The 69,959-nt window shown below is 43.6% G+C and overlaps 7 protein-coding genes across 9 annotated transcripts; 4 read left to right on the forward strand and 3 right to left on the reverse strand.

The window, feature by feature from the left end:
- The first annotated feature begins 2,529 nt into the window (after positions 1–2,529).
- LOC123055073 (actin-related protein 8) lies at positions 2,530–7,592 on the forward strand. Its single transcript, XM_044478988.1, has 12 exons — positions 2,530–3,016; positions 3,138–3,232; positions 3,655–3,725; positions 3,912–3,979; positions 4,272–4,333; positions 5,206–5,303; positions 5,696–5,777; positions 6,091–6,233; positions 6,522–6,670; positions 6,758–6,891; positions 7,003–7,121; positions 7,193–7,592. Exons 1-12 carry the CDS (start codon positions 2,655–2,657, stop codon positions 7,286–7,288), a joined length of 1,479 nt encoding a protein of 492 aa, XP_044334923.1. The 5' UTR covers positions 2,530–2,654; the 3' UTR covers positions 7,289–7,592.
- A 2,027-nt stretch (positions 7,593–9,619) lies between these two features.
- Positions 9,620–12,278, reverse strand: LOC123055074 (ubiquitin-conjugating enzyme E2 28). Of its 2 annotated transcripts, none has more exons than XM_044478989.1 (5): positions 12,025–12,278; positions 11,861–11,941; positions 10,407–10,534; positions 10,134–10,238; positions 9,620–9,995 (listed from the first exon to the last, which is right to left on the reverse strand). In XM_044478989.1, exons 1-5 carry the CDS (start codon positions 12,170–12,172, stop codon positions 9,852–9,854), a joined length of 606 nt encoding a protein of 201 aa, XP_044334924.1. In that variant the 5' UTR covers positions 12,173–12,278; the 3' UTR covers positions 9,620–9,851. The 2 variants fall into 2 exon arrangements, with proteins under 2 accessions (XP_044334924.1, XP_044334925.1); XM_044478990.1 differs by having other exon boundaries at positions 12,021–12,153.
- Positions 12,279–24,970: 12,692 nt separating this feature from the next.
- On the forward strand, positions 24,971–27,168 carry LOC123055075 (regulatory protein RecX). Its single transcript, XM_044478991.1, has 6 exons — positions 24,971–25,320; positions 25,397–25,482; positions 25,577–25,712; positions 26,209–26,301; positions 26,459–26,546; positions 26,747–27,168. The coding sequence occupies exons 1-6, from the start codon at positions 25,223–25,225 to the stop codon at positions 27,023–27,025; spliced, it is 780 nt and encodes a 259-aa protein (XP_044334926.1). The 5' UTR covers positions 24,971–25,222; the 3' UTR covers positions 27,026–27,168.
- A 111-nt stretch (positions 27,169–27,279) lies between these two features.
- Positions 27,280–31,213, reverse strand: LOC123055077 (plant cysteine oxidase 3). The gene is made up of 6 exons (XM_044478992.1): positions 30,897–31,213; positions 30,619–30,782; positions 29,921–30,068; positions 29,310–29,510; positions 27,803–27,918; positions 27,280–27,703 (listed from the first exon to the last, which is right to left on the reverse strand). The coding sequence occupies exons 1-6, from the start codon at positions 31,051–31,053 to the stop codon at positions 27,689–27,691; spliced, it is 801 nt and encodes a 266-aa protein (XP_044334927.1). The 5' UTR covers positions 31,054–31,213; the 3' UTR covers positions 27,280–27,688.
- Positions 31,214–33,928: 2,715 nt separating this feature from the next.
- Positions 33,929–35,760, forward strand: LOC123050516 (F-box/kelch-repeat protein At5g15710). Its single transcript, XM_044473299.1, has one exon. The coding sequence runs from the start codon at positions 34,151–34,153 to the stop codon at positions 35,396–35,398; it is 1,248 nt and encodes a 415-aa protein (XP_044329234.1). The 5' UTR covers positions 33,929–34,150; the 3' UTR covers positions 35,399–35,760.
- Positions 35,761–38,769: 3,009 nt separating this feature from the next.
- Positions 38,770–41,543, reverse strand: LOC123055078 (phosphatidylinositol 4-kinase gamma 6). 2 transcript variants are annotated; one of them, XM_044478993.1, is made up of 2 exons: positions 41,338–41,543; positions 38,770–41,122 (listed from the first exon to the last, which is right to left on the reverse strand). In XM_044478993.1, exon 2 carries the CDS (start codon positions 41,010–41,012, stop codon positions 39,123–39,125), a length of 1,890 nt encoding a protein of 629 aa, XP_044334928.1. In that variant the 5' UTR covers positions 41,013–41,122; positions 41,338–41,543; the 3' UTR covers positions 38,770–39,122. The 2 variants fall into 2 exon arrangements, with proteins under 2 accessions (XP_044334928.1, XP_044334929.1); XM_044478994.1 differs by having other exon boundaries at positions 41,287–41,526.
- A 4,161-nt stretch (positions 41,544–45,704) lies between these two features.
- Positions 45,705–49,949, forward strand: LOC123055079 (uncharacterized protein At5g50100, chloroplastic). Its single transcript, XM_044478996.1, has 8 exons — positions 45,705–46,021; positions 46,099–46,229; positions 47,483–47,590; positions 47,998–48,054; positions 48,913–48,978; positions 49,243–49,303; positions 49,458–49,501; positions 49,588–49,949. The coding sequence occupies exons 1-8, from the start codon at positions 45,880–45,882 to the stop codon at positions 49,621–49,623; spliced, it is 645 nt and encodes a 214-aa protein (XP_044334931.1). The 5' UTR covers positions 45,705–45,879; the 3' UTR covers positions 49,624–49,949.
- The last annotated feature ends 20,010 nt before the right edge of the window (positions 49,950–69,959 follow it).

The following is a 69,959-nucleotide window of genomic DNA, read 5'->3' on the forward strand; positions in this document are numbered from 1 at the left end:
ACTTCAATAGAACTTTGAATTAAGTATTTGTTAAGTACGACCTTCGTCTTGGACGTGTGTAATTAATGTTATCCCCATTTTACCAGTACTATTTATTGTTGCGATATTGGTGTGAGTTATGACTTTTAAAAGCTTGGTCACTCTAGTGTAATGTGGTTGGATAAAAACATGTTTTCATATTGTTTGCAAAGTGGAAATAAGTTCATGTTTCCTTGCCCATATCAACCGATATTTTTTATCCATTTCCGGTCCAAGTCCGCTCCGAATCCGTAGTCCGATATAATTCGCATTGGAATCCGCATCCGATCAATATCCACCCCGCTCTGAATCCGACAAAAAAAATATGGTAAAGGCATTATCCGATCCGATCCGATCCGTTTACATCCGTAGGCACAGTGGCTCTCAAAAGACAGCGAGAGGTTTACTAGGTAGTAATTTGTAACAGCCTGAGACCGATTCTTCAGGATAGCTATTATATTGGTTGGTCTATTATTATTTTTCATTGCATCATGTCATCGTGTCATCATGCCATTAAAATTTGCAACTAAATTAAAACTCAAGTAAATAAATTGCATAGATCTTTGATCTATTTAAACTGAGGGAATACACATGATGATTTCTCTTTATAATATATCTTCCCAATATAGGGAGCTAAAATAATTATTCCATTAACTCAGAATCACCCATAAACATATTTGCATTATTCTTCAATTTTCCTTTATATCCAACTCAACTTCATATCTTCCTTTGCGGGCATTTAGTAAAATTGAGTTGCAATTTTACTTTCTCCATAAATGTTCCACATCTGCACATTAATTCTTCTATCACATTTTAAGTACCCACCATAATTCTCAATATTTTTCGGACACTTCTAAAACTAGACCTAGTTCAAACCCATTTGAATTATATTCAAATGAGTTTGAATTTAAACTTTTCGATCATGCCCATGATATTTTTCTTGGGTCAAGCTCATTTTTGTGAGTCCAGGAAAATTAACCTATTGCACAGAATCCATTCCTAGCCCTCTCCCCAGAGAGAGAGAGAGAGAGAGAGAGAGAGAGAGCGCTGCACCAGGCCGGCCTGCTAGGCCCAGCCGCCCCCACCAGCTGCACCGATCTCCAACTCCCCTCGACCCCTCCACCTAGCGCCGCCACCCTCTCACACGCACGCTAGGCAACCAGGGCGTTCAATCCAGATAAGGGAATTTCAAGAGCACAACAGATCCCCTCCGCAGAGGCCGCTGCCACTCGGTGCCAAGCGCCGCCCCTCCCGGCCTCCTCCATGCGTCTTCCTCTCTGCCCCCTCGCCCCATGCCGACGATGCCATCGGCCTTCAACCGCGCAGCCGCCCGCCATGGCCTGCTGAGTAAATAGGCAGTTTTTGATTAATTTAATCCAAAAATAAATCAGTAGCATGGCATTGACAAAAACAAAACATGCTGATATTCGGTCATACGAGCACATACTACGCTTATCGCAGACACATCTACGTATAATGCTAGCATGGCTAAAATAGAAATTAGTAGGAGCAGGATAAACGAGTTATACCCTCCAATCGGCCAGGCAGAGGCCGCGGCGGTGGCAGCAACGACGTCCTCGACAGTCTTCTTCTCGGCCTGAAGTTTCTCGGCGCCGGCTTTGTCGGCGTCGATGGACATGGTGACGATGAAGAAGTGGATTAGGAAAGCAATTCCCTATGACTGACCGGCTAAAGCTTGGTCCGGTCGTGTCGCTCGCTTCCCACGCGCGCGGACACCCACTAACACCAGGGCGCCATGCATCCCTGCGACCCCACGCACAACCCATCTTCCTTATCTTTTATTTCCTCTCGCTCGAACTCCTTCTCCTAGATGCTCGCCGCCATGGCCGCCTTCCCCCCCCCCCCCCCCACCCGCGAGCATGCCCGTGAGCTTCTTCTTGGTCGTAACCCGTGTGGCTGCGTGTTGTGTTTCCGTGGCCATGACCTGCGAGTTCTTTGGCCATGGCAGAGACCATGATTTTTTCGGGGGAGCTACAACCGCTGCGGTCGCGTGTTGCCACTAATGTTTTTTTTTGCTGGAACGCGATGTCGACAGCCGTGGACGGCGATGTTGTTTTGCTGCAACATGCGTAGCGGACAGACACGGCGGCAACAGGGGTGTTGCAACCTGCGGCAAGAAATGCTAGAACCGGTGAGGACGTTTGCTACAACTGACGGTGCAACAATGTTGTGACCTGCGCGACGAGATACAAACCGGCGGTGACGGCGACGATAATTTTTATTGCTGCAACCGTGTCTCCGCTTTGCTACGATCGTGTGATCCTGGTCGCTCCAATCGGACGGATGCTAGCACGACCGGCCGAAAATTGGGCCGGCCGGCCGGCACCCAGCGCTGGCCTTCGATTGGACGCATGCAGCGGCGGAAACGATGAGAAGGACAGACAGTCGAGCGAGTGCAGGCACACAGTGTACGGGGGAGCCGCGCGGCCCACTCGCAGTCACACGACGGACCAACCCACCTCGCCTCGACCCGTACCCGGTCCACGCCCCCAAATTTCTGGTGGCTTCGGTGCCTCTCGATCCCCTCCCATCCCCCACTCCTCTCCCCGCGCTCGTCCTCTCCGTCCGCCGCGGCCCGCATGTAAGCGATCGCCGCCCTGCCCGTCCGAGCGGCCATGGCGTCGACGCTGCTGCGCAAGGTGTGGGGCTCCGTGCTCTCCCGCGCGGTGCCGCGCGACCCGGACGCCTCCGCCTCCTCCTCCTCCCCGCGCCGCCGCGGCGCCCCGGCGGCGGCGGCGGCGGCGGAGTACGGCTCCCTGGGCGCGCTCGACGCGGTGCCGATCGACGTGCTGGCGCAGATCCTGCGCCTGCTGGGCCCCGCCGACGCCGCGCGCTCCGTCGCCGTGTGCCGCACCTGGCGCCTCCTCGCCTCCGACAACGCGCTCTGGGCCTTCTTCCTCAGCCTCGGCCCCGACCCCTGGGACCTCGTCGTCTTCGCCGAGACCCACCTCGCCGCCGGCCCCGCCCAGCCCCGCAGGTTGCCCTTGCCCCCCCTCCTCTTCCCCCCTGCCTCCTCACGCGGCCCGAGCCTTTCCATTTTGGCGTCCCCACTTCGTTCGCCTAACTAACAGTAACAGCACCGTGCCGTGCGTACGCAGCGTCTACTTCGGCACCGTTCGCGTCCCGCCGCAGCTCTCCTTCAAGCGCATCTACGGACAGCGAGCGCTCGTCCCAGGCTCTATCATAGTCGATGGTAAGTAACAGCCAGCATCTCCCTTTCATGCGCTTAATCATCTAGTCAGCCAGCGATTGTATAAGTGTATTATATATGCATTGATTGCTTCTTTAAGGGATTGTACGACCAACAAATGCCCCCATTTGGACAACTCTAATGATCTTACCTTCAGTCAGTCACTACACATTTTTTTCCCCAACGGCCATGCGTCCGGACTCCGGATTCCACTGTTAACGGTAACAGAACATAACGTGATTAGTTATCTTCAGTAATCATTAGGTCGTTATGGTAGGCTGATTGTATCTGGCCCTTTGCTTTGTGCGAGGTGATAGTCATTTTTGGAGGGAAATCGGCAGTGTTTTTATTGACCCCTGTTGTTTTGATTTTATGGCCTCCATTATAATGGTGCATTTTCTGTTGTTTGTTTTCTTAAATTATAGGTGGATCAGGCTATTGCAAGTATGGCTGGAGCAAGTATGCTGCTCCTTCTGGGCGTTGTGCAACTTTTCTGGTAAGCTGTGGTGATCAGTAGAATATGAAATTTACCAAGCCATTGCGCGTCAATCATTTATCATGACAATTTTTTTTCTTTGTGGAACACACTGACCAATGTTGGTTTAACAACTTCACGGTAATAATAAGATAATTGAATTGATAATATCATTTATGTCCTACTTTTGCTGGGATCATCATGCAGGAATTTGGTAACATCGAGTCCCCTATGTATGCAAGACTTCGCCACTTTTTCTCGACAATCTATAACAGGTCTGTAACATCTTTTAAGTTCCACTGCAATATCTTGTATATAAAAAATTTGCTTTACCTTTTTTGCTCCATTTCAATAGACAACATTTTCCGTTGATGATTTTGAGTTCTCACTGGGTGAATTCACTTGAAACACACACACACAACTTATATTGTGAAAACTTTCATTGACTAGGTTAGTCTACTATCAAAGTGGCTGCACCATCTCTTGCTTGATCACAACACACGAGCAATCAATATGCGTATCCAGATATTCTTGCCATAAACTCTATCTATTCTTGACTTTTTATAGGATGCATGTAAAGCCTTCTGCTCGACCAATTGTTGTTGCCCTTCCCCTCTGCCACTCCGATGGTTAGTATTTTTAGGTGATACAATTTTCTACTTTATCATTGTCTATTCTGTCTTACATTGTTTACCTTCATCACTATTTCTATATGGCGGCCCTGTTATATGGTTACATTTTTTTGCCCGTCATTTTTTTTCAAAATCAGGGGCCATCCCTCGGTTTCATTTCAATTAAGAAAAGAAACCACGAACGAGTTCTTACACCGACAGACAGCAAAAACTAAAGGAGTGTCTACCAGCCTGCCGCTAGAGCACAGCATAAAGCAAACCAACGAAACCAACACAGTATGAGTTCAAAAGACCCCAAACAGACATGCAGGCTAGGGGGTGTCACAAATAGTAACTAGAGAACAGCACATGGATGGGGTCTTCTTCGTTGGGATGCTGCTTCTGATATTCCACGGTGCTCCTTCCACCATGTGCAGCATTCCCCACCGCCTCCTTCAAGGATACAGAGCCAACCCACCTTTTGCAGTGTATCAGTCTGGTTCCAGTGCAAAAGGTGCCATCACACGACAGATGCATCCACGGCGAGGTCTAAAATTCCATCAGGAGCCCTCCCTGAATCCTGGAACGGTTTTGTGTGATCTCTCAAATAACGAGAGGCCAGTCCTAGCACCTGTTTCATACTGATCCAGGAGCACCTACTGAAAACAATGGAGTCCTAAAATTCCACAGCCCCCACAGGACAGCAGAAGAGACTACATTAAGATGAAGATATTTTTTGCGACAGAGCCAGAGTTTTGCAACTGATTCAAAGTTAACAATAGAAACTTGAAACAATTTTTCAACATGTGCCCATCAATTTGTCACTATGGTTGATAAACAATTTCAAACTTCTTTGTCTGACCGTATGTTTCTAACTCAACTTGGCGCAGATACCGAGGCTGCTAGGGCCTCAAGAAAGCAATACAAGGAGACATTGTACTCGGTTTTGTTCGAGATGAATGTTCCTGCTGTTTGTGCTGTTGATCAAGTAAGCATTTTTATGTTCCCTTGGTGATTTTGTTCGCCCTTACATTTATCACCTCTTGATGTACTTTTTGGTCCAACCTTGTGTACCACTGTCCCTTTGATTAATTTTTTGTCATAATGAGATTTGAGACGCTATTTTTCTTTATCTTTGGAAAAGTATAAGATTCGCATATTATATTGTGTCAGAATCATGAGTCGCGGTTCAAGCTGGACACCTGGAACTTCTCAATTAAGAATTTTCTATAATACATTTTCTATATTTTGTCGTCAAATTTAAATCGAACCTCGATGTAGTTGTAGTCTTGTAGAAGCCACCTTTCTGTTTACTTTATTCATTAACTTTACCTGCTGAAAGAAGATATTTTGGGAGATTGTTGACATGTGTTTTTGCAGGCACTCCTAGCTTTGTATGCTGCTAGACGAACCTCTGGTATTGTTGTCAACATTGGATTCAATGTCACATCCGTTGTTCCCAGTAAGTTCTGGTGTAAGGTTCGACTCAGTCGACCATCTTACTGTTTTCTTCAGTATCTAATGTATCTTCTCTTAAGATCAGTAAACATGGCCGATATTCCAAGCCTTTAGGCCTACCACAATTTTATTACATCGAATATCAACTTAATGCAAAGAACCTGCTTGAGTATTGATAAGACTTATGTGTGGGCTGTAGACTGATAATTATTCATGGTCGGGCTTTGTCCCAAAATGTTTATAACACATGGAACTGCGTCTAGATCAAGTGGTAAAAATACCCATTTGTTTTATCTTATGTATTTTCCTTGCAACAGTCTTTCAAGGTAGGGTGATGCGTGAGATAGGCATTGAAACTGTGGGGCAAGGTGCTCTGAAACTTACTGGATTTCTAAAGGAGCTATTGCAGCGAAGGAATATTTCTTTTGAATCACTGTACACTGTTCGGACAATCAAGGAGGTAGGGTCTTTGTTTATTATCCCAATATAGCTAATGTAATTTGTTGTAGCTTGCGTTCTCCACACAAATATCACCTAGTGGCCAGTTGTGCTTGTAACTGATTAGTTGGGGGCTACGGACCAACTAATTGTGCTTGAAACCTATATTATTAGTTGAGGGCGACATAGTAACAAACTATTTGTGCTTGGAGCCATTAGTTGGGCAACCTATTTTGATTATGTACATGACAGAACTGGAGATGATAGCTAACACATGATTCTACCTCCCTTTCCTCTTCTATCTGTAAAGAAAATTTGCTACGTCGCGGCTGATTATGAAGCAGAACTATGTAAAAACACACAAGCTTCCTGTGAGGTGGATGGTGAAGGGTGGTTCACTCTATCAGAAGAAAGATTCAAGATGGCAGAAATCCTTTTCCAGCCCCAGATTGGAGGAGTGTATGTTATCTTCTCTATTGCGTAACCTTGCTTGTCCTTTTCCTTTTAATACGGTTCGCTTACGCTTGCTCGATGTTGGTGTTGCAGTCGTGCTATGGCTTTGCACAAAGCAGTATCTCTATGTATGGATCACTGCTACAATACAGAGGTGCTCCGTGACCACAGCTGGTTCAAGACGGTGGTTTTAGCTGGTGGATCGTCGTGCTTACCTGGTTTGCCAGGTATGCTTGCGTAATGCATTTTAATACTACTGAACAGCTGATTGGAAGTTAATGCATAACACAACAAATCTAGAACACTGGTGGATAAGGCTGTATTTTCATTGTGAACAGAGAGGCTCGAGAAAGAGCTCCACAAACTTCTTCCTCCATACATCTCAGAAGGAATAAGGGTTCTGCCTCCTCCATTTGGCACAGACACCGCCTGGTTCGGTGCAAAGATGATCGGCACTGTAAGGACAGCGTCGATTCTGGTGATCAGTTTATCGCACTTTTATATTCACTAATGACTGCCGTAATTCAGGTGAGCACTTTCTCGGATGCATGGTGCATAAACAAGAAGCAGTTCCGCCAGAAGTCACGCCACAGTGGTTCGTCTTTAGTGAATGCATGGCGATAGATCGTGACGGACGCAGCTATGATTGGCAAAGCCAGCGAAAGAGCCATGAGGTTGTTATCCTCTAAAATATGGTACAGATCTATACAGCATCAGTCCCCGGTGTACATAACAGATATATGGTTACATGTATATGGATGATAGATTATTGCGAGTAAATAAAAATGATACATTGTTATTGGCTATGGGATGCTGTATAGCATAAGTGTATGTATCATGCTGTGCGCATTTAGAACGATTCTCTATCATTTATGTACCCGTACATCATTGCTTTGGAGATGAAATAATACCATCTATTTATCTTGAACTGGATCACGCTCTAATTTATCGTTGCCCTTCCAATTCTCTTTGTTTTTTGAAGTTAACTATGGCTTTTACTCCTTCCGTTGCAAATTATTTGAAGTTCTAGCTTTATCTAAGTCAAATTTCTCTATATTTGGCCAAGTTTGTTGAAAGATATGTTACTGATATCTACAGCATCATATATATGTTTGTATGAATATGTTGCATCTAGTGACATCTAGTGAAACTAGTTTGTGTCGTAGATGTTGATGGTTTTTATATATAGTCAAACTTTGAATTTGACTTGGGACAAACCTAGGATTTCAAGGGCAACCACTCCAATTCTGCCGTTGAAGCACGGATCAAGCCCTCATTGAATTGCCACAATAAGAGACCATCGTGTACGATGGAGATTCACCCAATTTTGCCGTTGAAGCACGAACCAAGCCTCGTTGAATTGCCACAATTGTGTACTCCCTCCGTTCCAAATTACTCGTCGTGGTTTTAGTTCAAACTAAAACCACGAGAATCGCCGCTAAGCACATTGGCTACGGGGCTGCCTGATCTAGATAGGCAGCATCACAAGACCAAGGACCTTTGCGAGGCTCGAAAGAAAAAGTTGTGTCGTTGGAGTCAGGCCGATGGTGTTTACCTCCGCACCAATCGAGGGTGGCGACTGGGTGTTTCAAATGTGATGTCGCCATGATCCATTGAGATAATATCATGTGGAAATCAAGTTTCTGTGGAAACCACATGTAAAACTAGGGATGAAAACAGAGTAGAAACGGACGGAACTGAGTGCTACCACATTTGTTTATATATATATATTTGCAGAAGCGGAAACGAATACAGAAACCCCGGAAATGAATATGGAAACATATGCTACCAGAAACGGACACGAAGCGAATACAAAGCTGACACAAAAACAGAAGTAGAATTTGACCGGAATTTAAAAATTCCTTGAATCATAGAGAAGTACACACAAAAAGAAAGAAATTTAGTGACTTGTTAACATGGCTACAAAACAATATCATCATGTTAGCAACTTAGCGTATTATTGTAGTTGTACTCAACAATTACATATAGGGTCAAGCTGAGTACTCCCTCCGTCCGGAATTACTTGTCATTAAAATGGATGTATCTAGAACTAAAAAACACCTAGATACACCCAATTCAATGACAAGTATTTCCGGACGGAGGGAGTACATATGTGGTAGTAGAAGTTGGGCCTCAAATGATACATTCTACTTATTGTGTCATTGTGTGTTGTTTGGTCGTTAGGCTACAAAGCAGACATAGGCTTATAGTAAAACGTTCCGTTTTTGTTTCCATTTCCGCATAAAAAGTTCCATTTCCACTTCCGTTTTGCATATTTCCATTTCCTTTTTCATATTTCCTGACCGTTTCCATTTTTCCTCCGGAAAAGCGACAAGTTTCCACTCCATTTTCATCCCTATGTAAAACTACGTTTGAAGTTTTAAAATATATCTAAAATACAGTAGTGATGTCCTGTTAGCATGTGAAATTCCAAGTACAAACACAAATTCGTTTATACAAGGTAAACAAACAAAATCAACATTGAATAGTTCCCAATGTCACTATTCATAGATGATTTTTTTATAGCTCTTAAATGGTATACTTTTTTGAACTTGGAATTTCACATGGCAACAAAACCCTCTTAACATGTATTTTTTGAACTTTTAGATTTTCCACAAAATTTTCGCTGGAACTTGGTTTTCATCTCTCCAATCCATTAAGCATTTCAAGGAGTAATGCTACTCCCTCAGTTCCATATTAATTGTCACCCGGATTCTCTACTTTGCATGCAATTCCATAGAAATGTTTGCATTGCTCTGTTTCTATGACATGATCATTCAGAAAAATTACAGACCAAACAGGCTTGGATTTTAGGTACTTGGATTTTTCTAAGGGATTTTAGGTACTTTGCTTCGACATTTTCAACTTCAAAATAGTTAGGGGCTCTCTAAACCCACGATTCTTTCCCAGCCAGAAAATCCAATCAAAGCATGCAATGGATAGCCACACATATCATAGATACGACAGAGATTTAACTTAACGGATAACGAAACGTCAGGTAGAACAGACTACCCAGACCCAACGGACTTGACATGGCAAGAGTACATTCATACGAGTTCAACAGGGGCACGACGGCCTCAAAAGTCCATTCACTTCGTCACGGGGTGGGGTGATACTTTTGGCTGGTTATTTAGGTGATAACGGTTCTGGCTCGGCGCATCCATGGTCACCAGCTGGCCGTCAAGCTCTAGCCCATGGCGTACTTCTGTGTCCAGGAGCGCGCCGTGGACTCATACTTGGCCCTATCAGTCTTGTACATGTGAGCGATCTCGGGCACCAGAGGATCATCGGGGTTCGGGTCCGTCAGCAACGAACAGATTGACAGCAGGACCTGTTAACAGACAGGTAAACGTTAGAGAAACATAACTGAAGATTGTTGTGAGATGATGTTGCAAAGAAACCAAACTTATATCAGCAACAAGCTTTAAGCAAAAAATGAAACGTCCAAGCTAGGAATGCAGATCATTACCTTTGATATGGTCAAAGCCGGGCTCCACTGTTCCTTGAGAATGTCAAGGCAAATGCTGCCGTTGCTGTTGATGTTTGGGTGGAACACCTTGGTGCGGAAAGAGACCTGAAATATGTTAAAGTCCGAATGTCAGACAAAAATAGATGCATAGCAGGCAGCAGCAACCCAGTTGTTTGAGGAGCCCCAAGACATTCGTGTAACAGCAATTCCAGCATCAAAGGATCAAGATGAACTATTTTTTTACAAAGGTCAGTTCAGTACACTGGAAATTACCTTCGGGGGCTTGAAGGGGTAATCCGGTGGGAAATGAATGTTCACCAAAAATAGGCCACCGGTGAACGGGCTGTCCGAGGGTCCCATGATAGTGGCCTGCCAGTGGAACATGTCCTCACCTACAGGACCTGCCCAGATAAAAGGAGAGAAATACAGTATTACACAACAGTCAGACAAACACATTCGTACCAAGCCAGTCAAGTATTGAGTAAGAAACAAGTCTCATTTGCTGCGAGATCAAATAGTTTCTAGATTTAATTGTGTGAACAAGTTCAAAATTAGAAATGACATTATGTTATCAAGGGTTATCAATCCTATACACATCCAGTACAATGATTAGAATAATTCAAAGTTCATTGATTTTAATTTCAAGAGGTTAGTGGAACAAACTGCTGTATTAAATAACATCAAGACACCCAGGAGGCCAGGACATCCACTGTAGCCAGATCTCCATTAAAACACAGAACATCAGGTTTACACACATTATGAATGTTAAAGTTACTTCAGTAATTTTATTTATTCCTATATGCATTGATAGACCAAAGAAAACAGGTGACCATTACAACCACCAGCTACTAAAACATAGGCCACTCAATTAGTTTTACACAACATTAACAATGCTAAAGTTGCTCCAGTAATTATATTTCTCCCAGCATGCACTGATAGACAAGGGAAAACAGGTGATCATTGCAACCTACTAAAACATAGGCCACTCTTGACAATTCTCTCTATTGATTAGGCTAGTACTGTTTATGTTCTTTAAATCAGGTTTAAACATTAACAAAGCTAAAGTAGCTTCAGTAAGTATATTTATTCCAGTATGCATTGATAGACCAAGGAAGAAAAGCGACCATTGCAAGTCACCTACTAAAACATAGGCCACTCTCGACAATTCTCCCTATGGATTTGGTTGGCACTGTTTATGTTTCTTAAATGGTCTAGTCCATGCCTAACAGATAAGGTTGGTACAGTATGTTTAATAAGTAGTCCTAGTCCATGCATAACTGTCCATATAAACTGCAAGTCCTTGGCGATTTTAATTTCTTCTGGTTAATGGCAGTTAAGATAGCATATAGTGCCACAGGGTGGTGCATGTTCCGCCCATGTGGCACTGACCTAATGAGCTGTTGACAGTAAACTGTAATAAGGTTGGCATACCTTAACATAACAGAACAAAATCCAAGGGTTTTTTTAATGGCCTGCTCAGAAGATACATCACACACATGACATGAGTCAATCATATTAATAGGCCATGCACAGTTCATAAGCAGTATTCTCCACCAATCAATTCAGCAAACCTAAAAGCACTGCGCGAGCACAGCTAAACAATCGACAACCTAACCCCCATGACCAGAAACTAACAACCAAGACCACGCAAACGGCGCGCCCATCCTGACGCAATTCTACTCGGGGCGAGATCTAGACGGAATCGAACGGGGCGGAGGGGAAATCACCTGCGCTGCATGAGGTGGGAGGGTCCTTCTGCAGGTCCTTGAGCTCCTTGAGGATCCTCTTGGACGCCATGGGATCAAACCCTAAATCACCGAAATCCGGCACAGATCAGGCCCTAGAAAACAGATCGAACAGAGGGACGGGGTGTGGCGTCGCGCGTACCGACCGGCGGGGGCGACGGGGCCGGCGGTGCTGCGGCGGTGGGCGGCGGCCGCCTCTCCCCTCTGCGGCGGCGGACGGCGGTTGGGGACCACGGGGCAAGAGGGGGCGAGAAGGAGTCGGAGGATTTGGGTGTGGGCAGGCCGGGGGCGCATTATATAGGGCGGAGGGGCGGCCTCGGCCGTCCGATCGCGGATCGACGGCCGCCCGCGGCTCGCGTGATGCTTACGCTGGACGCGCACAGATTCGCCCCCCTTTCGGTGCTTTTCGGGTGGGGAGGGAAATAAGAAGGTTTTTTTGGGGAAATTTCGCAAACAAGACGCCATTAGCCCTGAGCCGGTGACGATGACAGGTGGGGCCGGTCCCAACTCTAGGGTATTTGGAGGTAGTGATTCCCTTGATGAAGAGTAACATTTTTTCTCTCTACTACTTATACAGTACTTCCTCCGTTTCTAAATATAAGTCTTTTTAGAGATTTCAATATGGAGTGTACATTCACTCGTATGTAGTCCGTAGTGGAATTTTTAGAAAGACTTGTATTTAGGAACGGAGAGAGTACTTATAAAAGGTGTTCTTTTCCAAAGTGATTCGTCCAACCTTACATACGTTTTTCCTCCTTCTTTTCTTTTTGATTTTCCTCTGTCTTTGGGGTTTTTCACCGATTTCCCATGAAACCCGTCTTAAATATCCCACCTTTTATTGAGTTAACAAATAAAATTATGTTGTCTTTCATAAACCAATAAAAAATGATAAAAACATGATTTTTGTTTAGGTAGTCATTGGTAGGGCTTTTTAAAACATTTATTTACAATCCATCGGGGTTTAAGTAATAGACTTGGCACACGTGCACGCATTTTTCTGGATTTATTTTAGACATTTCGGCAATGTTTATCCAGTTAGAGGAGACGTTCCGTACGACTACGAAACGTCTGTGGTGACTTTGTTAATCTTAATATGTTATGTCGGCTCAGTATCTTTGGGTGAGTATATATATGCGTATGAGAGCATTTGCGGATTGTATTGTGTACCAAAATAATATGGGTCGGTAAATCATGGACTAACATACTAGAATATTTATAGCATGTGACAAAGCATGAGCAATTGTCTATGTCATTTAGAAAATAGTGTCGCTCCTACTGCCAGACAAAGTATTTCGTCCAATCTTATATACGTTTTCCCTCCCTCTCTCCGTTTTAATTTTTCCTCTCCTATTTTATTCATTGTTTTATTTCAAAATCGTCTTAACTATTCCATCTTTAATTGTCTTATTTCAATAAGTTCTTACCAAATACTTCCTCCTTTTGGAGGGACGAGGCTCCTCTGCCGTTCGGCAGGGTGCCGTTCCATCCCTGACAGGTGGGCTCATTGAAAAACAGGCCCACATGGCAGTGCCACAACTGCAGGTGATGTACGTCAGGGGAGCCGCTTCCCTTTTGGAGATACTTGTCGGAGTAATGGATGGATGTATCTAGACGTATTTTAGTTTTAGATACATCCATTTTTATCCATTTCTCCAACAAGTATTTTTATTTAGGTAGATAAACCATAGGCGGAAATTTATAAATATTTATTTGTATAATCACATCAGGGCAAGTAAAAACACGAGCTAATGTATTAAATATTTATATCAATGTGATGCGTGGATAATTATCTAGTGAAGGAAAGAAGAAAAGGAAGATGACGAGAGACCATGCTGGATGAATATCCTTTTTTGTGCGGAAAAGGAACTTTCCATTCATCAACTAGGGGCCATGGCGGTGCGGTGGATCTCGGCCCTTACCAGCGAGAGGGCTCTATTTTCAATTGTTCCTTTGCGTTTTTATTAGGTTTATGTCCTGCTCAGGAAGACGAGACGACGGCGGCTCCCTGAAGATGGAATAAGATTATCCCCGCCTAGCCCCCGTCCTTGGCGTGTGCAGGTGTGTCTCCGGCAAATCTGTCCTTGGTGGATTTGCTCGAATCTAGTCGTAGTTCGTCCACATTCATCTGTCTTCAGGTTCGATCCTTCCGATCTACGTTATTCTTCATCGGCGGCGGTTGCTGTTTTGCTGCGCTGGTCCTACAGGGCCTTAGCACAACGACTTCCTGACTGCCTACTACTACAAGGTTTGCCCGGCTCTGGCGAGAGAGGGGTGATGACGGCAGCGCGCCTTCGGCTCGCTTCGGTGATTGTAGTCGTCGCTATGTGGTCTACGGATCTGAATGTAATTTTTTATTTATTGTGTTTGTTGTACTGTCATAATTGAAGATAAATAGATCGAAAGTTTTCTCGCAAAAAAAGCTAGGGGTGTTATAGTCTCGATTATATAAAGGAGAATCTCCTCCGGTGCATGGTATACCCAAATAGTCGTACGAGTCATACCCGTCTGAACAAGCTTATGGATGACAGTGATGCTACTGGAATTTTCTGTGATCCCTCTCAAATTCTGACTTGGTTACTGAAAGTTCCAAGTTAGGCCTAACAAACTAGAAAGAAAACAGTACATGTTTATATTCTATACACAATTATACTAAAAGAGATGTTTATAATTTCCAAAAGGGAATACTCAACAAATTTTATGGATACATAATAGTAGTTTGTTAGTAAAACCGCGGATAGAAAACGTGATATATCTCCCATTGACAAAATAGGGAAAAGTCAAATTGGTAGCACGTGGCAGACAACATTTGGTAGTAATACCTTTTGGTTTCTGGGAGTATATACACCCTGTATGAGTTTTTTTAATAACTACAAAAAAAGTTTAGTTTTTTTGAATAAACTAGATTTCTTGCATTAGTATATAAACTTTGTCAAACAAAAACCAAGCGTTGAGAAAAACAAATTTTATTTGCTATTATAGGTCACTATTCACACTATTTTGGCTGAAAAGTCTTGCTACCTCTTAAGCATGCGTTGGTTTCCCTTGAAGAGGAAGGGTGATGCAGCAAAGTAGCGTAAGTATTTCCCTCTGTTTTTGAGAACCAAGGTATCAATCCAGTAGGAGACTACACGCAAGTCCCTCGTACCTGCACAAACAAATAAGAACCTTGCAACCAACGCGATAAAGGGGTTGTCAATACTTGCAAAAGTGAGATCTGATAGAGATAAAAGATAAATATTTTTGGTATTTTTATGATATAGATTGAAAAGTAAAGATTGCAAAATAGTAAACGAGATGTAATATGATAAAAAGAGACTCGGGGGCCATAGGTTTCACTAGTCGCTTCTCTCAAGATAGCAAATTCTACGATGGGTGAACAAATTACTGTCGAGCAATTGATAGAAAAGCGCATAGTTATGAGAATATCTAGGCATGATCATGTATATAGGCATCACGTCCGCGACAAGTAGACCGAAACGATTTTGCATCTACTACTATTACTCCACACATCGACCGCTATCCAGCATGCATCTAGAGTATTAAGTTCATAAGAACAGAGTAACGCATTAGGCAAGATGACATGATGTAGAGGGATAAACTCAATCAATATGATATAAACCCCATCTTCTTATCCTCGATGGCAACAAAAAAATACGTGCCTTGCCGCCCCTGCTGTCACTGGGAAAGGACACCGCAAGATTGAACCCAAAGCTAAGCACTTCTCCCATTGCAAGAAAGATCAATCTAGTAGGCCAAACCAAACTGATAATTCGAAGAGACTTACAAAGATATTTAAATCATACATAAAAGAATTCAGAGAAGAATCAAATATTGTTCATAGATAATCTTGATCATAAAACCACAATTCATCGAATCTCGACAAACACACCGCAAAAAGAATTACATCGAATAGATCTCCAAGAGAATCGAGGAGAACTTTGTATTGAGATCCAAAGAGAGAGAAGAAGCCATCTAGCTAATAACTATGGACCCGAAGGTCTGTGGTAAACTACTCACACATCATCAGAGAGGCCATGGTGTTGATGTAGAAGCCCTTCGTGATCGATTCCCCCTCCGGCGGAGCGCCGGAAAAGGCTCCAAGATGGGATCTCACGGGTACAAAAGGTTGCGGCGGTGGAAATAGAGTTTCGTGGTGCTCTCGATGTTTTCGGGGTATATGAGTATATATAGGCGAAAGAAATAGGTCGGTGGAGCCACGAGGGGCCCACGAGGGTGGGGCGCGCCTACCCCCTTGGGCGCGCCCTCCTACCTCGTGGCTGCCTCGTTCCTTCCTTGACGTCCACGCTAAGTCTCTTGGATTGCGTTTGTTCCAAAAATAACTCTTCCGAAGGTTTCATTCCGTTTGGACTCCGTTTGATATTCATTTTCTGCGAAACACTGAAATAGGCAAAAAAACAGCAATTTGCATTGGGCCTTTGGTTAGTAGGTTAGTCCCAAAAATAATATAAAAGTGCATAATAAAGCCCATTAAACATCCAAAACAGATAATATAATAGCATGGAACAATCAAAAATTATAGATACGTTGGAGATGTATCAAGCATTTTCAAGCTTAATTCCTGCTCGTCCTCGAGTAGGTAAATGATAAAAACGGAATTTTTGATGTGGAATGCTACCTAGCATAATTCTCAATGTAATTTTCTTTATTGTGGCATGAATGTTCAGATCCGAAAGATTCAAGACAAAAACTTAATATTGACATAAAAATAATAATACTTCAAGCATACTAACAAAGCAATCATGTCTTCTCAAAATAACATGGACAAAGAAAGTTATCCCTACAAAATCATATAGTCTGGCTATGCTCTATCTTCATCACACAAAGTATTTAATCATGCACACCCCCGATGACAAGCCAAGCAATTGTTTCATACTTTTGATGTTCTCAAACTTTTTCAATATTCACGCAATACATGAGCATGAGCCATGAACATAGCACTATATGTGGAATAGAATGGTGGTTGTGGAGAAGACAAAAAGGAGAAGATAGTCTCACATCAACTAGGCATATCAACGGGCTATGGAGATGCCCATCAATAGATATCAATGTGAGTGAGTAGAGATTGCCATGCAACGAATGCACTAGAGCTATAAGTGTATGAAAGCTCAACAAAACAAACTAAGTGGGTGTGCATCCAACTTGCTTGCTCACGAAGACCTAGGGCATTTTGAGGAAGCCCATCATTGGAATATACAAGCCAAGTTCTATAATGTAAAATTTCCACTAGTATATGAAAGTGACAACATAGGAGACTCTCTATCATGAAGATCATGGTGCTACTTTGAAGCACAAGTGTGATAAAAGGATAGTAACATTGTCCCTTCTCTCTTTTTCTCTCATTTTTTTATTTGGGCCTTTTTCTCTTCTTATTTTATGGCCTCTTTTTTTTCTTTTCTTTTTTTTCTTTTCATCCGGAGTCTCATCCCGACTTGTGGGGGAATCATAGTCTCCATCATCCTTTCCTCACTTGGGACAATGCTTTAATAATGATGATCATCACACTTTTATTTACTTACAACTCAAAAAATTACAACTCAATACTTAGAACAAAATATGACTATGTGAATGCCTCCGGCGGTGTACCAAGATGTGCAATGAATCAAGAGTGACATGTATGAAAGAATTATAAAGGTGGCTTTGCCACAAATACGATGTCAACTACATGATCATGCAAAGCAATATGACAATGATGGAGCATGTCATAATAAACGGAACGGTGGAAAGTTGCGTGGCAATATATCTTGGAATGGCTATGGAAATGCCATAATAGGTAGGTATGGTGGCTGTTTTGAGGAAGGTATATGGTGGGTGTATGATACCGGCAAATGGTGCGCGGTAATAGAGAGGCTAGCAATGGTGGAAGGGTGAGAGCGCGTATAATCCATGGACTCAACATTAGTCAGAATGAACTCACATATTTATTGCAAAAATCTATTAGTTATTGAAACGAAGTACTACGCGCATGCTCCTAGGGGGATAGATTGGTAGGAAAATACCATCGCTCGTCCCCGACCGCCACTCATAAGGAAGACACTCAATAAATAAATCATGCTCCGACTTCATCACATAACGGTTCACCATACGTGCATGCTACGGGAATCACAAACTTTAGAACAAGTATTTCTCAAATTCATAACTACTTCAACTAGCATGACTCTAATGTCGCCATCTTCATATCTCAAAACAATTATCAAGTATCAAACTTCTCATAGTATTCGATGCACTTTATATATATGATAGTTTTTATTATACTCATCTTGGATGTTCATCATATTAGGACTAATTTTATAGCCAAAGCAAATTACCATGCTGTTCTAAGAGACTCTCAAAATAATTTAAGTGAAGCATGAGAGATCAATAATTTTTATAAAATAAAACCACCACCGTGCTCTAAAAGATATAAGCGAAGCACTAGAGCAAAATTATCTAGCTCAAAAGATATAAGTGAAGCACATAGAGTGTTCTAATAAATTCCGATTCATGTGTGTCTCTCCAAAAGGTGTGTCCAGCAAGGATGATTGTGGTAAACTAAAAAGCAAAGACTCAAATTATACAAAACGCTCCAAGCAAAGCACATATCATGTGGTGAATAAAAAATATAGTATCAAGTAAAGTTACCGATAGACAAAGACGAAACAGGGGATGAAGCTTAGGCTTTTGGTTGTCCTTGAATTTTACCTTGGGGTGCCTTGGGCATCCCCAAGCTTAGGCTCTTGCCACTCCTTGTTCCAAAACCCATCAAATCTTTACCCAAAAACTTGAAAACTTCACAACACAAAACTCAACAGAAAATCTCATGAGCTCCGTTAGCGAAATAAAACAAACCACCACATTAAGGTACTGTAATGAACTCATTATTTATTTATATTGGTGTTAAACCTACTGTATTCCAACTTCTCTATGCTTCATACCCCCCGATACTAGCCATAGATTCATCAAATAAGCAAACAACACGCGAAAAACATAATCTGTCAAAAACAGAATAGTCTATAGTAATCTGTATCAAACGTAAACTTATGGAACTCCAAAAATTCTACCAAATTAGGAAGTCTTAAGTAATTTTTTTATTAATCTACTGCAAAAAGAATCAACTGAAAAGCACGTTTCTGTGATTTATGAAAACTAATCTTGTGCGCGCAAAGTTTCTGTTTTTTACAGCAAGATCAAATAACTATCGCCGTAGGTTATCCTAAAGGTTCTACTTGGCACAAACACTAATTAAAACACAAACACCACAATCATAGCAGTAGCATGAAGGATTATTTATTACTAAATAGAAACAAAAAGCAAGAAACAAAAAATAAAATTGGGTTGCATCCCAACAAGCGCTATCGTTTGACGCCCTAGCTCGGCATAAAAGCAAGAATAGATCTAGGTATTGCCATGATAATGATAACGCAAATCGCAAAAACTCATCTCATACTCCCTACGTTCAGCAGCAAGTTTTCTTTGTGGCAAGTAAAAGTAATCAAAAGGGCTAAATTTAATGGGACAAAAGTCCCCAAGATCAAGCTCGGGAGGTATTGGTACCTCCTTTGGCCCCTCATATTGCACAACCAATTCATCGTTATAAGCATTCTTTTGGCAAAAAGTCACGAGCCTTTGTTCAAGAGAAAAACCTAACCCATTGTTCTGGATAGCAAAGTTATCATTAAATTCAGAAATCTTGTTAACTAGAACATCGGTAGGGACCTTTTTTCTAAGGTTTTCATTAAAAGCAACATGATCTAAAGATCGTAAGCGCATTATGTCTTCTTGATAAAAAAGGATCGCTTCTATGGGAGGACGGCAGGCATCCACCCTATAATGTGCAAAGATTTTGTTTGCTTCTTTTATTATAAATCTGAACTCATGAGCTAAAAAGATGGTAGCTGCACGCTTAACAGAAGAATGCTCAATATTGGAAAATTCTAGAAAAATCCTCTGTATCCAAGGATGCATGTGGATAAATTGTATTTCAAGTTCAACCACAAGCAAAGATATAGCATCCGCAAGACTACTAGTTTTGTGAAGAATAGACCCGCCCATAGTGGGCAAAGCACCGGCGCAAGTAAAGAAATCTTGAATAACTCCTTTTCCAATAATATTACCACTACCAATCCGAAACTTTTTAGTGTGTAAAATAATAGGTTCTTCATGAGCATTATCAAAAGCATCAAAGTTTTCCATGTTATTTCCATTATCCTTATCAACGATAACCTCCCCAGTTTCGGACATGATGGCGGCAAATTGCACAAAGAGCGAGCACACAAAAGGTAAGCAAAAAGAGACGATCGGAGAAAAAAAAGGGCGAATAAAACGGCAAAGGTGAAGTGGGGGAGAGGAAAACGAGAGGCAAATGGCAAATAATGTAATGCGAGGGATAAGAGTTTGTGATGGGTACTTGGTATGTCTTGACTTGTGCGTAGATCTTCCCAGCAACGGCGCCAGAAATCCTTCTTGCTACCTCTTGAGCATGCATTGGTTTTCCCTTGAAGAGGAAAGGGTGATACAGCAAAGTAGCGTAAGTATTTCCCTCTATTTTTAGAACCAAGGTATCAATCCAGTAGGAGACTACACGCAAGTCCCTCGTACCTGCACAAACAAATAAGAACCTTGCAACCAACGCGATAAAGGGGTTGTTAATTCCATCACGGCCAGTTGCAAAAGTGAGATCTGATAGAGATAAAAAGATAATTTTTTTTGGTATTTTTATGATATAGATTGGAAAGTAAAGATTGCAAAATAGTAAACGAGATGTAATATGATAAGAAAGAGACCCGGGGGCCATAGGTTTCACTAGTGGCTTCTCTCAAGATAGCAAATTCTACGGTGGGTGAACAAATTACTGTCGAGCAATTGATAGAAAAGCGCACAGTTATGAGAATATCTAGGCATGATCATGTATATAGGCATCACGTCCGCGACAAGTAGACCGAAACAATTCTGCATCTACTACTATTACTCCACACATCGACCGCTATCCAGCATGCATCTGGAGTATTAAGTTCATAAGAACAGAGTAACGCATTAGGCAAGATGACATGATGTAGAGGGATAAACTCAAGCAATATGATATAAACCCCATCTTTTTATCCTCGATGGCAACAATAAAATACCTGTCTTGCTGCCCCTGCTGTCACTGGGAAAGGACACCGCAAGATTGAACCCAAAGCTAAGCACTTCTCCCATTGCAAGAAATATCAATCTAGTAGGCCAAACCAAACTGATAATTCGAAAAGACTTGCAAAGATATTTAAATCATACATAGAAGAATTCAGAGAAGAATCAAATATTGTTCATAGATAATCTTGATCATAAATCCACAATTCATCGGATCTCGACAAACACACCGCAAAAAGAATTACATCGAATAGATCTCCAAGAGAATCGAGGAGAACTTTGTATTGAGATCCAAAGAGAGAGAAGAAGCCATCTAGCTAATAACTATGGACCCGAAGGTCTGTGGTAAACTACTCACACATCATCGAAGAGGCCATGGTGTTGATGTAGAAGCCCTCCGTGATCGATTCCCCCTCCGGCGGAGCGCCGGAAAAGGCTCCAAGATGGGATCTCACGGGTACAGAAGGTTGCGGCGGTGGAAATAGGGTTTCGTGGTGCTCTCGGATGTTTTCGGGGTATATGAGTATATATAGGCGAAAGAAGTAGGTCGGTGGAGCCACGAGGGGCCCACGAGGGTGGGGGCGCGCCTACCCCCTGGGCGCGCCCTCCTACCTTGTGGCCGCCTCGTTCCTTCCTTGACGTCCACTCCAAGTCTCCTGGATTGCGTTTGTTAAAAAATAACTCTCACGAAGGTTTCATTCCGTTTGGACTCCGTTTGATATTCATTTTCTGCGAAACACTAAAATAGGCAAAAAAACAGCAATTTGCACTGGGCCTTTGGTTAGTAAGTTAGTCCCAAAAATAATATAAAAGTGCATAATAAAGCCCATTAAACATCCAAAACAGATAATATAATAGCATGAAATAATTAAAAATTATAGATACGTTGGAGACGTATCAAGTCTACGAGTGTTTTTTCATTTTGTGGATTTTTTCTTACAAGTACAACGGAAGGTCAACTTTATTTCTAAAATATTTTCAGAAGTTTTTATTTAATTACTATTTTTTCATATAGGGTGTATATACACCTATAGATCAAAAGTTTCCCTTCGATTTACAACCACAATGACCTAATCTGGGGCCTATATGTCCGCGGTCGCGTTCGGGCCCGTCCGCGCACAATGACCGAGCAAGCATTCAAAGTCAGCGTCCACAACCGGATCCATCAAATAAAATCCTCAAATTCATACTCCGAATAAAAGAACAATTTTGCTAAAGCACATCTAAATGTGTCATAAATATTACACATCTAAGTCTTATGTCATTGATCTTGCGCGGAGATTCGTGTGGGTATTTTCTTTTTCTTTTATACTTGATTTAGTCACTTAGATGTGCAATTTAGACGTGCCCTAGACAGAAGAACTACTACTTCCGTATATAGGGAAATTTGCTAAGGATCCAAATCTTACAAAATTCCTCTCTACTTACTTATATAGTACTCCCTCCATTCCTAAATATTTTTTTTTAGAGATTTCAATATGGACTACGTACAGATGTATACAGACGTACTTTAAAGTGTAGATTCACTCATTTTGTTTTGTATGTAGTCCGTAGTGGAATCTCTAGAAAGACTTATATTTAGGAATGGGGAGAGTACTTAAAAAAGGTGTTCTTTTCCAAAGTGATTCGTCCAACCTTACATACGTTTTTCCTCCTTCTTTTCATTTTGATTTTCCTCTGTCTTTGGGGTCTTCCACCGATTTCCCATGAAAACCGTCTTAAATATCCCACCTTTTATTGAGTTAACAAATAAAATTATGTTGTCTTTCATAAACCAATAAAAAAGATGAAAACATGATTTTTATTTAGGTAGTCATCGGTAGCACTTTATAAACACTTATTTACAACCCATCAGGGTTTAAGTAATAGACTTGGCACCGGTGCATACATTTTTCTGGATTTATTTTAGACATTCTGGCAACGTTTGTTCGGCTAGAGGAGACGTTCCCCACGACTACGAGACGTCTGTGGTAACTTCGTTAATCTTAATATGTTGCGTCAGCTTAGTATCTTTGGGTGAGTATATGCATGCGTATGAGAGCATCTGCGATTGTATTGTGTTCCAAAATAATATGGGTAGGTAAATCATGGACTAACATACTAGAATATTTATAGCATGTGACAACGCATGGGTAATTATCTTTGTCATTTAAAAAATAGTGCCCTCCTATTTTATTCATCATTTTATTTCTAAATCATCTTAACTATTCCATCTTTTATCGTCTTATAAAATAAAATTATGTTTTATTTGATAAGTCAATAAGTTCTTACCATATACTCTATTCATTCGGAAATACTTGTCGAAGTAATGGATGGATGTATCCAGACGTATTTTAGTTTTAGATACATATATTTTTATCCATTTCTCCGACAAGTATTTTCGGACGGAAGGTGCAATTGTTTTTTGTTTAGGTAGATAAATCACGGGCGGAAATTTATAAATATTTATTTGTATAATCACATCAGGGCAAGTAAAAACACAAGCTAACATATTAAATATTTATATCAATGTGGCAATGCACGGATTATTGTCTAGTGAAGGAATGAATAAAAGGAAGACGAGAGACCATACTGGATGAATATCCTTTTTTGTGCGGAAAAGGGAATTCCCATTCATCAATTAGAGGTGTTACGTGCAGTGGCGGAGCTAGCGAGATATTACTGAGGGGGCAAATAGCCAAATATAATTGCGTGGAGAAGCCAAATACTGTATTTATCTTAATTTGTGTCATCCTAAATGGTGTTTCTTCACAAAATAATCATGGGCTGGGGGGCCATGGCACCCGTAGCACACCACATAGTTCCGCCAGTGGTTACGTGTAAGGGAGAATCTCCTCCGGTGCATGGTGTACCCAAATAGCCGTACGAGTCGTCATACCCGTCTGAACAAGCTTATGGATGACAGTGTTGCTACTAGAATTTTCTGTGATCCCTCTCAAATTCTGACCTGGTTACCGAAAATTTTGAGTTAGGCCTAACAAACTAGAAAGAGAACGGTACATGTTTATATTCTATACACAACTATACTAAAAGAAGATACTTATGATGTTTACAATTTCCAAAAAGGAATATTCAACAAGTTTTGTGGATACATAACAGTAGTTTGTTAGTAAAACCACGAATAGAAAATGTGATATACTCCCTTCTTTCCGGTTTATTGGGCTCATCTCATTCTCTTAGCTTTTTCCTATTATAAGTCTTATTTTCAATTCTTTCCATCATGTGTTCACATTTCAAGGTGCATTAAATTGACGCACGCAAGAATTAAAAGAAACCAACCAATGCATGTAACCATTCTACTCATTTAGTGGTCATCCATGCATATACTGCAATTAATGCAGATTAAAGTTTGAGTAATTTTAAAACTACGAGATATATTCCTCCATTCACCATCTACCTTGGTTGATGAGATTTCAGATTTAAACCCTGTAAACCGGAAAGGAGGGAGTATCTCCATTGACAAGACATGAAAAAGTCAAATTGGTAGCACGTGGCAGACAACATTTGGTAGTTCCTGGTTGTATATACACCATATATGAGAATTTTCCAATAACTACAAAAAAAGTATAAAAAAAGTTTAGACTTTTTTGGAATAAACTGGATTTTTGTGCACTAGTATATAGATTTTGTCAAGCAAAAACCAAGCATTGACTTCAGGGCAGAAAAACAAAATTTATTTGCTATTATAGGTCCCTATTTACACTATTTTGGCTGTAAATTTTGTTTTTTTAAAGAAGTCAACGAGGGTTTTTCATTTTGTGGAATTCTTCTTACAAGTACAACGGAAGGTCAACTTTATTTCAAAAATATTTCAGATTTTTTATTTAATTACTATTTTTTATATAGAATGTATATACACCCATAGACCAAAATCCCCCCTTCGCTCTACAACCAGTTACCTAATCTAGGGCCTATACGTCCGCGGTCGCGTTCAGGCCCTCCGCGTTCAGGCCCTCCGCGGACAATGACCAGGCAAGCATCCAAAGTCAGCGTCCACAACCGGATCCATCAAACCAAATCCTCAAATTCATACTCCGTATATAGGGAAATTTGCAAAGTATCCAAATCTTACAAATTCCTGTGACATTCCTTTGAATCAAATGAACCCTAAGTACTGACAGAGTACGAGCAGACCCTACGGAAAGGAGGAAAAACACGGCCCCCCAAGGTTGAATCCTCGCCGACACAGCGCGGCTCCGTCAGGGCACCAGCCGCCGAAGGATGGCGGCGCTGGCCGCGAGCCGCCGCCTCCTCCTCATGCTCCGGCCGGAGCTGGAGCCGTGCCTGCACTCCCGCGCCCTTAACCCCTATTCCGGCCGGTAACCCCTCTCCCTCGAACCTCCCCTCCCCTTTCGATTTAGCGTCACCCGGCCTCAGACGGTTGTTTGCTCGCAGGGCGAGGTGGGCGGGCGGCCTCCGGCGCGCGCCTCCGCTGGTGAGCTGCCGGCGAGGTTTCTCCGACGAGGGGGGCGCGTACGCCGGTGAGAGCCGCAGCAGATTCCAAGTCTTGCTCGTCAGGCTGTGTGTATTAAAATTCAGACGTGTGACATTGCTTCTGGGTTCTTTACCTGACAGCGAAGAACAATGCTCCGGACGAGCAGTTCCTGCAGCTCTCGTTGGACGAGGGAGAAGGCGATGACGTGGTGCCTGGAATCAGCGAAAGCGTGGTGAAGGATGCGAAGAAGAGCGCCATTGAGCTGCTTGCTGTCAGGTCAGCACTGATAGACTGTGTTCTACTGTTACTGAATATATATCCACCTCTGGCGGTATCAGAGGAATCTCTCTGAAAACCTTCATAGAAGCAATGCGTGAATGTTCCTTAGGCGATGTTTGCCCCTGAATTCGCCGCGATAGGTCTCGGTGTGAACATTGTGAAGTTTGCCTGTTCATCTCACACACCGAGATAGCTGGAAACCTGAGGAGAATCAGTTGTAGAAAAATAAAAGCAGGATTTTGCTGCTTAGAAGTGAAAAACCTTTACTTTTGGGAAGACATGGTTTATTTAGGATGGTCTGGAAGCCAGTGCTGCAAGATAGCGTATGCTAGTAGGCCGAATAATCTCTTCAACTTGCCAATTTATTGAGTGCCACACAGAGGAAATTTTGTGCTTTGAATTGCAGTCACTATTATTCACTTGTACGGTTAGCGCTTGTATACCGCTGTTGAAACTGGACACTGAAATAAGCCTTTTTGTTTATCTTGAGCAGGGCATTCAGTGTTTCTGAGCTCAGGAAGAAACTATGTGGTAAGAATTATTCTGTCGACACAGTCGACTCTGTGATTGCTGATTTCAAGTCAAGGTAAGACTCCCGTTGGATATCCTGACATGAAAATGTGAATAATAGTCATGCATTGGATCATCGTCATAGTTGAATCACTATTCACTAGCATATTATGCAGAATCATTTTCACGATCATTATGTGGAATAAATTTGCATGCCTTCTTTGTTCCTGAAGGGGTCTGTTGAATGATGGTTATTATGCGGAATCATTTTCACGATCCCGGTGGCAGTCATCAACTTGGGGTCCAAGGCGTATAAAGCAGGTAGTCTTTTCTCGCATCTTCTCTCCCAAATGATACATTCGGTGTCCCATTCCTGATTTTTTCACTGAAATCCTCTGTAATTATAATTGTCATGTATAGTTGTCGAAACACTTCCCGTTGACATTAATTTTTATGCTTACTTTCATGGAGATGTTGCGATCATTCATCAAGCATCTCATGTTTATTTTCACACCAATCAGGCGCTTCGCCAGAAAGGGGTGCCAGAGGCCGAAGTGGACCAGGCGACGAGGAGCGTGTTCCAGGACGACCGTGGTGACGAAGACCAGGCCTCACATGGCCTCTCAGAAGCTTCCATGGATCATCTCTTTGCTCAGGCCTCGAAGCAGTGGCTGCGAGGGAGCAGCTTGCCCCTGGAGAAGCGGCGTGCGCGCATCGTGAGGTGGCTTCAGTACAGAGGGTTCAGCTGGGGCGTGACCAACTCCATTATCAGGAAGCTGGAGGCACAGCACCCCCCCTGACCTTAGCCTTCTGCTCTACATTGTTTTCGTTGTAAGTTAGTGCGGTGTGGCAAGTATCTGCTGCTAGAAGCAACCTCTGTCTGCTCAATCTGGTTCCTGATTAACATGATATTGATATAATGATTGCTTTGCACCCTTCTTCATATTACCATGACATCATAATTGGAGATTAGCTGGGAACACCTGATGCACGTGGAATCAGCGAATCGCGCATGATGAACAGCGTAGATGCAAGGTGAAATATAAGAATGTCATTGTTCATGCATATTTATCCGTACTTTGATAACAGTGGCTGAATGCCTGCATCATGTTCTCTCACGGCACCCATCACGTTTTCAACTGATTTTTGCATGAAATTTTGATAACAGTGAACTCGGAATACAGTGTGCACCATGAACGGCAGACTCTTACCACCAAACTTACACAGATATACTATGGGGCCGCAAAAACAGAATTGCGACAAGATAAGGCCACAGAATGTGAATTCCTCCACTAAACGGAGCATGAGAAAGTTCTAACTGTATATTCACTGTAGCCATCCATCTAGCATAAAATCTAAATAGAAAAGTAACAGGTTACGGTACATTTACAACACTACATTGGAAGAACTGTATTGGTGCCTCGCTGCCCGGACACACTGCTTGATGCTCCTCGGTTCGTCGGTTATGATAGGCGGTCCTGGAAAGCGCAAACGCATCAGGAATTGCATCCAAGCATCTTCTTTAGCAATGACCAAGGCTGATAAAGAGGAATATAGCAGGTTAAAGTTAGGGATACCTGTACAGTCGGGCCAGTATACATGCCAGGGCGCATGTTAATGTACACAGGTGAGTTTATGGCTTCAATCCAGGCATAATTATCTGGGCTGTCAACTGTCTTTGCGCGTCCGCTTGCTGCAGTTGTGCACCACACGAATCATGAGAAAATAGAAGATGCAAGAGCAGACTGGGAATTAAGAGTATCCAGACAAGATGAAAAACCATCAACAGCTCTAGGATGTTGGGATACTACAATCGGATAGTTTCTCAAACTGGGAATGAACAAACAGAACATAGAAGAAGGTTGGTTGGAGTACCTAAATCACCAAACCTATGAGTTATGACACTAAACGGCAAAAACAACATGTTTTGGCAAATTATAGTCGATATACCTCAGCTTGCTACTATAGGTAGGATCAGCATGCATTCCCCAGTGTGGCAGGTAAGTGATGCTTGGCATGAGCAGACCTAACCTAACCACCAAAGTTGGCAATCTTGCTCACACCGAAGGGTAACGTATGGTCCTGTAGATCTATATGTACTCCATGCCATGTGCATACCCATACCGAGAGCCACTTCTGGAAATAGTAGGCTGTTGAATTTGCTAAGGACCCTAAAATGGATATGTTCAGTGCTCCTCTTAGGGTGTTTCTGTGCTACTTAAGCCAAAAGAAAAAACAGAAACTATAAACTATGGGAAAACGTTTTTTGTTGAAAACCTGTACACAATACACATCTTCCATGACTCAAAATATCAAGATATAACAGGATTTACAACTCGAGAAACAAAAAAGACAAATCTAACTGTGCATAGTACACAACTCAATTTTGTTGTGGACAGTATATGTCTGGTACTATTCACCATCTAATTTCCTTTTTTGTTTCTTTATCTAAGAACTGAGTTTTCATATAAAATTTTGAGGCATGGTAGATGCATCTTGCATCAACGTTTCAGAAATAAAATCAGACTTTTTATAATCTTTTGGATATAGTTTTACATGTAGATAGCACAGAAGCACCATAAGAAGGAGCAAGGGCCATGTTTCAGTGTCCAGGGTCATTTAAATGCTCCAAATACAGATTACAATTCCATTAAAGAGTTTGTACAGATGAGCCACCATACTGGTGTTTGCTACATCCAGTCTCTGATTCAAAGTGAAATCAACTGATCGTTTGCTGCCATCCTGTAACATCACTTCCATACAACATAATCCTAGAAAACCAAGAGTGATCTCACACCTACACTAGTACTTTCATGGGCAAGGGTGTGACCAAATCAATCAGTTGCATTGTTTCCCTATACCAAGGTTCCCGCCTTTTCATAAACAAGATGTACGAGGCAATTATTGTTTCTAGGATCATCAAACTAAAAGGCACACTAACAAATAATATATGCTTCCAGAGATAAATATCTCTCATGGATGATGCGTAGCTACTACCGAAGAGTGAATTTAGTTAAGGAATTAGCAATGATCTCGCCATGAGAACAAAGATGCGTTATAATGAAAAGGAGGAGTTTCACTTACAGAAGCTAGAAAACGGATAATCATTAAAATAGGTGCAAATTCGACCAGCATCTTCAGCATATGGTGGGGCAAGTACATCAAGAACAGCACAAGAGGCAACTGAAGTGAAGGAGTGTAGGTTCCCGCCACTTTGGGGATACAGAACGGTAGTTGGACATGGAGCAGTAAGAACATCATCTGCATGTAACTTGGCCAGTCTCACTGCATATGAGTAATAAACAAATTAAATTATTTCAGGCTAGCAATACCCCTTTTGAAGATCAGACTTTGAAATATGATGAACACGTGGAAACAACCACTCTAAAATGATTTGAACACTGGTAAGTCATAACTAACATATGTCAGCGGTCTGCCCGTCAAAAAACCCAATAAAAAAGAACTAACAGATTTAGGTGACGAAATGCAGTGGTATTGGACCATTGGTACTACAACACAGGTACCGTTGACCAGTGTTCATTAGTTTGCTACTTGGAAAGTGGAAACCAAGCAGAAGAAACATTATACTGTAAGAAATAAGGACCGAACACAGACTCTGCATGCAGTATTTATAACTGACAAGGTATGAAATAAGCAAAATAAATATTGAACTTGAAGTAGAGCAAAAAAATAACCTTGTCGATTACTCGCTACAACAGTAGGCTCTACCCAGTCATATGATTTCACATGCATCGAACCATATAGGATTTTGCTCAGTACAGTCATTCCTGGATGATCATGAAGAGGAATGACCGCTGAAGTTGGCAAGCAGAATATTCCAATCTGCATAAACACATAGAAAACACCCAAAAAAAATGTTAATGCCCCCTACAAGCTATTACTAGCAGGTGCCCTGTAGTATCCCCGTAGTAAAAGAGTTGTGATCAAGCAAAGATGAAAAAAATGTAGAAGAAACTACAATATGAAACTATAGGTTCGTTGAAAAGATAAGATAGTTTGTCAAAGCTGATGGCGGAGTCACAATGGTAAACATGGTCAGTTATTACACAAGTTAATAGTAGGTTGTGTGCCTCAACAAATAAATATGGCTAATAAACTACTCCGAAGTGGATATGTACTTACTCTGACTATTAGAAAGGGATAGAGCATCTAACCAACAGTATACTGGAAATCTAGAACAGGCTTGATATCCTCGACAAGCATTTGCTTGTTCACAAAGCAGCAATGAGGTCACAATCAACACTACTCTCGTCGGAAATTCGAACGATTGTCGGCATGTATGGATCTATGTCACAAATTGAGCCATCTGTCTCAAAGCAATGGTTGTCTGGCGAGTGGTGATTGCAGTGGCAGGATAACCAAGAGCGCTTACAGAGAAGGCGTCGCACTCGTAGACGTGCAGGTAGGTGATGGGCTGCGCCCACCTGGCCGCCCTGGCCGCGCCCTTGACGAAGGTGGAGTCGAAGAACCCGTGCCCGCCGCCGCCGTCCCCGAGGCTGTCGTCCCTGAGCCCGACGTCCGCGGGGCTGATAGTATCTGCACATAACCGACCGCGCACATTGAGAGGCAGAGACTAGGCGGGCATGGATGGACAGGGCGGCCATGGGTAGGCAGATGGAGAAGGGGAGGAGGAGGAGGGCCGGGGGTTACCCATGAGGGAGGATATGGCGCGGACGGCGCTGGCCGGCGGAGGGGCGGCCGGGGCGGCGGCGGAGGAGGGGGAGGGGGAGGGGAAGGTGCGCCTGCAGAGGTCGTAGAGGGCCTGCACCCGCGACGACTGCGCCCGCGCGGGCGCGCCCCACGCCATTGGGTCGGAGCTGGGGCGCGCAGGCGGCGCTTGGATTGGATGTACCCGGCCGGCGGCGAGCGCGGCGGGGAGACGGCGAAGGGGGTCGGGTGGTCTGGTCTCGGGGGGAAACGATACGATAACGAGCGGTTTTTCTGGTGGGTGCGGCGTGCTGCGGGCGGCGCCCACTGTTTGGCCTTTTTCTGGTTTCGTGTGCTCCCGAGCGCCCTCCATCCATCTCGAGGTGACAAATCTCAGCAAACACTTCAAAAAAAGGTTGTGCGTCTCCGCTTCAAATGTGGACCGGCAAAAGTGTTTCCTTCCTGTGCCACTTCAAACGGCCTTGTTCTCCGGTTACCAAAAGTTTCCTTGTCGATGGACACCACAGCACATTGAATACACACGTTGTGGAGAGTCACTATGATTTCATACATCTTAAAATCTCTCTCGGCAATAAGAGCATCTACAGCCAGACGCTCCAAACCCGTCTTAGGTGACCGGACGGACGACCCGGTCACTGACTGGTCGCAAAAATTCAACCGAGACGAGCACCCCTCATATCCAGCCTAAATATGAGGCAGATATAGGGGCGTCCGGGCGCATCCACCACGCCGGACACGGCCCAGGCTGGCCCACCAAACCCCACATATGCTACTCCTCGTCTGCTCGCCGGGCCAAACTCTAACCACTTCAGTTCACTCCTCTCCGACACCCAAGCTCCCATTCGACGATCTCGGGCCTTCTTCGGCATGGCCGGCAGCAGATTCGAGTGCTTCACCTCCAGATCAGTTGACCCCGAGCTCATCCCACGCGGCCCCGAGGAGGAGATGGTCGTTCGGCTTCCGCTCCACGGCTCCCGGGAGGAGGCCCGTGCGAGGCAGCGCTTGGACTCCTTCCGTCGGGAATCCATTGCGTCCGCCCAAGTGGCGCATGGATCCGGCACTAGGTGTGCCGTCACTGCCTCACCAGAAGTGGTGCGGCCCGTCTGGCATCCGAATGCGGTGGCGGACTTGCAACCCCTCCGTTGGCACGCTGAGGCCATCATCCGATGCAAACATGACGCGGTGTGCCCCGTCGTGCGAGGCGGCGGCAGCCCTCGTGGGGGTGGACGTCGGCGAGGCGGAGTCACATTCTCCGACGCCCCGTATGGTGCACCAGTTCGGGCGCCGTAACCGCGTCGTGGTGGATGTTGTCGGCTCGCCCCAGGACGGATCCATCATCGATCTGACGTCCACCAGCACCGTCCGGGTTCTGGGCTCCGACGAGGAAGAGTAGGGGCATGGGAGATGGCGTCGCCTTGAGTCCCATGAGCCGGCTCGTGTCCCATGCCCTAACCTACCTTGCCGGCGACTGGACAAACACTCTGGGGAGCACCGCCGGACGTGGGCACGGCAGAACCGGGCGAGATCCCGCTTAGATTAGGTTTCACGTTGCATGTAATACTATGGATTTGAGGTTTCTAATTTGAGATGTCCGGTTATAGAATCAAATATTGAGGCATGACCGACCACTGTCCACGGACACGTCCGCGGGCATTTGAGGGGTCAGATTTGCCAAGTTCGGCTATAGATGCCCTTAGAATTGAGACTTATAAAGAAAATAAAGTTTTAAGATAAGCCCTATAAACCAGAAAGGAGGGAGTATTTTCAGTATAGATATCTGGCGAACGTTCGCTGGGGCTAGGATCCCGGCAAACACCCATGGATTTGACGGTGGTAATTTTGTAAAATGACAACCCTAGGCAGATAAAATGCCATCCGGGATGTTCGCACTTGTCATCTCTCCTCGTGACCGTTGACCAGGGATTGGGGTCCTTTATCTTTTAGAAACAGATTAGGGAAAGCAGACCTCACAACCACAGATATGTGTACTCACTTCTATGAATACACACATGTACCATGGAGTGTGTTTGAACCTTGTGATTTTTATCCACATCCTTGGGATCTGGCTTTTAGACTTTAGGATGATGGAGCTGGGCTTAGTTGGTTTTGTGGGTCATTGGTCGGTATATGGCCGATAGCCCATGTGAGCTATTGGGGCTGATGACTCTGTGCCTTTGTCCATTTGGTCTGTAATAGGTCATATGTGCCGTTATCCCTAAAAAAGGTCATATGTGTCGTCAGTTTTTAAATTTTAGTAGTTAGACAATGTGGTTGTTGTTAATAGAATTCAAAGAGGGGGCCCTCCTTGTACAAAAAAACACAGTTTCTTTACCATCATATATCATGTTCATTGTGAATGTGTCCTACAATATGCATCACAATGAAACTACCATCCCTGATTCATCCAATGGCATGTACATCAAACATCAAACGAAGCAATCGCTACAATGACATATGAGGCAAGAATGTCGTCAATTTCGTCGAACGGGACCTAGACATGCCCGGTGCCAGCGCATCCCGACGTTGTCCGCTCCCTTTGGAGTTGTGGAGAGTTGTACACCGTGTTGCGGCCCCGTCCTCTTTCGTCCACGTCCAGCCATCCGGAATGCCTGCCCGCTGGGAGGCTGGAACGGAGTTTGGCTCGGACGACGGCTAGTTCCTTCTCGCGGTTGTGGAGGTGGTAGCCGGGCCGGACGTGCCCAAGTCCATTCACCGGCCTTGTCCGGTTGCGTAGGTGCAATGCGTTTTCGAATGGACTACTTTCAGGGTGTTTTTTAATGGATGAAAACAAATTCGAGAAGTTCAATTTAAGAGTTTGGCTTTTCAGGGTTTAAATTTTGAGAGATCCAGTGTGATGGTAGTTCCAACAATTGCTTCCGGCCATTTCAGCCTCCTCGTTCGTTTCCTCCCACGCACCGGTCTCTGGTTTATCGAGGTCGTTCATTTCCCGGCCGGTCGGTTTGCCCAGCCAGGCGACGGCGACCAACCACACCCCGTTCCGTTCCAAACGCGCCGAAAACGTAACGGAATCCGCTGCCCCCCGCTCCCCTCCCCTCCGTTCCGTTCCGTTCCGTCACCCCCGGCGTCGTGCTCCCCCGTTTCGTCGCGGGTGGGCCCCGCCGGCCCGCCGACTCCGTCCAAAAAGAGAGAGGGCAGAGAGCCCAGCGACCCCAGAGGAATTCGAGATTTCTCCCCCCACACCCCCGGCCGGATCCCCGCCCCCTCCGATCCCGGCGATGGACGTCAACATGCGCGAGCTGGCGGCGCGGCTGACGGCGGCGGCGTCGGCGGGGGCGCGCGCGGCGGCGGCCGCCGCCCGCCCCACCAGCCCGTCGCGCCCCCGCACCCGGCCGCGGGGCCTCGACGAGGAGACCTGCGCCGCCACGCCCGCCCCCTCGGCCGCGGCCGCGCCGCCCGCCGACGTCCCCATGGACGCCGACGTCTGGGCGGCGCTCCCGGACGACCTGCTCCTCGAGGTGCTCGCCCGGGTCCCGCCCTTCCTCCTCCCGCGCCTCCGCGCCGTCTCCCGCCGCTGGGCCGCCACGGTGCCGCGCGGCCCGGCCTTCCTCGCCGCGCACGCCGCCGCGCCCTCCCACGGGCCCTGCGTGCTCGCCTTCGCGCGGGGCGGACCGGCCCCCGCCCACTGCGCCGCGCTCAGCCTGCCCCTCCGCGCGCGCTACCGGCTGCCCCTCGCCTTCCTCCCCGCCTGGGACCTCTGGCTCGTCGGCTCCTCGGGGGGCCTCGTCTGCTTCTCCGGCTTCGACGCCTCCTCCGTCTTCCGCACCCTCGTCTGCAACCCGCTCACGCAGGCCTGGCGGGTGCTCCCGGAGATGCATCACAACCAGCAGCGCCAGCTCGTGCTCGCCGTCGACAGGAGGCTCCGCTCCTTCAAGGTCATTGCCACCAGCGATGTCTACGGGGAGACACTCCCCACCGAGGTCTACGACTCCAAGGCGGACAGATGGTCCGTGCACCAGATGATGCCCGCCGAGAACCTCTGCTCCTCCAAGATGGCCTTCTGCGACTCCCGGCTGTACCTGGAGACGCTCTCGCCGCTCGGGCTCATGATGTACAGAGTGGATGCGGGCAAATGGGAGCATATACCAGCGAAATTCCCCCGGTCGCTGCTCGACGGGTATCTCGTCGCCGGAGCTCGCAAAAGGTTGTTCTTAGTGGGGAGGATCGGGCTTTACAGCACCCTGCAGAGTATGAGGATCTGGGAGCTGGATCATGGCAGGACTGTCTGGGTGGAAATAAGCAGGATGCCGCCCAAGTACTTTAGAGCTCTGTTGAGGTTGTCTGCTGAGAGATTTGAGTGCTTTGGGCAGGACAACCTCATTTGTTTCACCTCGTGGAACCAGGGCAGAGGTCTCCTATACGATGTTGACAAGAAGGCTTGGTCGTGGATTGCTGGCTGCGCAAGCCAATTGTGCAATACCCAGTTCTGCTTTTATGAGCCAAGATTTGACACATCGATCTATTGATGGTTGAGCTGCATTGCGAAGATTTCAGCTCAGATGCTTTTAGGTTTGGAGTTCGGCATCCAGATGCCTGTTTGATGTTCTATTGGATCATTCCTGTTAGCTGTATCAATTGTCAAGTGCTAGGTGAATAGTGTCTTCTTTGAGCCAATAATTTAGAGCATTTCTAGTACTTGACTTGAGCCACCAATTTTCTCAAGTCATGCCATCGGAGATCCTTCACTACTCCAGCAATTAGAAGTATCGTTACAAATACAATTGGAGGTCCGCCTGTTCCCATTACCATTTTTTTAGCAAACAGTGACTTGTAAGTGGTTACATTTCCATATCTGAAATGAAAAGGATCTCGTGCTGTTTTATCCGAATAGTGTTTGATTTGTATTTTCTTTTAAGTTAAAAACATGAGTTCACTTGATCTGTGATGGCAGTTAACCATATGAGTGAGCATATGATACCTGAATGGTTTCATTGGAATATCAACCATATGGTGTATCGGTTCTTTTGACATAGAAAACAGTCTAGTCCTTCTCAGCTTTGATATGCATACCTGTAACAGAATGAGGCAACATGTTTTTGTTTTGTATGCATGACTACATGGTGAACTGAGTCCTCCTGAATAGATAGACTGACTTCATTTAAACTCAGTGTGTGGTTTAGTTGTTTGCCAGTGATTCCACAAAGGCATTATAAACAGCGTCCTTAATTAGCTATACATTTGCCCAGCTAATCAACTGAACACTAGCAAATGTTCACAACTTTTCTGCATCCACAAATATACCCCTGAATGTGAATGTTCCATTGACATATGAAGGTTGCAGCTTTCAGAGTCTAGGATCATCACTCGAAAGCCAAAATCACACTCTCCTATTTGCGTAGTATCAATATTCCACTGACATATACAGGTTACAGCTTTTAGGTTCACTATGATCATCTACTCCAAAGCCCAAAGCACACTTTCGAATTTGTGTAGTATTAACTGAAATTGCTTCTGCAGTTTGTGTAGTATTAACTAAAACCACAACAAAAATTATGAGGTGGAGGGAGTATAAGAGTGCTGAATGCCTGCCCTGGAATCCAAGACACTTTTTTTAGAGAATCCAAGACACTTTACCTGTACTACGTAAGCACTTTCTTAAGCTGTTACTTCCTGTGAGAGTGACATGGCCAAAGAAATGGAGATAATGTCTTCTAGGAGACAAGATTGTTTTAGCATGACCTTTGTCAATCTTTTGTTTTATTGCTTGGTACTCTGGATAGTAAGTGATCCACTTAGTGAGATGTTGAATTGAGCCCTCCTTAATAGGTAGGATGACTTCATATATGCTCAGTGTGGTTTAGTTATTTGCCAGTGATTCCATAAAGGCATTATAGATGGTGTACTTAATTAGTTATGCATTTTACCAGCTAATCAACCGAACACTACCAAATGTTCACAACTTTTCTGCACCCACAAATCAACCCCTGACTTGAGAATGTTCCACTGACATATGAAGGTTACAACTTTCAGGTTCACTAGGATCATCTGCTCCAAAGCCAAAAGCACATTTCCAATTTTGTTGCATCAATATTCGACTGACATATGCAGGTTACATCTTCCATGTTCCTAGGGTCGTCTGCTCGAAAGCTCAAAGCACATTTTCCAATTTGTGTAGCACTTACTGAAATTGCTTCTGCAGTTTGCTATGCGAAACAGTATAATACAGACATGATGCATTATCAGTTGTTGAAAAAAAATCAAGTATATGAGTGTACAATGCCTGCCCTGGAAATCAATAGACACTGTACTTGCACTACTTAGGCCTCTCTTAGGGCATGCACAATGGTGCTGTCTTAGATGTGTGCCATGTAGGATAAATGCTGAGGTGGAGGAGAGAAATCATAAGAAAAAGCATACCTTTTCTATGCCTCACCACATTTTTAGGGATATCTAGTTATAGGAGATAAGACTAAGAAATGACCCATTGTACAACATTTTTTATTGTCTTCTCTAGATTACATGGCAGGCTTAAGATAAGGTTGTCTTATCAACCATGGTACATGCCCTTAAACTGTTGTTTATTGTGAGAGTGACATGGCCAAAGAAATGGTGATAATGTCCTCCAGAAGACAAATTTGTTCTGGCATGACCTTTGTCAATCTTTTGTGTTATTGCTTGTGTTCTGGACGATATGTGTTCCACCTAGTGAGATGTTGAATTGAAGGCTTTCGATAATACTTTGGCTACTAAAATACATTCGGTTGCTGGCTTGCTGCTTTATGATGCTGGATGAAGGCAAAGTTATCCTGTAGAGTAGTAAATAATTGCATATGGTAAGATGGACAACATTATGTAAGTGCAGATCTGCCTTTCCACTTCATTTGCTAAAAACATAAACCAGCCACCTGTTTGCTTTAGACTAACTTCTCGGAGTTTGGTAGCTAGCTCTCATGTAAGATTGTAACGCTGGTGCCAGTGTTTGGATGAGATTATTATTTGGTCCAATGCTGCATATGTGTTGGCACATATTCCATATACTTGGTTTATAGGCTAAAATTTTCGTTATTTTAGGGAACAGCGAACTCTTCTGATCTTCCCAGCTAGTACTTTATAGCAGGGATGTTTTTGACATCAGTCAAGCTGTTGATTGAGAAACAGAGTTGCCAAGTTGTACTGCTATGCATGTTGGCACTATGTTTGAGGGCTGGTTGATAGTGCTATGTCTGTAACAGGTCAGCCATCATGATTGCACGACTGCTGATATTCAATTCGTTGCAAGATCTACTTTATGTTCCCTCTTACTTGCTTCGATTGCAACTTATCAAGAATGAGCAGTGTCCATGGTCAACAGCCAGGTGATTGTTTGTTTATTTTATTTGTTGGTGATTGTCTGTTATTTTTACTGGTTATAAAACATTCTTGTTAGCCTGATCATATGTTGTTAATCAGTAACTGGCTTCAGAACTGGTTATGTCAAATGCTCAAATTAATCTTGGTGCAGACAGTATGAACAACTATTAATGGTATCATTATATTAGGGGCATCCATGACTATCTGCTGCAGGTTATCTATCGCTGTTCTTTATCTATAATTTAAATCCATCAGAAGGGAGTACTGTACAGTCCGGCCTTGGCAACTGAAATTAGCTTGGGTGCTGCTGTCAGCCCTATTATTGCCAACAGAAGGCATAATGCACCTGTGATTAAGATACGCTGCTCCCTGTCTGCAATCATGCAAGGTAACAGCAGTAAGGAAAAGAGCTCTTTCTTATTTCTTACATTTTTCAACTGATCTTTGCAAGTTGACAAACAACTTGCCAATTCCAAAGACAACATTTTAGTCTTCGTCAGATTTGAACGTAAAGAAATTCGGATATCAGAACCATCACAAGACGAGATTTCATCCAAGATGTTCAACACCAGGTAAGCATTTTACATCTGAGGTCCATATTTACACTGCTCACAGCACAACACAAAGAATGTTCAGCAACAGCCAACGAATAGCACTCTTGGTGTGTAGCATCTAACACAATATACACAAGCTGGCAAGCATTTATTATGCAAAACTCGGTTTTAATTAACATAACTAGTAAACGTGCGTAAGCTGTTCTCCACACCCATCACCAGCCTTTGGTCTCATCTACCTGATGAACATAACTTGAGGTAGTAGATATGATCTTTGCTGCACTAGCTCCAAAAGAAACACAGGCAACAGTATCAGTATTTCTTCTCTGCTGCTCTATGGACCTAGTCAAAATTTGCAGGAGGTGCCCAGCCGTTGCTTCATCCGCTGCCCCCCGGCCGCCTTGCATTCCTCCAGCGCTTCTTTCAGCAGCTCCTGGAACTTCTCGACGAAGACGTGCCACTCCTCTGCGCTCATGTCCGACAACCTGAAAAAGCACAAGCTCGATGGGAGCTGCTCGTCTGCGCTCCTGTTCGGGGCGTGCACGCTGCTGTTCGAACTAGTTTTTGAACTGGTGGTTCTGTGAAGACTGGGCGTGCTGAAGTCAGCGGATGAGAACCGATCAGATGAGTGCATGGAAGGCTCCTTGCGATCTTCTTCATCATCACCGTCCTCGTTCATGCTCTCCACGAGCTTTGTCAGAGGATTTCTGAAGCTGCCCTTCAGGCCCGAGCAATTGAATCTTGGCGATCGAATCACATCACTGTACCCTCCTAACACATCCATCGAGAACTGGAAATCCATGTCCTCTTCAACACTAGGGGAGAAGGGTTCCCATTCGTCTACTTTCCTCCTGGCTTCCATGCACACAACCTCCAGTTTGCTGGGTTCCTCCTCCATTCCTCTGAATTCCCTGGTCATCATCTCCCCTATCTCTGCCAAGCAAAGCCCGAAAGCAGCAGCTTCCTTGAGGAAGATTGTGCACAGGATAAGGACTCGGAGGCAAGCCTCCCGTATCATGGGCAGTTCTCCCCGCAGCATTGCAGCATCCCTCATCGGATCAAGTTTGCTTATGTACTCGAGCTCTTCCTCGGAGAACGGAATTGACGCCTGCGCCCAGTGTATCCACTCGAAATAAGGGTCCTCCAAGTTCTCCGGCAAGCACAGCCCATGATCAATTGGGAACAGCTCTGTCTGGCAACCAAAGCGGCCGGTGCCTCCATCAAGCTTCCTCACCAGGACATTACCACCATGCCTGTCAGTGTTGAAAATCCTGATGTCTAATATGCCGATCCTGTGAACAGCAGCAACCGGGAAGCTCGAAGTGCCGTGGTCACTGGCATCGAAGTCATGAGCGATGAACTGCTGAAATGAAGCAATCTTACTGGTGACTTGCGGCTTATGGTCATGAGCCGGAGTGCCGCCGTTCATTGGGCGATTGATATTGAAAACCGAGTGTGTTATCTTCACCAGAGCCGTTGCAGGAACATTTGCGAAGTTTTCATGGTCCAACAGGTACGCCGCAACCTCCCTGAACCCTGTCTCCCCTACCCTGACGGACTTCTTCAGTCCCGGCTGGCCAAGCGCTCTCCCGGTGAACCCTTTTGGGTTGTTCGGGGCGAAGGGCTCCTCATCCGTCGGCTTGACAATGGCGACTCTGTCGCCCTCATCATTCCTGAAGTAGTAGGAGCCGCCAAGGCCACTGTCAATGGGGACCGGATCCAGCCCGCCCATTATGCCGGAGGCCACGTCGTCGACGAGGCGCCTCACGCTGCCGCTCGACGACCCCAGTATCTCAACCAGTCCGCTGCAGTCCTTCTGCTCGAAGTCCTCGGAGACCGGGCAGAGGCACGGGGTGGAGCAGCTGCGGTGGATGCTGTTGCGGGTGAGCAGCAGCGGCGAGTCGTGGCGGACGGAGGAGAGGTCGTTCTCCAGGACGCGGTCGCCGAAGGTGAGCGAGGTCCCGCCGGTGGGCACGTTGAGGGCCAGCTGCAGCCGGCGCTTGACGGTGTGCGCGTTGTCGCCGCGGTCCAGGTCCATGCCCAGCACGCACCCGGACTCCGTCTGCACGAACACCCGCCGCCTCCCCGCCGGCGCAGGCGGCGAAGGCGAAGGCGCCTGGCGGCCGTGGTGCTGCTTGGCTGCCGCCTCATCCCGGCGCGCCCCGGCGCCGAAGAGGCGCCGGAGGAGCAGCGCCGGCACCTGGCTCTTGAGCGTGCCCTCCAGGTTGGGGGACATGGCGGCCGCTCCCGCTCCCTTTCCTCCTCCGCTTGGTGCGCCCGCCGCGCGCCGACGCCGTCAGGGAGAGCAGGGGAAGGCGCGCTCTCGTTGCTATCATCGGATCACGCCTGCCAGCCAACAACCAAAAAAAGAACAGAATTTTACACCCCAATCTCCGCACCAAACACTTCAAAATCTTGCGCACAGAATCTCGCCGCGAACTCGGCATCGCATCAACCGGATTGAAACTTGTTCGAGCATGAAAAAACCGAGCAAGAAGAAGTGGACGAACTCAGATGCGACGAAGGAGAGGCCGGGAGTTGATTCTCCGCCGAGGTCTCACCATGGAGGAGGGGGCGGCGCGCTGGAGGACGGTGGGGGATCGGCCGGCGGCGAGGGCGCCGGCCGGGGCGGCGAGGTAGCAGGCTAGCGGCGGAGCAGATCCGCAGTCGTGGTCATGCCGTCCCTCCCTTGTTTGGCCTCTTGTTGCTACTGCGCCCGCATAATCACCAACCCGCTGCCCGCCCTCGAGTATTCCTCTGGGTCTTTTCTACCTGATCCGAAAAAAGTGACAGGAATTGAATCTTGTCACGGAACACCCTGGTATATGCAGTATTCGCACCTGGAACCTCCATAAAAAGAGCATGTTACATTTTGCCATTTTGGACATTACTAGCTGCAATTTGGACCAAGTATGTTGTCAAAATTTTGCACTTCAGGCTACTTACAAGACATAGTCCAACATGCAAAACTACTATTATTCTTCTCCCAGATTAAGGAGTTTTTCTCCCCATGATTACATTTCATGAAACGAAACCGATAAGCAACCGTCCCCCAAAAGGGGGTAAAATCTGTCAGTTGCAGCAGAAGGAAATAAAGGGTTAGTTAACTTCTATGTCCAACATTGAAGTCATCCCCCAGGACGATCAAACACAACTCCCTTGGAGCGAAGCATGTGACAAAAGCAGAACAAAAGCAAATGCATCCGGCCGAACAATCAAAGCATTGGAAGATTAACTTTTGCAACATCGCCAAAGGACTTCAGGTCCGGCTCATCCAACACCAACTGTGCGCCATCCCCAACACCTGCTATAGATCTCTATAGCCAGTCAAATGAGCAGCATAGCTCCTTCCCGCAGCTCTAGTTTGTTTCCTCTTATCTGTAAACCGGACCGGTACGTAATCCAGTGAGACAACCCTATGGACCACCATAGTAGGAGGATCACCAGGGTGCATATGTGATCAAAATCAGCAGCGTTTCTAGCTTTCATGGTGTCCAAAACGCAACCATCGCACCCAGAGCCAACATTTTGCTTTGCTTTGCCCTTAAAACTACCAATCCGGGCACTAAATCGGTCTACACCCTGGGGCTCGTCAATCAACCTGTTGCCACATGAACTAGTCTAGTCCCCAAACATATCTAGCAACATCATAGTCGAAGAATAAATGGTGCATACCCCCTACAAGTTCTCGCGCGTTCAAAGTCCAGCCAGTGACAATACCATATTTTTGAAGGGTAACCGGTGACAAGGCCTGGTTAAAAGTGTAACCACTCACATGATTGCCTGGCCTAAATTACAATTTGGTCCTGTTCAGAGAAGGCCGTTGAATATGGGGGAACCGTAAGGGCCTAACCCCAAAAAAGACGTAGCTGTGCGGGCATGATGACCCGCGCCCCCCCTGTACCGCGCGGGGCAATCCGTGCCCGCCACGCCTCACCGCGAGCGGACGGCGTGGGAGCGAAGAAAGGAAGAGCCGGGTCGCGGTTTCCGCCCGCCCGGCTAGCCGCGTGGAAAGGTCCGGAAGGGGCCGCGCTGGCCGTCGGATGAAGAATCGCCAGCCGTCCAAAACGCACGAGGACGGGCGTGCGCGCCGCGAACAAATGGCGGCGATGTGGATAAGCGCGATTGGCCACGGCCGGATGGCGTGGGGCGCGGGGCCCACCGCCTCTGGTTTACGTTGCTGTTTACGAGACGGCCTGGCGTGGGCCGATTCCTATCCGAAAGAGAAAGCCCCTGCAACTTCTTCTGCTTGGGTTGGTCGACTGGAGCTCGTGTTTTTCAGCTGCGGTTTGGACGACCTGCCACCTCCTGACGGCCTCCAAGTTGCATGGCTGATGGGTCTATCCCGTGGGCATCGTTCACGGTTTCGTCGTCCTATATTATTTCTTCATCCTTTTTTTCCGAAAAGGAGGAATATTATATTATTTGTTCATGCGTTCCTCTCCTGTCCCTTGACAAAGAAACTCGTTAGGTGCTAGCAATACCATGGTCCATGGGCCATCTTTCTTATCTTGAACTTATGTCACACTATATATTCAAATCAAATAATGGTTACATCTACGGAGGATCACTATCCCAAGAAATTATAGACTTGAAATTGTCGGAATTCCTAGCAAGCTTGTGTGCCACCTTGTTCCCGTTCCTTGACAGGTGAGAGTAATAGACTGAACCGAAACTTTGAGCTAAATGAAAACACTCACTCAAAGTAGCAGAATAAGGGCTCGGGATATTAACTTCCGCCTTGCATGCATGAATAATCTAAAGACAATCAGATTCAAAGATCACATTGAAGCATCCCCATTGGTACGCTAGCTCCATACCGTTCTTCAACGCCAAAGCTTCCGCTGCATCGGCATCAAGCACATACGTAAAGAGAGTTGTTGACCCAACAAGAGCCTCACCCCCGATGGTTTCGAAGAACCGCTGCCATGGCTTAGCTTCCATCTTCCATGAAGCATGCATCCACATTCATTTTATAAAGATTTTGAGCAGGTTTAGACCATTTATCATCAGGTACATTAGCAGCACTCCTAGAGCCAGTATAATTACCCGTTATCACATGTGTTGCGAGTGCTGGTTTGGAAGGAGTCGCCACCCCTTCACCCTTCATAGCTTTCGTCCTCTGCCGCCAGGTGTATCAGGTGATGGAGTCCTGGACTAAGCGGTACTCACCACATCGTTTCCCCACCAGGTGGGGCGGGCCGAGTACTCCCATGGCGGTTCACTAATGGGCCACTTCGGCCAGCCCATGACATATACAAGGAAGATTAACAGAGTTCTTCTGCTTGTTCGACTGGAGTCCGTGTTTTTCAGCTGCGGTTTGGACTAGGAGTGGATTGACGAGCTGCTTGGCTTGTTAAGGCTCGGCTCGTTAAGGCTCGACTTGTTAAGCTCGTTAAGCTTAACGAGCAGAAAAACTTACTCAGCTCTGTTCATTAAAAAGCTTGTTAAGCTCGTTAACAAAATACGATGTGCTACAGTCTACGCGATGAGAGTGTAGGTATGATTTTTAAGATGGTGACTACATGAGTATGTGCGCTAGTTTTCTACCTCCTATGAGCTAGGTTGGCTCGATTAGATGGGCACGTAAGATGCTACAAAAATGTTGTAACAAAGATGAAAATATGTATTGTGATATACTAACGAGCTTAACGAGCTGCTCGTGAAACTCGTTAGATCATTCGTTAAGCTCGGTAAGATTAACGAGCTGAAATTTGTGATTGACTCTGTTCATTAAGAAGCGAGCTTCGAGCTTAGCGAGCCGAGCTATCGAGCGCTCATTAAACTCACGAGCTATGAGCTTTTGGTCTAGCCCTAGTTTGGACGACTTGCCAGATGACCTCCAAGTTGCATAGCTGACGGCTCTATCCTGTGGGCACCGTTAATGGTTTAGGAGAACGAATCTCATCATCCTATATTATTTGTCCATGCGATCTTTTTTGTTCCTTGTCAAAGAAACTCGTTGGGTGCTAGCAATACCATGGGCCATCTTATTAAAGCTGTGTGGCCTTGTTTGACTTACATACATGGATGGGGGATAGCTCTCTTTGTTTTCTGGGATTCTCGTCATCACAATTTGCATCATATTCTGTTAGCAAGGTGCGCGAGTGTGCAGCCTGTCCGCCTGCCCACTCATGTGTGGTGTTTAAGGTTTCCTCTTCTATCAAAAAGATGCTGTCAAGGGCTAATCTTGGCTTGTCTAATTCTTTTCATTACATTTTGTTCATGTTGCAACAACACAATATGGCTAGTATTAAAATTGTTCGGTGAGAATGTTGTTCGACTTTCTTCGTTTGGCAATGGTGCTCAGCTGAATGTCTTTGATTGTAAATGGTAGTTCATCAGTAAACTTCGGTGCAAAAGTAGGTATGTTGGAATGTAGGTGTATGCCTACTTTTGTTGATGAGTTTCTAATACTATGAGGTAGAGGAAATTTCTAGATATTTTCCTTGGACACGACATTTTTTTTGAAAGGAAAATCTGTAGTGGGAACACTGTGAAAAAGAAGAATGTAGACAAGCGAGGTGGCGTGATGACGACAAGGATACACACCATGGATAACAGAATGCCTTATCACCTTGGTAGAGCACCTCATCGAAGCGCAAATATTGCCCCTCGAGTTGGCGCCATCAGAGACATTGACATCATCGAATTGTGGAGGCCACGACGCCATGGAGATGGAAGAGAAGGACACCTCGGTAACAAGTAAGCGATGGCGCCGACATGGAGAGAGAAAAATGGAGGCCGCAAGACCACGATCGAGAGAGAAAGAGCGAAGCAGGAAGACGAGATGCAAGCGTTCACGCACTAAGGCTAAGGGACGAACGCTCACTCTTAGTCCCGTTCAAAGAAGAAAAATATCAAAGAAACAGAGGACAATATAAAATGGATGCGGGGAAATTTGCGGTGTGGAGGGAAGGAGAGAAACCGCCCTCGTGGAGCGAAATCCGACCGGTGAGCAAAGCGAACCCCATTTGAACCAGCGGAGGCCACCGCATTCCTGCGGCGCAACGAGGCCACCTCGCCCACCACACGCAAAGCCAGGCAGCGTCGGGCGCGAGGGAGACGGGAGACGGATCGACCGACCGACCCGACCGGCGCCGATGGCGAGCTCGCTGGCCCGCCTGGGGGCGGCGCTGCCCCGCGCGCGCCCGCTCGCCGCCGCGGCGGCGGTGGCGGCGGCGCGGACCCCGCCGCGGGGAGCGCGGTGGGACCCCGCCGCCCCACGCCCCGCCTCGCTGTACGGTGAGCGAGCCTGCCTCCCGCTCCCCCGCTTCGCTGTATCGATTCGAGCCGTGTCTGAACTTTGAATTGAACTGCAGCTCGCAGGTGCCAGGCTCACTCGGACGTAAAGGCGCCCCCTGCATCGGAGTCCAAGGATGCGGGGAGCTCGTCCCAGGGCTGGAGGATCAAGATGCTCTACGATGGTGAATGCCCGCTCTGTATGCGTGAGGTGTGTCACATCATCCACCCATGGTTTCTGGGACTTGCTTATTATGTTCAGCAATTGCATATTCAGAGTGCGCTCAAGCCTATGAAGCAGCTTTAATAACGGCAAATATTCAGCAATTGCATGTTCAGAGTACTACATGTTCAACCAGTGCCATAACTGGATGCTGAAATTGATGACTGTATGATAGGCCATATGAATCCATGAGAATGAACTTAATGTTAGGCGATGCTGGTAAATGGTGCTGAGTCGGCAAGCTGATTTTGCCGTTGGCTCAGTCACGGAAACAGAATATCCTGTGTCTATTTCATATCCAGGGCACTTCTCAACTATCTATCTTTTTAAAGTCTAATATAGTGATATGCTTTTTGTATCATTTCTTTTCCATACCATTGTATTGAATCCATTACTTATTATATTCAGCAATTGCATATTCAGAGTGCGTTCAAAACCTATGATGCAGCTTAACAAGGACACATATTTGTACATGTTCAACCACTGCCATAACTGAATGCTTTGAATTGATGACTGTGATATGTCATATGAATGCATGAGAATGAACTAATGTTGGGTGATGCTGGTAAATGGCTCTGAGTCTGCAAGCTCATTTTGCCTTGGCTCAGTCGCAGAAACAAAATATCCTGTGTCTATTTCATATCCTATGGCACTTCTCAACTGTCTGTTTTTTTTTAAAGTCTAATGTGGTGACATGTTGTTTCTATCATTCTTTTTCCATACCATTGTATTGTATTCCTTTTCCAGTTTAGATTATTTGATGCTCAGTCAACTGCGAAGAATATTTCCAAGATGATAAATGAGATCTCATTGTTTCCAGGATTCTGAACCATCTGATCATGTGGATGAACTTTGTTGATTTGAATTAGTCCCAACAACATGGGTGTTTCCTATGAATTCTTGACTGTCATCATCATATACTACTCGTGTCATGCTTAGTTTATTTCCTTGGAATTTCTCATCAGCATAAAACTGTCTTTAGGAGACACTTGGCTTTTACTCCAGAGTTCCCCGCCATGAACTTAAGTCTGTAATACTTTAGGACCCTGTCACATGGGTTCGACATGCTACGAACTCTATGCACATCACCATCTTATGAATAATGAAGTCTCTGATTCGCAATCATTTAATTCTGAATTTATTTTCTTCACTTGTCGGTGAATAAAACAGTACAGACTTACTGGTGATCCTGCAAGCTGCAGCAGCTAAGTTTGCTCTTACCAACTCTCATGTTTTGACAGGTAAACATGTTGAGGGAAAGGAACAAATCCTATGGAGCTATAAATTTTGTCGACATCAGCTCGAAGGATTACTCTCCGAAGGACAATCAGGATCTTGATTATGAAACTGTGCGTATTACCTTTTAGTACAGATTCTCATTTTGGTTTATTAGTTCCATGCTCGGTTTTCTGAAAAGAATGAAGTTGGTCATGTATACGATCTATTGCCTCAGTGTCCAAATTTCAGCCTGTTTGATTTTTTAAGGCTACTGATACAAGAGCATAAAAGATACCATTTCGTAGTTGTAGTGATACACACCCAAGAAACTGAATATCTATTTCCCCCCCTTGTAAACTTGTTTCTGGATATTCCAATGGCAGCCAGTTTTATATTCACAGTTTTTAGTAACTCGCAACTACTTATGTTTATAGTTAAAAATTGATGGCGGTGTTTTAGAACAGTATGCAATCATTTTACCTTTTAGACTGAAGGCCTACCTTTTTTCTCTCTAAATAAACTTATTTTCTGTTTCCAGGCGATGGGGAGGATACATGCCATTCTCTCAGATGGAACTATCGTCACAGATGTTGAGGTATGACCGTGTGAAATTCAGTGATTTGCATTCTCCCCTACTGAACCTTTTCTTTTCAAAAACAGAAGGTAGTAAGTTACTATAGGAAATATAATAGCTTGAACTTATTTGGAAGCAAATGAAAGGCAGAGTTAGACATGGAAGTGATTGAAGTAGTGAATGATATATAATGTCTCCCTATTACAAGAGCATCCACATCCCTTGGTAGCAAGGAGAAGCTAAAACCCTCAAACGGATGATTAGTCCAAGACGCGGAACAGAGTTATTAGTACTGTGATACAAGAGTAGTATTACACACAGGGCTTATTATCATCACATTATTATAGTAACTGTTTTGACCATGTGGCATTATCATATATTAAAGAAGTGTCTACCAGTCTGGAGTTAGTTTGAGCCTACAGTATAAGGGCATCTGCAACAGCTTGTATGTTCGATCGTTGGTAAAAGTGTCCACGTCAGCAGCCAACAGCACATCATACAAGCTCTTCAATGAGACGTATGTTAAGCGTATGTTAAAAATCCAGGCGGGTCCACTAAATGTTGAAGAAATGAACAGACTTGCCTCGGAGCTTGTGCATGGAGGGTTGCTTCAGGATCATACGATTTCATTCTCTCTCTTCTTTTATTACATGCCATGTCATCAAAACAGTCTATGTGGCAATTTTACCAACGATGACCATACAACCATTGGAGATGCCCTAACCACTCCGTACTAGTGCCAACTGCCAAGCTGACAAAGGTTGTAATACCAAGAGAAATAGGATGACCTTAGCAACATATGCAGAATTCATGTACATTTTGTGTATGCAACGGTTATTTATATGTTTTTGTAAGTAGTTACTAAAGTTACTATTGCAGGCATTCAGAAGGCTTTATGAGGAAGTTGGACTCGGATGGGTTTATGCAGTTACTAAGTATGAGCCTGTAAGTGCACATTTCCAGAGTAAATCCAAGTATCAGCTTGTTTCGTTCATTTCAGAGAGTTGTCGTTCAGCTGCACGCTTTCTACTTGATGGAACATTCGCTATATTAAACTTTTTTAGATGGAATGCTAAATCAAATTGAAGAACTGAGGAATTCAAATTTTTGCTCTGATGTGATCAAATTGAAGAACTGAAGAATAATTTAAACTTTTTAAATTATCATGTTACTTGTAATCCCGATCTTAATTGCTCTGATGCCTTGCAGGTGGCTACCATAGCAAATGCAGTATATGGTGTATGGGCCAAATACCGTATGGAAGTTACAGGTTTGGCCACTAATAGTTCGCCACATCGATAACTCCAACTATGTTGTTTCTCCATTTATTCTTGTAGTCGGATTAAAACCATTTTAACGATTTGCACATTAATGAAGTATACTGGATGGTTTGAATGATGTGCCCATTTTTGTCGCTATGACAGGTCGACCTCCCCTGGAGGAAATTTTTGCGGCCCGAAGACAAGCGGTTAGTTGGTTTTATTTCCTCTTCTTGGAACTTCATATATGACCATGAATAACTTGAGCTCACGGACCCGTCTTTTCTTCTGGCAGGGTGAATGTAAAGATGATAAAGCATGCAAGATGTGAGCAGTGCTCTGCACGTCTTCACTTCTACACACTGTTAGATAGGCACACATACATATACAGTTAGTCTAATATTTGAAGGGTTGCGAGATTGACGACAGAGACGATGATGTTTTCTGTGTTGGGTAGTCAATAATTCCATAATCTTGCATGGATTCTATGAGCAAGATACACAACTTTAGCAAGTTAATTCCGGGATGCTGTCTTCAGTTCTGCACTGAGTTCGCTTGTTGCATCGTATCCTTCAGTGTCCACCTTCTCTGTTTCACTGTGTATGACCAGACTTGTTCTCTTGTGCAGCAAGATATTACAATACCATGTATTGGAAAGTGGAGTGAGTCACTTTCATACATATGTTTAGATATTACTCCCTCCATTCCTAAATATATGACGTTTTGGTAGTTCAGTCTGAACTACCAAAACGTCATATATTTGGAATTGGAGGAAGTACATACATTAACTAGTCAAACGTTCAAATTATTCCGAGATTGATGATACAATGCTGTTCTGTTGTGGAAAGTTTTAATACATATCTGGTGCTTAATTTGCACTGCCAAAATAAGCAGCGTGATTATCTTTTTATACCAATCGTTTGAAGATTTAAAGGTCTTTTCACACACAACCCACACCTGCCCTGTTTTCATTTAAAAAACGAAGCCAAAGATATAAGACATTTCAGTTCAGCCAGACAAGTTTTTTTTCCTGAAAGGAAAGCCAACTATATATTCTTTGAACTGTGAAATCAAATCAAAATACACCCACATATAGTAGCCATTTGGTGAAGTATCTGGAAACCAGAATAAGTGAAGATACAACTTCAATTGAAAAGTACCATTACATATATCCATATACACACATCAATGAAAACATGAACCCACGCACACAACGCAGCCGCCTCCTCCTCCACCAAAAAAGCTAGGGTTTGTGCCTCTCGCCGGCTCCGCCGCAGGTCTGCCTCGTCTCCGGTGGCCCTAGGGCCATGGAGGCGAGGTGGATCCTGGCAAGGGCCAGCGAGAGGGCTCCGTTGTTAGTCGTTCCTTTCAGATTTGTTAGGGTTTGTGTCCTGCTCAGGAAGACGAGACGACGGCGGCTCCCTGAAGATGGAATAAAGGTCTCCCCGCCTAGCCCCCGTTCCAGTGGTGCGTCTAGCATCATTGGTGGGCGTGTGGAGGTGTGTCTCCGGGGGATCTATCCTCGGTGGATTTGCTCGGATCTGGTTGTTTTTCGTCTATGTTCATGTGTCTTCGGATTGGATCCTTTCGATCTACGTTATCCTTCATCGGCGGCGGTTGCTGTTCTGGTGCGCCGGTCCTATGGGGCCTTAGCACGACGACTTTCCGACTGTCTACTACAACAAGTTGTGCCCGACCCCGACGAGGGAGGGGCGATGACAGCGGCGCGCCTTCGGCTCGCTTCAGTGCTTGTAGTCGTCGCTAGGTGGTCTACGGACCTGGATATAATTTTTATTATTTCTGGTGTTCGTTGTACTGCCATGATTGAAGATGAATAGATCGGAAGTTTTTTCGCAAAAAAAAATGAAAAATGAACTCTTGTTTCTTTATTTGTCATGCCTCGAGCAGTTTTCATCCTTTAAATAGTTCTCCCAACATCTCCTCACATATGTCGGGACTGCTGCTTCCGCGGCTAACGTTTTCCGCAACCTCCAGATGCTCCTTCAGGTACTCGCGGTAACTTGTGATGACTAAGCTGGTGATAGTTCCCCGCATCAGATCTCTGAGCTGCGGGTCTGGAACCTTCCAGAACTTGTGAGCGTGGTACGTTTCATGAAACGCTGATTGGAATTGAGCCAGCGAAGAAGAGGCGTTGATCCAACGATGGAGTGGTCCGCGCAAATTTGATTTCGGTATGCAGGACGACACATGAGACCAGGAAGCATTGATATAGCTACACATGTACAGTAGTATTGAAAAGGATTAGTATGTTGGTGCATGCGTGCGTACTGGGTGTGATGACTTGTGTGTGTTCACTCGTGTGTTCGTGTGTACGCGACTTCGAGCTTTGGTGTGTGTGTGTGTTGTGTGTGCGCTCTGGTGTGTGTTAAGAATAGAATAGTTGCTTATCATTTAAGCTAATTAGGATTAAGTAAATTGTTAGATAGGATCATGTACTTCCTTGGCTCTCAAGGCAACTATGTAATTCCTTGACTCTCAAGTAACTATGTGTTTACTTGACCGCCAAGCACCATGTGTACTTCCGTCTGGGTATAAATACCCCACTTCTATCATCAATAAAGACTAATGGATCATCTTTCATTCATCTCTCTTGTTCTTTACTTTTTTACTTTAAACATGTTATCATGCACTTTGCTCTCCATTAGAGAGATAGGCTAAGACAGAGAAGAACAGAGGCGAATTATCTATGGCAACGGAGGCCGTGGCACCAGAATTGCACACCCAACGGCGGCGCAACAGCAGCCCACAGCATCGGTCTCCGTCGCACGGCAGCGTCCTCGGCACCAACTAAGGCGGCGATGCAGCTTGCCCTCACGGCAACCAAGGCGAACAAGACAACCCCGGCGTGCCCTCTGCCATGTGGCGGCTCTCAGTCGGCACGCAGCCTGGTCCTGGCCATCGGCCGGCTCTAGCACACCATTCATGGAAAAGACGAACATGCATCTACGATGCATGCACACAAGAAATCCATCGGGAGAAAGCCAACTTGATTGTCTATTTATGATTAGCATCACTGATTCATTGACCGATTGTTTTTCCCTGTATCAGCAAGCATTCCAAATAGAGGAAGGAGAGAATGGTGATGTGTAAACCCATCAGCGGCAACCGCTTCAACCATGGCGAGAAGAACGCGACTTTTAGGATGGAAGCGGCGCTCTTTGATGCACGACGCAGTGGCGCCCTCCAACGGAACCTTCTGCATACTGCTCCCCACCGGTCCGGTGACTCCCAGCGCGCGACGGCTCCCGACCCTGCGCGGCTTCGCCCTCCCGCGCGCTCGTAGCGCTGCTACCGGCCATCGGCTGCAGGACGCAGCACCGAACGCTCAAAGCTGATAAGAATGGAAATAAATCAAGAATTTACTCATCTTATCATCCCTTAATCAGTCAATTGATCATTTTCTATGTACATGTATGCACTCATGCGAATTGCTTTGTACCAGAAAAAGGTCAGGAGAAGCACGCTTCTTCCAAGAGGCGAGAACGACATCACTCTGAACAGAAAATCTCCAAACATAGAGATCAAGGCAAGATGAGAGGAAGTGTTGAGACAAGAAGATGAAAATTAATATCCAAAACCGTATCTTCTCAGCGCGAGGCAGAGGCCAATCCAAACTCTACAGCCCGATACGGCCGGCGCTGCCTCCAGATGCGGCGATCTCAACCATCCGGCGTGGTCCTCAGATCCGGCACGAATGCGGCCTCAAGCGCCCGAGGCCATCCGGCGAAGCGCTCTTTGGCGGTCGCGACCACCATGCCCTCCAGCAACACGACGTCCATGGCCTTCGTCCCGGCGGTGGTTCGCACCTCCCGGCGTCCAGCACGCCATGGTGTCCTTCTCAAAGCGACGGGAGAAATTGGGGAATCTTATCCCTCTGGCCATTTTTCATCTCGGTTTCTCAACACACGTTTGGACTAGAGCATAGGTTATTTCCAAATGGCATAAAAATATAATTATGCACTATTTTACATCTTGTAAAAAAATCATTTGAAGCATCATGTCTTCATATATTACATAAATATGTAAATCATTAAGTTTTGCATCTATATGTATTACCACAGTAATACTAATGCAAAAGAATGTTTTGCGTACATTTATTCCTTCAGAATTTAAGACATTATATATGTCTTTGCATCAAACATTTCCTAAGGCATACATTTTAGGAGAACAACTATAATTTTTGCAATTGTCTTTTTGTTCTTGCAAATCGAATTATAATTCAAACATGAATTATGAAGTGTCGTACTCAATATGACTACCCATATTTATTCATGAATCACAAGGTAATGGTGCCATCTACTGCACAATTTGCAGATTATCCACCAATACTGTGAGGTCTACGTCTTGTTATTTTGACAAGATGACTACCTTTAACGTGCTCATCCGAATATTAATACTAAGTGTGACTACCTCAAGATATCATAAGGTAATATTGGCATCTACTGCAAAATTTTGCAGACTATCCACCATTACTGCAAGGTCTACATCATGTCATTTTGACAGATGATTACCTTCAAAATGATTTCATACATTTAGCATAACATAAGGTAATAGAATTATGAACATCTACTGACAAAAGTCAGACTGTGTTTTCTATTACTGCGAGATTTACACCATATTGTTGGTTATCTTCAAAGTGTTATCCTATAAATAGAGGTCTACACATATGGTTATAAAGCATCACCGATTTCAAAATTTGCTCCTTTGAAGCAATTGTTGTTGTTCACTAAAATGATTTACTATCATAGTAAATTCATGCATGATCATTACATGTTGAATGGTATTATCTACCAATATCAATTATTCAAGCCTCATTTTGCTTGAATAAGTTGTAGACAATTTCGCAAATATATGCATACCTCTAAAGTTGCATATTTCCTCGAGAATAAAGTCCAGAATGTTAGCAATGACTTCATCACATGCGTTGTATTGAAGGATACACCCAGGATGACCTTGGCCGAAATTGTTCTCAAACAAATCATTCTATCCATATACATCGCTTACTCCTAGAAGTAAATTAAATAAATGCATGAGCCTTTCTCATGTAACACATGGATGACATTTCCAAATGCAAATTCACGTTAGGTGGGAGTGTTTATTTTAAGATGATATATGACATCGGTCATTTTACCCATCTATGGCATTGTGGCACTATAACTCCACCTTCGAAAAATGTGTCATAGCTATTCTCTTAATAGCTATAAGTATGTTCATACGCATTTTATATGTCACCAACTTCACTTAGTTCTTAAACTAAGTACATAATGGATAATATTCATTTACTTTGAATATTTCACTTAAGAGATACATGTTGCCATGAGCACATCGCGAATGATCACCCATTCGTTTTTCAAGACCTCAAGTCTACCGCTGCGCACAATTTTGTCACTTAATCAACTTTCAAGTTGAGATCCCGTGATCAAATATTTTCATATGCAGATCCGGTTGAAAATTCTACCTCCTCTTAAGATGGTACTACCATTTTTATGATGAAGAAACATGGAATTTCTTAAAATCATCAGATTCACCCAACGGGTGCTATACCATTATTTGAAATTCTTGCTAGTACCGAGAATACTATGCAAGTTAGTGGTAACAAAATAGAACCATGAAGAAATTCGAAGTAAAGTGGAGGCTAATAGACAACCAAAGATAAAATTATCTCTTAATAGGAATCTGTCATTTTCAAATGATCGAAAGACAACTCCCGAGTTTTTCAAATGTGTGGTTATATAAATATTGTACCTATGATTACCAAACCCTCAAACATATGGTCGAACCACACCACAAATTTATTAAAAGGCCAATAAGTTCATGTTGGAAATATGCCCTAGAGGCAATAATAAATTGTTATTATTATATTTCTTTGTTCATGGTAATTGTCTATTATTCATGCTATAATTGTATTGTCCGGAAATCGTAATACATGTGTGAATACATAGACCACATCGTGTCCCTAGTAAGCCTCTAGTTGACTAGCTCGTTGATCAATAGATAGTCATGGTTTCCTGACTATGGACATTGGATGTCATTGATAACGGGATCACATCATTAGGAGAATGATGTGATGGACAAGACCCAATTTTAAGCATAGCATAAAAGATCGTGTAGTTTCGTTTGCTAGAGCTTTTCCAATGTCAAGTATCTTTTCCTTAGACCATGAGATCGTGCAACTCCCGGATACCGTAGGAGTGCTTTGGGTGTGCCAAACGTCACAACGTAACTGGGTGACTATAAAGGTGCACTACGGGTATCTCCGAAAGTGTCTGTTGGGTTGGCACGGATCGAGACTGGGATTTGTCACTCCGTGTGACGGAGAGGTATCTCTGGGCCCACTCGGTAATGCATCATCATAATGAGCTCAATGTGACTAAGGCGTTAGTCACGGGATCATGCATTGCGGTACGAGTAAAGAGACTTGCCGGTAACGAGATTGAACAAGGTATTGGGATACCGACGATCGAATCTCGGGCAAGTAACATACCGATTGACAAAGGGAATTGCATACGGATTGATTGAATCCTCGACACCGTGGTTCATCCGATGAGATCATCGTGGAACATGTGGGAGCCAACATGGGTATCCAGATCCCGCTGTTGGTTATTGACCGGAGAGGCGTCTCGGTCATGTCTGCATGTCTCCCGAACCCGTAGGGTCTACACACTTAAGGTTCGGTGACGCTAGGGTTGTAGAGATATATGTATGCGGAAACCCGAAAGTTGTTCGGAGTCCCGGATGAGATCCCAGACGTCACGAGAGGTTCCGGAATGGTCCGGAGGTGAAGAATTATATATAGGAAGTCAAGTTTCGGTTACCGGGAAAGTTTCGGGGGTTACCGGTATTGTACCGGGACCACCGAAAGGGTCCCGGGGGTCCACCGGGTGGGGCCACCTGTCCCGGAGGGCCCCGTGGGCTGAAAGTGGAAGGGAACCAGCCCCTAGTGGGCTGGGGCGCCCCCCTTGGGCCTCCCCCCATGCGCCTAGGGTTGGGAACCCTAGGGGGGGGGGGGAGCTTTCCCCTTGCCTTGGGGGGCAAGGCACCCCTTCCCCCCTTGGCCGCCGCCCCCCCTTGGAGATCCCATCTCCCAGGGCTGGCGCACCCTCCCAGGGGCCTATATAAAGGGGGGGGGGGAGGGAGGGCAGCATACTACAGCCTTGGGAGCCTCCCTCCTCCCCTGCAACACCTATCTCTCTCTCTCTCTCGCAGAAGCTCGGCGGAGCCCTGCCGGAGACCCGCTACATCCACCACCACGCCGTCGTGCTGTTGGATCTCCATCAACCTCTCCTTCCCCCTTGCTGGATCAAGAAGGAGGAGACGTCGCTGCACCGTACGTGTGTTGAACGCGGAGGTGCCGTCCGTTCGGCACTCGGTCATCGGTGATTTGGATCACGGCGAGTACGACTCCGTCATCCACGTTCATTGGAACGCTTCCGCTCGCGATCTACAAGGGTATGTAGATGCACTCCTTTCCCCTCGTTGCTAGTAGACTCCATAGATGCATCTTGGTGAGCGTAGGAAAATTTTAAATTATGCTACGATTCCCAACAGTTCAATGGGATAAATTTGAAAATTTGCAAATAACAACCAGATTCTGGTAAAGGATTGTTCTCAGAATCTTCATCAGAAGGAGGACCAAAGTCTAGTGCAGAAAATGGAGGATGAACTCATTTGCACTCAAGAATATTGGAGACCTCAGGTAATCTCCTAATTATCCCAACATATTATTAGCCTATACTTGTACTACTACATGTAGTAAAATGTCCAATATCATATCCCTTGGATACAATATTCGATAAATTAAATGTATGTTTCAATTCATACTCAATATTGTTGCATACACAATGATTTCTAAGTAATAATGAATTAAATATTAGGCTTGATAGCCTTAGCCATCCTAGTTTGGGGATGATTAGAAAAGTATTTGACAATTCTGTTGGTCACAACTTAACAAGTTGCAAAATATTCCCCGTATCATCAGATTATATGTGCACCACATGTGCCATAGGGGAAATCTGTTTTAAGGAACTCTCATCTTAAAATTCTAAATAAGCCACTTATTCTTCCTTGAACACATTCAAAAGATATATGTGGAATATTGAACCATTATCTGTGGTAATTTAGATACTTCATGGTACTCATATACATATTCATAAAATGTTTTTTTAAGTGTGTCTCTTATCACACACAACCATGATCTTACCTGATAAATTGCTTAACTTATCAAAGTAGGAGCAAATTCTCCTGAACAAAGGATAAACCCATTCGAATGGGCAATGTTGTTGAACTCATTTCACGAGATTTTTTTTGATTGTATTCAGTACCCTATGTATACCCAGAATGGTTAAACTAAATTTCTTATCAAAGATAGTCAAATGAATTACATGACCACTTTTAAAGAATTGTAAATTTACCAGCCTCTTGTTGGACACATACGGCCTTACACACCGTAAGTATGATCTAAATCATACCAACTGCATATCATACTACTTTCCCCTTGTAGTAACTACGTGGAAATCAACAAAGTATTTCCCATCTGCGATAATTTGGTTACATACCGATATCAGCACTCCAGCGTACCTCAATGGGCACTCACAGAAAATTAGGTATCTATGTGAGGAATAACAATTTATCCGTCAATCAAAATTATTCACAGACCGTATGCTGATTGCATCAGCAATAAGGATATTTTTCGGCATTAGGGGGAGATAAGTACCACAAAGAATGCCGAGAAATAGATTAGAAATGTTATTGACATTCAATCCTTATATCCACGTTCTCAAAGAATCTAAACTATAGAAGTTTAGAGAATCATATATTTGCAACACATTGCAAATCTGGCACATACATTTACTGATAACAAGGTGTTACTAAATTCTATATTCCTGCAGTAAAGTTTCAGAAAGGGTGGAGGTACCTGATAAACCACTCTTCTCCCAAAATGAGAGCAAGAGGGGGAGAAAATCTGACAAGACGAGATATAACTTCTCATATGCTTCCGCGGAAACAGAGGAAATCAAATCCTCAACCAGTAAATGTAATTCAACATCAAGTTGAAAGACACCTCAGTGGATGCTCATCATCCAATGCCCGACATAAATGTGCACAAATGTTTTGGTGCCGGGACATCGAAACACGTTGACTCCATTTGTTGTAGGAAATCACAAGGAGTTAAAAAGGAGTAACTATTTTATCCACAAACTTCAATGATTCCATGAGAATCATATAAACTAAAGACTACATTTGTCGACATATATTTCTTCTCAAATTGCTAAAACCTTTTGGGCCCAGAACCAAAATCCATGGTAGAGTGCCTCTTGCACTCATATTGGTTCACATAAAAGGAAGCAAGTAATGAAGAATAGCACTCGCTCAACAAATGAGTGGTATTTACTGCAGTAATACCTACTCCTCATAAGTATCTTCCATATGGAATACTAAAAACTTCTCATTCATAGACAAAGTCAATGAGGTGGTGAGAAAGCGAGGCTTGTAGCAAAAGGGTTCACGCAGAGATCCGACATCGATAATGATGTGACATACCCTCCTGGTATTAGTGGAATTATGTTTCGATACTAAATATCATAGGCAGTACAAATAATACCATGCAGTTAATGGATACAATGAATACATACTCATATGGATCACTCATTTCGGATATCTATTTTAAAGTCCCTAAAGGGCTTAAAATTCCGAATCCAAAGATAAATCGTAGCATGTTTTGTGTAAAACTGGAAAGTCAATCTTTGACTTGAAATAGTCGGAAATCATATGGTACTACCGACTAAATGAGTTCCTTCTTCAAAGGGATTACTCAAAGAATGATGATTGCTTATGTGTTAATAAGGGAATCCAAAATTTGTTTTCCTTATATCACTTAGTGTATATCGATGACTTCATCATCAATGTCTATACACGACCTAAACATACACAAAATCATCTCAAGGCGGAAAATTTGGATTAAACCAAATTTAGCTTAAGTTTACAACTTGAGCATTCTCTCAAGAATACATATCAGTCTACATATATCCAAAACATATATGAGAAGTTCAACGTGGATATATCACAACAACAAAACATATATGGTCAATATGAGGAATATTAACTTATATCTGAAGTTCACAATAAATCTTGGACAATTCCATCAGGAAATACAAGATATGACCATTAGATGATATAATGATATTGGCTCTTTCTTTGATCCCAACAATGCCATATCAATGACTAAATTTACAGGAATATCGTTCATATGGAAGTAATCTAAATGGGCTTTACTGGCTATTTCTAGTTATCATTCTGACATAATTGCTTTATCTAAAAGCATTGCAAAATATGAATGGCTTAGCAGAATGATTAATCACATTCAAAATCATGTGGTTGAGATTCATCAAAATCACATAACTTGATTTATCAAGAAGCTACCACTTGTGTTACTCAATAGTTACAGGTTATATGAAGAGCAATATCATAAAGCACATTGCTCGAAAATTACTTATGCTCACAAATTATAGAAAGTGAGGAAACAATATGCAAACAACATACTTTGATGATCCTACAGATTATTAATAATGTCATGATCATATAATGGAATTTGTAGTACACATTCTCCAGGTTTGCAAAGTTCAGGGGGAGTAATTTCCCAAATCTATAACCTATTAACAATTCTCAGATTGCATATATTGTACTCTTTTTCCCTTCATGAGTTTTCCCTAATGGTTTCTCATAAAGGTTTCTAACTAGACAATATAAACACAAGTGCCAGTATATGTCATACATTTTCTCCTTATATTTTTCCCACTGGGTTTTAAAGGAGTTTTCAATGGCATATCATATCGCACTCTTTTCCCTTATGAGTTTTCTAGCAAAGTTTCTCATAATGGTTTTTAATGAGGCAATATCTTATCAAAGAACATAAATCATACTTTCTATTTTCCCTACCGGGTTTTTTAAAGAAAGTACTCAAGACATATTAATTGTTCTCTAAACTCATCGATGAGTTTTCTCCTTCTTCAAAGGTTTTTCTCATATGAGTTATCAAGAGACAATGATCATTATATGTTGCATCATTTTCTCCTTATTATTTTTCCCACTGGGTTTAAAGGAGTTTTAGCAACATATCTGCACTATTCTCCTCATATTTTTCCCACAGGGTTTTTGGAGGAGAAATTCAAGATTATTCATAGAATTTGTCAAGATGATGGATATACCAAAGAAGAGGCGTTGTACAAGGGGGAGTGTTAAGAATAGAATAGTTGCTTATCATTTAAGCTAATTAGGATTAAGTTAATTGTTAGATAGGTTGCTTGGTTCTCAAGCAACCATGTACTTCCTTGGCTAAGGCAACTATGTAATTCCTTGACTCTCAAGTAACTATGTGTTTACTTGACCGCCAAGCACCATGTGTACTTCCGCCTGGGTATAAATACCCCACTTCTATCATCAATAAAGACTAACGGATCATCTTTCATTCATCTCACTTGTTCTTTACTTTTTTTACTTTAAACAGTGTGTACTCCCGTCTGTGTGGGTGCTTTGCTTCTATATACTCCCTCCGTTCCATAATGTAGTGCCTATAGATTTTTACAAAAGTCAAACATTACAAATTTTGACCATGTTTATAGAAAAAAGTAGGTACATCTAGAATACCAAATGCACATCATTGGATACATCGTGAGTTATATTTTCAGAATGTACATGTTTGGTATTGTAGATGTAGACAGTTTTCTCTATACACTCGGTCAAAGTTGGCAAAGTTTGCCTTCCACAAAAATCTATAGGCACTACATTATGGAATGGGGGGAGTATAAAAACAATTTGATACTATGGCAAATAGAAAGAGTGCTAGAAAATAACTTATGTTCACAAAAATTATTTGCTTATGTCAAAATCATGTAAAATTTATATTTGTACGTCACTCGGTGTAAACAAAAAAACTCACTTTTTAGACTTTCGTAATTGGCAAGAAAAAAATACTAGTACGCATAGGAAAACACTAGAAAAAGTTCGCCATGAAAACTCATGGGTGTTTGTGAGACAAAATGTTTTCAATTTTGAATAACATAGCATATAGAAGTTCAGGGAAAAAATAAATACAAAAAGAAGCCGCCCTAAGGAAAAAAAATACCCCATAAAATTCATTTATAAAAACACATGAAGTTCTACCTAGATAATACGTTTCTTATTTTCCCATTCTTAAATAGGAAATGCGGAAGTTCAAAATAGAAAAAATGAGTAATCCAACGTTCAAAAAATTTGAAATAAATAAATAGAAGTATGCTTCAAAAAATAATAAAAAAATAGTTTGTGCAAGTTTGGGATTTTTGAGACCAAAAGATTAGGAAGTTTAGAAAACACAAATGAAACTGTTAAAAAATCAAACATGTCGTAGTTGGCCATAAAAAAACCAGGGGCATCCTGTCACGAATGTTTTTCAATAAAGAAAGCAATTCAACGATTATGAAAATTCAAATAATTCCATTACTAAAAAACAAGAAGTTCAAATAAAATAAATGAATTTTTCCGTTTATAAAAAACTAGAAGTTTGAATTAAAATAACAGAGCGGTTCAATGATTACTAAAAAACTCGGATATTTAACCACTAGTACAGAATAAACCAAGAAGTTCAAATTTCAAAAATGAAGCAGTGAAAAATAATATAAAAAGGATTTTCCCCGTTTCTAAAAAAACCTAGAAGTTCAAATTGAAATAACCAAGCGGTTCAATACTAGGAAAGGGATTTCTTAGTTTTTAAAAATCTTAACTTCAAATATAAAAATGAGTGATTGCTGTTTATAAAAAAAAATTAGGATTTTCCGTTACTAAAATAAATAAAACAAGGAAGTCCAAAGTAAAAAAATGAGTAGTTCGATGTTTATTTTTTTTTTCCAGATTTTCCTCATATTAAAGAATGAAAACAAGACGTTCAAATTTTAAAAATACAGCAGTTCAAAACTCATAAAAAAATGATTTTTATCATTTCTAAATAAAAACTTTGGAAGTACAAATTTATATAATGGACCGATTCAATATTTATTACAAAATTAGGATTTTTTTACTTAAATAAAAGCAAGAAGTCTAGATTACAAAAAGAAGAATAGTTCAATATTTATAAAAAAGATAGTTTTTCCTTGTTTGATGTATGAGAAATAAAGTTAAGAAGTTCAAATTAAAATAATAGATGTAGTTGGATGTATACAAAAAACCAAAATTCTTTCTGTTTCTAGGAGAAATAAATGTATGAAATTCACTTTTCAAATGTTTGATGCTTATTTAAAAACCATACATTTTCTTACAATAAAACTAAGAAGTTCAAATGAAAATAATAGAGAACTTCAAAGGTTATAAAAAACTCAGATTTTTTCTTGTTACTAAAGAATAAAATGAAGAAGTTCAAATTAATATAAATGTAACAACTAAAAAAATGTTTAAAATAGATTTTCCCCTTTTTTAGAAACTAGAAGTTCAAACTAAAATAAGTAGGTGGTTCGATGTTTATTAAAAAATCTAGGATTTTACCGTTATTAAAAAACTCAGATATCCATTGTTATTAAATAATCAACCATGAAGTTCAAATTGGAAAAAATAGTCGAATTCAAGGTCTATTTAAAAATCAAAAACTATTTTTTACTAATAAAAGAAAAAAATGAAGTTCAAATGAAATTAACACAAAAGTTCGGAGCTTATTAAAAACCTAGGATTTACATGTTCAAAAAACAAGAACAAAAATAATGCCTTTTTGTATTTTTTAAAACAACTCATAAACAAAAAAAAATCTTGCTAGAAGTTCAAGTGCTCGGCCAGACAAAGTTCAAAAATTCTTATGAGAGAGGTTCACCGTGTATTTAGATGTTCATAACACATAGAAAGATTTTGTTTTTGGTGTTTTAAAATAATTTTCTCAATCCATAAAAAATTTGAGACAAAATGCTCTACAAGAAAAAAGTTCCTCCTATTCAACAAATTTTCAAAGGGTATATCGTATGCTCTTTTCAAAAATAATGGTTAAAAACAAATTGGTGTATGTTTGGAAACAAAAGTTTAAGCGTACTAGAAAAGTTTCGTCTTTTCAGCAGGTTTCTAAAGGTATATCATTTGTGCAACTCCGACGCACCGGTGAGGAATTACGAACAAAACTACGTGACAAAAGTTTAAAGTGAAAATAACGAGAAGTTTAGCTACTACACGGAAAGCGTTTCAGATGATATTAAAAGAATGCAATACTAAAAGCATAAAAATTTGTTGCAAGAGGTTCACATGCTCCTCCCTGCATAGTTCAGAATTTATAGTGCGAGAAGCCCGTCGTTCATTTACATGTTAAAAAAGGCAGCAATGACGTTCTTTTGCCATTTTTAAAACTGCTCGCAAAACGGCAACACATTTGCAACTGTCTACAAAAAAAGTTGTTCCTATTCATAAGCTTTCCAACCGTACATTATATGCTACATTCCGATAAACGGTTTAAAAGTTTCATATATACCGTTAAAAACACCTTTTTACGTATTAAAAAAAATCTCTTGAATCGACGTGAATATGAAGAAAATGATCAACACAAAGAAATTGCGCCTTTTCAACCGCTTTCCATCAATATATCATTTGCTCAATTCCGGTAAGTGGTTGAGGAGTTACGGGAAAAAAACACATGGAAGATAGAGTGAAGTTCAAACAGACATGCCTCAGAAGTTCAAATTTTTCACGCAGTGCATTTCCGAGGAATCTGTTTTCGCAACGAAGGCAGAACGCATGATATTGCCATTTTCAAAATTACTTAAAAACACCTAGAAATCAGAGAAAACTTTCTATAAGAAAAAGTTTTGCATTTTTCATAGCTTTCGAATAGCATATTATATGCCCCGTTCTGACAAAGTTTGCAAAACATACGGTCAGGAAATGTTTTTATCCGTTTTAATATTTGTCATAAAACTATAAAGAATCAGGAGAAACATTCTGTATATAAAATTTTCCCATTTGTTCAAGCTTTCCAATGCCATATCATTTGCTGCATTCCGACAAACCATTTGAAAAATAACCCAAAAAACAAACTCGGAGGAACTTCGACCGTTTTCTAAATTACTTTTAAACCGTTCAAATTTGGAACAAACTTTCTGTATGAAAAAGAAGCGCATTATCATAAGCTTCCAACGCCGTATCATTTGGATCAGTCCGATTAGTTGTTTGGTAATTACGGCAAATAAACCAACTTGGCTATTTGGTTTGAAAAATTCCGCCATTTTTTAAATTGCTCGTTAACCGTTGTGAATTTAGGAAATCTTTTTATATGTGAAATGAGCGGATTTGCAGCAGCTTTCCAGCGCCGTATTATTTGCCCCATTCTGGTAAAAGGTTTATAAATGGGCTTGAAAATACGATTCACATTTTTGTATGAAGAAAAATGGTTTGTAAAACTTCTCTTGAACCGTGTAGATTTTGACAAAAATTTACCTTAGGTTGTGATCTATGTGTCCATAGCTTTCCAACGCTATATCGCAAGACCCATTTCGACAATGTGTTCGGAAGTTTAACTAGTACTGCTGCGACGGGTTGACTAGTTATCAGAATATTATTCTCATTCGGTGATCAAAATTGTGTGTGTATATATATAGTACACTAGATAATACCCCATACTGTTGGGAATCGTAGCATAATTTTAAAATTTTCCTACGCTCACCAAGATGCATCTATGGAGTCTACTAGCAACGAGGGAAGGGAGTGCATCTACATACCGTTGTAGATCGCGAGCGGAAGCGTTCCAATGAACGTGGATGACGGAGTCGTACTCGCCGTGATCCAAATCACCGATGACCGAGTGCCGAACGGACGGCACCTCCGCGTTCAACACACGTACGGTGCAGCGACGTCTCCTCCTTTCTTGATCCAGCAAGGGGGAAGGAGAGGTTGATGGAGATCCAACAGCACGACGGCGTGGTGGTGGATGTAGCGGCTCTCCTGGCAGGGCTTCGCCGAGCTTCTGCGCGAGAGAGAGAGGTGTTGCAGGGGAGGAGGGAGGCGCCAAAGGCTGTCGTGTGCTGCCCTCCCTCCCCCCCCTTTATATAGGCCCCCAAGGGGGGTGCGCAGCCCTTGGAGATGGGATCTCCAAGGGGGGGGGGGGCGGCGGCCAAGGGGGAAGGGGTTGCCTTGCCCCCCAAGGCAAGGGGAAACTCCCCCCCTAGGGTTCCCAACCCTAGGCGCATGGGGGGGAGGCCCAAAGTGGCGCCCCAGCCCATTAGGGGCTGGTTCCCCTCCACTTTCAGCCCACGGGGCCCTCCGGGACAGGTGGCCCCACCCGGTGGACCCCGGGACCCTTCCGGTGGTCCCGGTACAATACCGATAACCCCCGAAACTTTCCCGGTGGCCAAAACTGGACTTCCTATATATAATTCTTCACCTCCGGACCATTCCGGAACCTCTCGTGACGTCCGGGATCTCATCCGGGACTCCGAACAACTTTCGGGTTTCCGCATACATATATCTCTACAACCCTAGCGTCACCGGACCTTAAGTGTGTAGACCCTACGGGTTCGGGAGACATGCAGACATGACCGAGACGCCTCTCCGGTCAATAACCAACAGCGGGATCTGGATACCCATGTTGGCTCCCACATGTTCCACGATGATATCATCGGGTGAACCACGGTGTCGAGGATTCAATCAATCCGTATGCAATTCCCTTTGTCAATCGGTATGTTACTTGCCCGAGATTCGATCGTCGGTATCCCAATACCTTGTTCAATCTCGTTACCGGCAAGTCTCTTTACTCGTACCGCAATGCATGATCCCGTGACTAACGCCTTAGTCACATTGAGCTCATTATGATGATGCATTACCGAGTGGGCCCAGAGATACCTCTCCGTTTACACGGAGTGACAAATCCCAGTCTCGATCCGTGCCAACCCAACAGACACTTTCGGAGATACCCGTAATGCACCTTTATAGTCACCCAGTTACGTTGTGACGTTTGGCACACCCAAAGCACTCCTACGGTATCCGGGAGTTGCACGATCTCATGGTCTAAGGAAAAGATACTTGACATTGGAAAAGCTCTAGCAAACGAAACTACACGATCTTTTATGCTATGCTTAAGTTGGGTCTTGTCCATCACATCATTCTCCTAATGATGTGATCCCGTTATCAATGACATCCTATGTCCATAGTCAGGAAACCATGACTATCTGTTGATCAACGAGCTAGTCAACTAGAGGCTTACTAGGGACAGGTTGTGGTCTATGTATTCACACATGTATTACGATTTCCGGACAATACAATTATAGCATGAATAAAAGACTATTATCATGAACACAGAAATATAATAATAACCATTTATTATTGCCTCTAGGGCATATTTCCAACAGTCTCCCACTTGCACTAGAGTCAATAATCTAGTTACATTGTGATGAATCGAACACCCATTGCGTCCTGGTGTTGATCATGTTTTGCCCTAGGGAGAGGTTTAGTCAACGGATCTGCTACATTCAGGTCCGTGTGTACTTTACAAATATCTATGTCTCCATTTTGAACACTTTCACGAATGGAGTTGAAGCGACGCTTGATATGCCTGGTCTTCCTGTGAAACCTGGGCTCCTTCGCAAGGGCAATAGCTCCAGTGTTGTCACATAAGAGAGTCATTGGGCCCGACGCATTGGGAATCACCCCTAGGTCGGTAATGAACTCCTTCATCCAGACTGCTTCCTGTGCTGCCTCCGAGGCTGCCATGTATTCCGCTTCACATGTAGATCCCGCCACGACGCTTTGCTTGCAACTGCACCAGCTTACTGCTCCTCTATTCAAAATATACACGTATCCGGTCTGTGACTTCGAGTCATCCGGATCTGTGTCGAAGCTAGCGTCGACGTAACCCTTTACGACGAGCTCTTCGTCACCTCCATAGACGAGAAACATATCCTTAGTCCTCTTCAGGTACTTCAGGATATTCTTGACCGCTGTCCAGTGTTCCTTGCCGGGATTACTTTGGTACCTTCCTACCAAACTTACGGCAAGGTTTACATCAGGTCTGGTACACAGCATGGCATACATAATAGACCCTATGGCCGAGGCATAGGGGATGACACTCATCTCTTCTATATCTTCTGCCGTGGTCGGGCATTGAGCCGTGCTCAATTGCACACCTTGCAATACAGGCAAGAACCCCTTCTTGGACTGATCCATACTGAACTTCTTCAATATCTTGTCAAGGTATGTACTCTGTGAAAGACCAATGAGGCGTCTTGATCTATCTCTATAGATCTTGATGCCTAATATATAAGCAGCTTCTCCAAGGTCCTTCATTGAAAAACATTTATTCAAATAGGCCTTTATACTTTCCAAGAATTCTATATCATTTCCCATCAATAATATGTCATCCACATATAATATGAGAAATGCTACAGAGCTCCCACTCACTTTCTTGTAAACACAGGCTTCTCCATAAGTCTGTGTAAACCCAAACGCTTTGATCATCTCATCAAAGCGAATGTTCCAACTCCGAGATGCTTGCACCAGCCCATAGATTGAGCGCTGGAGCTTGCATACTTTGTTAGCATTCTTAGGATCGACAAAACCTTCCGGCTGCATCATATACAACTCTTCCTTAAGGAAGCCGTTAAGGAATGCCGTTTTGACGTCCATCTGCCATATCTCATAATCATAGTATGCGGCAATTGCTAACATGATTCGGACGGACTTCAGCTTCGCTACGGGTGAGAAAGTCTCATCGTAGTCAACCCCTTGAACTTGTCGATAACCCTTAGCGACAAGTCGAGCTTTGTAGATGGTCACATTACCATCTGCGTCCGTCTTCTTCTTAAAGATCCATTTGTTTTCTATGGCTCGCCGCTCATCGGGCAAGTCAGTCAAAGTCCATACTTTGTTTTCATACATGGATTCTATCTCGGATTTCATGGCTTCTAGCCATTTGTCGGAATCCGGGCCCGCCATCGCTTCTTCATAGTTCGAAGGTTCACCGTTGTCTAACAACATGATTTCCAGGACAGGGTTGCCGTACCACTCTGGTGCGGAACGTGTCCTTGTGGACCTACGAAGTTCAGTGGCAACTTGATCCGAAGCTTCATGATCATCATCATTAACTTCCTCCCCCGTCGGTGTAGGCACCACAGGAACATTTTCCCGCGCTGCGCTATTTTCCGACTCGGAAGGGGTGACTATCACCTCATCAAGTTCCACTTTCCTCCCACTCAATTCTTTCGAGAGAAACTCCTTCTCTAGAAAGGACCCGTTCTTGGCAACGAAGATCTTGCCTTCGGATCTGAGGTAGAAGGTGTACCCAATAGTTTCCTTAGGGTATCCTATGAAGACGCATTTTTCCGATTTGGGTTCGAGCTTTTCAGGTTGAAGTTTCTTGACATAAGCATCGCATCCCCAAACTTTTAGAAACGACAGCTTAGGTTTCTTCCCAAACCATAATTCATACGGTGTCGTCTCAACGGATTTAGACGGTGCCCTATTTAAAGTGAATGCGGCAGTCTCTAAAGCATAACCCCAAAATGAGAGCGGTAAATCGGTAAGAGACATCATAGATCGCACCATATCCAATAGAGTGCGATTACGACGTTCGGACACACCATTTCTCTGAGGTGTTCCAGGCGGCGTGAGTTGTGAAACTATTCCACATTTCCTTAAGTGTGTACCAAATTCGTGACTTAAATATTCTCCACCACGATCTGATCGTAAGAATTTTATTTTCCTGTCACGTTGATTCTCAACCTCACTCTGAAATTCCTTGAACTTTTCAAAGGTTTCAGACTTGTGTTTCATTAGGTAGACATACCCATATCTACTTAAATCATCAGTGAGAGTGAGAACATAACGATATCCTCCGCGAGCCTCAACACTCATTGGACCGCACACATCGGTATGTATGATTTCCAATAAGTTGGTTGCTCGCTCCATTGTTCCGGAGAACGGAGTCTTGGTCATCTTACCCATGAGGCATGGTTCGCACGTGTCAAATGATTCGTAATCAAGAGACTCCAAAAGTCCATCTGCATGGAGCTTCTTCATGCGCTTGACACCAATGTGACCAAGGCGGCAGTGCCACAAGTATGTGGGACTATCGTTATCAACTTTACATCTTTTGGTATTCACACTATGAACATGTGTAGCATCACGTTCGAGATTCATCAAAATAAACCATTGACCAGCGGGGCATGACCATAAAACATATCTCTCAAATAAATAGAACAACCATTATTCTCAGATTTAAATGAGTAGCCATCTCGAATTAAACGAGATCCAGATACAATGTTCATGCTCAAAGCTGGCACTAAATAACAATTATTGAGGTTTATAACTAATCCCGTGGGTAGATGCAGAGGTAGCGTGCCGACGGCGATCACATCGACCTTGGAACCATTCCCGACGCGCATCGTCACCTCGTCTTTTGCCAGTCTCCGTTTATTCCGTAGTTCCTGATTTGAGTTACAAATATGAGCAACCGCACCGGTATCAAATACCCAGGAGCTACTACGAGTACTGGTAAGGTACACATCAATTACTTGTATATCACATATACCTTGGGTGTTGCCGGCCTTCTTCTTGTCCGCTAAATATTTGGGGCAGTTCCGCTTCCAGTGACCACTTCCCTTGCAATAAAAGCACTCAGTCTCGGGCTTGGGTCCATTCTTTGACTTCTTCCCGGTA

The sequence above is a fragment of the Triticum aestivum genome, chromosome 2D, assembly GCF_018294505.1.
Source record: "Triticum aestivum cultivar Chinese Spring chromosome 2D, IWGSC CS RefSeq v2.1, whole genome shotgun sequence".
Taxonomy (NCBI): Eukaryota; Viridiplantae; Streptophyta; class Magnoliopsida; order Poales; family Poaceae; genus Triticum; species Triticum aestivum.

What these genes read in the sequence shown, in the direction of transcription:
- LOC123055073 (XM_044478988.1), top strand. Translation starts at nt 2,655, where the DNA reads ATGGCGTCGACGCTGCTGCGCAAGGTGTGGGGCTCCGTGCTCTCCCGC. An exon ending in GGCCCCGCCCAGCCCCGCAG is followed by an intron (nt 3,017 to 3,137) that starts GTTGCCCTTGCC and finishes GTGCGTACGCAG; the next exon opens with CGTCTACTTCGGCACCGTTC. An exon ending in TGTCACATCCGTTGTTCCCA is followed by an intron (nt 5,778 to 6,090) that starts GTAAGTTCTGGT and finishes TCCTTGCAACAG; the next exon opens with TCTTTCAAGGTAGGGTGATG.
- LOC123055074 (XM_044478989.1), bottom strand. Translation starts at nt 12,172, where the DNA reads ATGCGCCCCCGGCCTGCCCACACCCAAATCCTCCGACTCCTTCTCGCC. An exon ending in CGGCCCCGTCGCCCCCGCCG is followed by an intron (nt 11,942 to 12,024) that starts GTCGGTACGCGC and finishes TCGGTGATTTAG; the next exon opens with GGTTTGATCCCATGGCGTCC. An exon ending in TCCCACCTCATGCAGCGCAG is followed by an intron (nt 10,535 to 11,860) that starts GTGATTTCCCCT and finishes TTATCTGGGCAG; the next exon opens with GTCCTGTAGGTGAGGACATG.
- LOC123055075 (XM_044478991.1), top strand. Translation starts at nt 25,223, where the DNA reads ATGGCGGCGCTGGCCGCGAGCCGCCGCCTCCTCCTCATGCTCCGGCCG. An exon ending in ATTGCTGATTTCAAGTCAAG is followed by an intron (nt 26,302 to 26,458) that starts GTAAGACTCCCG and finishes TTGTTCCTGAAG; the next exon opens with GGGTCTGTTGAATGATGGTT. An exon ending in GTCCAAGGCGTATAAAGCAG is followed by an intron (nt 26,547 to 26,746) that starts GTAGTCTTTTCT and finishes CACACCAATCAG; the next exon opens with GCGCTTCGCCAGAAAGGGGT.
- LOC123055077 (XM_044478992.1), bottom strand. Translation starts at nt 31,053, where the DNA reads ATGGCGTGGGGCGCGCCCGCGCGGGCGCAGTCGTCGCGGGTGCAGGCC. An exon ending in ACGAGTGCGACGCCTTCTCT is followed by an intron (nt 30,069 to 30,618) that starts GTAAGCGCTCTT and finishes GTGTTTATGCAG; the next exon opens with ATTGGAATATTCTGCTTGCC. An exon ending in TGTAGCGAGTAATCGACAAG is followed by an intron (nt 29,511 to 29,920) that starts GTTATTTTTTTG and finishes ACTCATATGCAG; the next exon opens with TGAGACTGGCCAAGTTACAT.
- LOC123050516 (XM_044473299.1), top strand. Translation starts at nt 34,151, where the DNA reads ATGGACGTCAACATGCGCGAGCTGGCGGCGCGGCTGACGGCGGCGGCG.
- LOC123055078 (XM_044478993.1), bottom strand. Translation starts at nt 41,012, where the DNA reads ATGTCCCCCAACCTGGAGGGCACGCTCAAGAGCCAGGTGCCGGCGCTG.
- LOC123055079 (XM_044478996.1), top strand. Translation starts at nt 45,880, where the DNA reads ATGGCGAGCTCGCTGGCCCGCCTGGGGGCGGCGCTGCCCCGCGCGCGC. An exon ending in GCCCGCTCTGTATGCGTGAG is followed by an intron (nt 46,230 to 47,482) that starts GTGTGTCACATC and finishes ATGTTTTGACAG; the next exon opens with GTAAACATGTTGAGGGAAAG. An exon ending in ATACCGTATGGAAGTTACAG is followed by an intron (nt 49,304 to 49,457) that starts GTTTGGCCACTA and finishes TCGCTATGACAG; the next exon opens with GTCGACCTCCCCTGGAGGAA.